The sequence below is a fragment of the Miscanthus floridulus genome, chromosome 14, assembly GCF_019320115.1.
Source record: "Miscanthus floridulus cultivar M001 chromosome 14, ASM1932011v1, whole genome shotgun sequence".
NCBI lineage: Eukaryota > Viridiplantae > Streptophyta > Magnoliopsida > Poales > Poaceae > Miscanthus > Miscanthus floridulus.
The window spans coordinates 96088473-96160561 of record NC_089593.1 but is presented as its reverse complement, the minus strand read 5'-3'; the positions used below and the strand labels follow the sequence as shown (position 1 = coordinate 96160561).

Sequence of the window (72089 nt, the reverse complement as noted above, 5' to 3'; positions counted from 1 at the left end):
AATCATCGGCAGCCAGCGGTTATTAGGAAGTGAAATTAACAGTTACCCTAAATTGTCCACCTCACTCACTTCCAGCAGCAAGTCTAGCGCTTTGAAAACATAGGACCGCCATATTCGATGTACGAAATCACAGTAGCAGGATTACCAACACCGCGCGGAATTGCAGTCTGCTGGCTACCTAAAGTGACCTAGACCATCATTAGGCATCATTAGGCATCTAATTCAGTACGAGCTGATCATCCTAAGCATTGCTGGTTACTACACCCACTCAAACAGGTGATCCAAAATAAATCTCGCGGGGCATTGAAGGCAATCCTATCATACAACCATTCCAGCCAGGGAAGCGAGGAGGAACTGAAGAAGAGTGATAATAAGGAACAGAAAAAATAGGTGGGAGCGGGCTATCTCACCAGTCCCGCGCCTTGGCGAAGAGGTCGGCCGGGAGGAGCGCGTAGCTCCTGGCGGAGGCGGTGGTCTGCTCGAGGAGCTCGTCCGCGCGGCGGAGCGTATACGTCTGGTCCGAGAGGAACATACTAAGCACCCTCATGCCGTAGGATGTAGGTCCAGCCGGCGCGGACGCGTAGGGCAGCCCGGGCGCGTCGATCGCCGATCCCTCCTGCGCCTCCTTCCACCACCTGCGCCCATCGCATCTCGTCAGAAGGGCCGTGCCTGCCGGCGCGCCACCCAGGATCGGGCGAGCATGCGGGAGGGCTAGGTTAGGGTTAGGGGTGCGTGCGCTCACCTGAGGGGCACGAGGAAGACGCGGCCGTCCTCCTCCTCATCGGCAGCGGCGGCGGCGGGCGGCGGCTCGGCGGCGGCGGGATCCGACGGGTCCGGGGGCGCGGGCATTGCGGCCCGAGCTCCGCAGCGGGCGCGGCGGCGGCGGGGCGAGGGGCTGGGATCGTCGTCGGGACGGGACTGGGACTGGAAACGGAAAGGGTAGGGGAGGGATGGAGGGGGAGGGCAGCGAGCCGGGGCGCGTGCGGGGGCCTGAAGAAGAAGAAGGCGCCTGTTGTGCTGGTCTGGTGAATGAATGGTGATGATGAGGAGCCGGAGTGCCGGACGCAGGCTGGAGCCGAGTGAGGGGCTCGCGTCGCGTGGGTGCGGCTCGTCGTCAATCTGGTCTGGTCCGGTCAGGTCGGTCGGTCGGATCGGATCGGTGTCGAGTTTGGATCCGGCGATCGGAAGACGGAAAAATAAAGGGAATAAAAGGTGGGATTCGTTTGGGTCGGGCCCTCGTGTCAGTGTCCCCCTGCCGTCGCCTTTCACTCACGTGTCTGTCACAACAGTGCTTGTGCCAGCTGATTTTGTTGGGGAACATTTTTTTTCTCGTGCTATATATTGTGTGCAAGCAGGGAGTCGTAGGAATTTTTAGAATTCATAGCATGGAATGAATGCTACATAAGTACTCCTCGAATATACTCCTTTGTGTTCTTGTCGCCATATTCGACGATGGATGTGTTACGGTAATCAGCATGTTCGCTTGCTCATATACGATCGTAGATTATAAGCTGGAACAGTATTTTTCTCTCACACCAAACCAATTAAAAATAAATAATCCACGATCGTTTACGACGAAACGAACAGGCTGAATGGTGGTGCAGGCGTAATGCAAAAAGAACTAGGCACCTCCCCTTATTAATATAAAGCTGAGCAATCAGATTTTTTTTAAATAAAAGAATTAGGCACTTTGGTCGGCTTCATTCGGATGCTTTTGGTAATCTCAAGCATGCATTTTCTCTAACGAGTTCGTCTTAGGAATAAAGTTTGATCTTAAAATTAGCTCATAAGTATATAGAAACATTATTTTTTTTTGTTCCTGAAATGTCTTATTATTAGCGCTTGTACGTATCCTCTGGTTTTGTTGTAGCCTTATTTTCCTATCCTTTTCAACTGGCATGGTGTTTTTCTATGTGCCGTGTGATTATGACTTGGTGATGTCATCGGATGGATATGGACGTGGACTTTCCTTTTATTTCTTATTTTTACATGTCGCACGTGATCGATTCCGGCTAAAAGTGTGCTATCATATAACGAGAAAATGAGGGCGTGTTTAGTTGGGGAAGTTGGAATTTGGCTACTGTAGCACTTTCGTTTTTATTTGGCAATTAGTGTTCAATCATGGACTAATTAAGCTCAAAACGTTCATCTCGCAATTTCCAACCAAATTGTGCAATTAGTTTTTTTCGTCTATATTTAATGTTTCATGCACATATCCCAAGATTCAATGTGATAGCTACTGTAGCTATTTTTGGGATTTTTTTTTTTGAACTAAACACGGGCTGACTTGTTTCCCACGAATGAGTGTGTCCACACACACGCTTCCGTGTTGAAAAATATGCAAATTTTTAGGGAAATGGTACTGTAGCACTTTCGTTGTTATTTGACAATTAGTGTCCAATCATAGTCTAATTAGGCTTAAAAGATTCGTCTCGTGAATTTCGTCTAAACTGTGTAATTAGTTTTATTTTTTATTTATATTTAATGTTTCATGCATGCGTCCAAAGATTCGATGTGACGGAGAATCTTGAAAAATTTTTGCAAAATTTTGGGAACTAAACAGGCACTAAGATCTGGTGGTTTACTTGGCATGGTCCATGTGATAATCTCTATGCTTAAGATATATATGGAGTACTGGAGTAGTATTTATTTTAGTTTAGTCCATGCTCTAGTTTGTCTTGGGAGAGGCTTTTGAAGTTAGAGGTGGCTCAGGATAGAAAAAAGCATATATAGCAGAGTTTGCTTCATCTCTGGGTATGCAACTTGTTACCAATCATGGTTCCTCTCCTAGGTATCCTCCTTTATATATAAGTAGATATATTATTCTCTTTGACTCTTTATATATACCCACACCATCTTCTTTCCTCATTGGCCATGGTGGCATTTAAGGCTGGATAAAAAACTCGAAGCTCGTTAGCTCGGCTCGTGGCTGGCTCGGCTTGGCTCGTTATGCTAACGAGCCGAGCCGAGTCAAGATTTTAGCTCATTAGCTATAACGAGCCAGCTCGCGAGCCACGCTTTTAGGGAAAAAAGCAGCAGAACTTATACTAGTTTTTGTATTTCTCATGTCTTTATACTTTACAATTGGTTGATAACTGGTCTAGACCTTATAAACTTGGGATTATTATGACTTTATCATTTTGTTTTTAATGGATGTATGGATACTCATGGACGCATTATGTATGTTATGGAGTATGGACCATGGATATGGGGTGTAATACTATAGTTTATTATTGTACTTGTATATGTTAGCACATATTAATTTTTTGTTCGATTTAACACTGTTGGATGTGTTACCTTTGTATTATTACTATTCTCAAGCTTTAAATAAAAACAAATATTATATTTTGTGTACTTTTTTATACCTGGCTCACGAGGTTAACGAGCTGGCTCGATATCCGGCCCCAGTGGCATTGCTGGGCGGTCATTTAGTACAAAGTTATTTTTATGGCATATTTTGGTATGGTTATTATTTATTAGTAATGTCACAAAGATCTTTTCTATGTTCACGACAGGTAGTCGTTCTATATCATGTGCCTTCAATTATGCAATCTAGATTTTTTTAAAGATGATATTATTTTAATAAATATAATTGCAGAACCAAGAGTTATTAGAAGGAAAGATATACGAATATAGGAATCTTTTGGCAATTGTACGGCTGAAAGACTCTAATCGACAACCAATAAGTGTACCAGACGTCTGTCTCTGGCTTCACGGAATCACGGCAAGTGGAGAAGGGGATCCGCCAGGAGCAAGTGGATATTCCCTCGCCTCTGAGGATGCCGATTTTTTTTTAGCTCTTTTTTTGAAAAATTTTTATAAATATGTTTATGCAGGTATGATTTTAAAATATGGATCCTTAACTCGAGGTTATCATTGGTGGCGCCGAGCCTACACGTCTCGGCGCCATAGATTTTGGCGCCTAGATCTTGGACTCGACGCGGACGTGGTGGTGACTTGGTAGGCAACTTAACGCCGTAGATCCTAGCGTCGAGCTTGGCGCCGTAGATCTTGGCGCCGAGTTTGGCGCCGTGGTTATTGGCGTCGAGAACGGCGCCAAGATCTATGGTGCCGAGGTGGTATTTTAACCCGGCCCGAACCTTTGTGTCTAAGCCTTCTTTCTCCTCCCTCTCGGGTTTTTTCTCTCCCCACTTTGTCCTACCTCACGAATCGATATATTGGACCTTGGAAACTTTGATTTGATCCATAGATCTTCGAGAGCAATGTATCCTCGCTCACTCCTAGTTTTTTTCACATTGATTTGGTATATATTAGTCGGATTTTTCAATTTAAGAATCGTCATTACTTAGGGTTTCATACAATATTAATATTTATATTATACAACCGTAGGATGCCAAGGTGTGGAAAAGCTAGCAAACTAAGGTAACATCATCGCACGTTGTTATGTTATGGGTTCATTGTTGTCCGATCAAATGGGAAACCCTAGGTGTAGGATTTAATGTTAATTGATTTTGGTTCTTAGAACGAAAATGACTAAATTATAGTTATGGCTGGATAACCGGAAATGCCTTCGACCCATTGCCTCTGCCTAGTAGTGTTCTAGTGCCCATGTGCTTTTACGGCGATCCTTGCATGGTAGCCAAGTCTGATGAAGAGGACACGTATAGGCAAAGGTATTGGATGTGTTCCAATTTTACGTTTGAGCCTACACTTCGTCAGCGCCATATTAACAAGATGGTGAGGAATTGATGTTTGTGTCATATGACATCTTGCATGATTTTTTTTGTTTTGTAACAATTGCATTTTTTGTAGACCCCTCCACCGCTCTGTGATTTTGAGCAGTGGATCGACACTGAGATCAAGTCTGAAGACGAGGAATGGATGCAGAAACTGTTACGGTGGGAGGTAGAGGACAAGGAGATGATGGAGAAGAAATGCGGAGATGAGGCTGCAAAAAAGAAGCACAAGGAAGAGAAGGAAAGGAGGCGTGTTGCTGCGTACAACGAGGAGAGGGAGAAGAAGCTTGAGCGTGCACGCCGAGCAAAAGCAGCGATGGAGGAGAATCTCGATGCCCTGAGGAAGGGAAAGTGACCTCGTTGCACTCATTATTCTCTATTACTTGCTAGTTCTATGATTTATTCATGAATAATGTTGTCTATTGTTGGACTTTTTATTGTGTTGTTATGTAATGCACTTTAAGTATGGGCATGCTTAGGTCATGTACTACGTTATTTAGTTTGTCGGCACGTACTTCTAATATTATTGTGTTGTTTAATGTGTCATAGTATTGGACTTTTCATTACATAGTTGTTTTCATTATTTGTGGTCATAATATTCAGTTTAATATTGCGGACGTAGTGAAATGTGATCACGTTCTGCAAACAAAACCTAACGAAGTAGGGCATTATATAATTCAACACACAAAACACATGAAATGACATGTGAGAACATGTACCAAATAAGGATACATAGTTTCTTCGACTAAACATAACATGCCTTAGGTAATTAAACCAAACAACAAACACATGGATGTGCCATGTGAATAAGATAGGATTGTCCTAATAGTGTGGCCACATAGCAAATTGTGTTGCACCTTCTCCATAGTAGCCTCCCATTGTTGATGGTGGTGGTGGCAGGGGTGACGGCGGAGGACCCTTGTTCTTGTGATTAGGGCAGGTGCAATATGGATCATTGCAGAGTGCCTCCTATGAACCGACACCATTGTTGTTGTCGTCCTGTTCGTCGTCCTTGTAACCGCTGCTAACTTCCCTTTCTAGATCAAAGATACGGTCCTACAGGTAGTAGATGTACTTCGCATGCGGATAAATAGGTCGAGGATCTACCCACCTAGTGAACCCATAATTTTCTTCGGCCAAGAAAGACTGCAATAAGTATGTCATGTAAGTTGTATAGAAGAGAAACATATTGAAGAAACAAATAGTAATAGCAATTACCCATGCTCGCGGGCATTTGAAGAAACAACGACCTCCATCTATTCCCTCGGTGAACATCTGCACTAGGCAGTCCTCACCATGCATGCATTTTGACCACTCTTCTTTTCGTTCATCGTATCCTCTCAGTGGTGCCTCTTTGGTGAAATCACTTTTGCTCTCAACTAGAAACCTCTCATAAAGAGCTTCCTCAAAGAAATCGGAACCAAGAGAACCCTCCCACACAATGGTAGTTTCCTTCCCCTTTTCTCTCCCTCTGGACGACCCTCCAGATATTGGTACTGTAATAAAAGAAAATACTAGTTGGGAAGTAAGTAGCAATGCATCCAACATTGTGTATATATAGGCAGAGGCAGGTTTAGTTGTTGTTTCAATGTGTTATAACTGGTCACAAGAAGCCTAATTAGTTTCACTGAAGAGCCTATTTCAATAGACACTGAAAAGCCTAGATTCGTTTCCTGAAAAGTCTATTCATCGTTGACATGATAAATCACTGAAAAGCCTAGATGCTATAGGTGTACTATGTAAGTGAAGTGATAAATCGCTGCTGTCATCGTACTCCTCGTCCTTGTAACTAAAAAGTCTATTTTCATTATCTAAAAAGCATAGATTCATTCACTGTTACTGAAAAGCCTAGATTCATCTGCAAAGCGTCTGTACGATATGATTGGACTATACACGTTCTAATGAATTTACATTTAATCTGTGTACTATATTTGTGCCTTTTTAGTAGTGTAGTATAATTAATGATTCACGAAAATAATTCGCAAGAGTTTCCCTTGTTTTAGGAGCATCCATGGTTACAAACAGAGACATTATTATATAATCCAAACATTTAATCGTCCAAAGAGCACAATACAACAACATCAAACATCACAATCAACATAACATGTCGTGCATTGTCCAAATAGTCCACAATGTCCATGCAGTCCCAAATAGTTATAGGAAAGTAACTACAAAGTCTAAAATAGTACATAATAACATCTACCACAAACCCTCACTGTCTCCTAGCCTTACCCTTACCCTTATGACTAAGGGCGCTAGTGCCTGGAGTGTAAGGGTTAGGTGGACGACGTTGCCTAGTGCCTGAAGGCTGTGTAGGCTGAGTCGAGGGAGCGTCCTAGAGCTAAGACGGGCCAAGCTCCACATGCCTCTAGTCCACCTCGTCGTTGTCCTTGTCCTCATCCTCGTACACAATGCATATGAACCCTATAGGTGCTTGGCTAAAGGAACCTAAGCCTCCTCTGCCTACAAAAGGAACATGCACGTCTTGCATCGTGGCTGCCCTGCAACCACAACAAGCAGCCATACGGTGTAATCGACGTGACAGCCTCTATTGTACATAATTATATTAACTGAAACAATTTAACGTATTAATAATATGATTGAAAGAATATTTTGAATCTTACGTCTAGAAAGCTACGCGTGTCGTCGTCCCTGACTCTTGGACGAAAGCACTCAATGTCTTCAATGGATCATTTGAGGGTATTGCCCTGTAATAAAGTTCTCAGTAATAATACTTCTCAACAGATAGCAACAAGTTTTGTTTTCTTTTGTAGAAGAAAAATTCACTAAACAACTACTAGGACTAAACCCATCCAAATTTGTACCGTTACCTACAGGTCATCACAATATCCAATTGGTCATGCATCAAACTCCATCTAGTCCTCTTCTGAAGGCATGATTATGTTGCATGATTAAATTAATTATAAGGATGCTACGACTCGAAGGTGTCACTAACTAAAATAGATACCTCTAACGCATATTGTATTGGTATGCAACTTAATATAGAAAAATAAGGCAATTGACTTACCACTCTATCCAAGATTGGTTCTGCCTCCACTTGCCTTCCTGCACGAGTAGATTGGTCGTACGTCGTGTCTTTATCATCGGAGGACTCAACATCGGCGTAGTCATCTTTTGTCCATTGTAGCCTTAGTCTGCAATGTGTCACACGTTGGTACCAAGCTTGGTAGCGCTTCAACTCACAGTTCGTGTGTGGCTCGTTGTTCTCGTCCACGTTGTCGTGCAACAGCTCCCATTATTCAATGTAGTACTGGTGGTGCTTCTCCCAATCAAAAATCTTTCTATTCTTCTGACGATCCAACCTGCACGTATGTCATCATTACTTCAATCCTTGTACATGTCACCATATTAATGGAAATGGACCATCATGAGACAATTGAAATAGCAAAACACTTACTTATGTAAGTCAACGCCATTCGAGAATGGAGCCGTTGGCCAAAGCTATCTCACTCCAAATTGGCGTGCAACTCTATCTGGCAGGTGGAACTCGACAACATAGAAATAGATTAGAGGGCACCTCATCCTATAGAAGTCATCATCGCACCCACACATGTTGCTCAACTAAAAAGGAAGTGCCCCCTCTCCATCGTACGGCTCCCACGACACCTGCAACATGTCCAAACAAGATGTTAGATGCTATACTAAACCATTTCAAACCAGCATGGGAAATAAAATTTACTTACACTAGACGCCATGAGCATGTCTAGCTCGTTCGTGAACTCAATGTACGCCTGCTGTAACCTCGCGTGTGGAACCCTAACCTGGTCCCAAAGGTACGCCCACATCGGCTACCGACGTGGAGGCTGACCTGGGATCCACTCACGATGAGCCAGAACCTTAGGATGACCAACTGGTAGACGAGCCCACATCCACAACTAGAGCTAGTACATGCATCCACCAAGTGACGCTGTGGATGAAGTCCAATGACACGCCTCGCAAAGCTACCGATAAAGAAAACCCAACACTACAGAGTCCCAGCTGTACTAACCTACCTGGTCCCAGTCACTAAGGCAGTGGACCCACATCCATGATGCAGTGTCACCCATGGCGTCAGGGAAGAGAACGCATGCAAACATGTGTAGGATCCACACCCTATAGTAGTACCCAACTGTCTCCTCATCTGCCTCCTTGGGGCACTGTGCGAACTCTTGCCGGAGCCAGGAGATTATAACTCTAGAAGTGCGAGCCCCTTGCTCGCCAACCTCACGCCCAAGGAAGGCCTCTACTCATGCTCTCCAACCTTCTGACCTACACTGCCCAGTCACTGTATTGCCGTGAATCCTTAGACCTAGCATCTTCTGACAGTCCTAGAGCTTGACTATCATCTCTCCGAAAGGCAAGTGAAAGTTGTGAGTCTCTGGCCGCCACCTACATTTTAGACAAAGCAAGATTACATGTCAAAAAGGCCAGCGCATGAACAAATGGCCATAAATGGAGGCAATGATTGAAGATAATACCTGTCAACCAACGCAGTTATGGCCACTGAGTTGAACTTGGGCAACCCACGATGAACCTAAAAAGAGATGACATCTAGGCCAGCTCTTTGCAGGAAAGGAGTGTACCTATTGTCGTACTGCATGTCCAAAAACCCATTGTGGGCTCTAGGATGAAGGAGCAGAAGGTCCTGCATGGAATAAAACATAGTCTCATGTTACTTCACGAACACATATATGTTCACAAAAATTTGAACAAAATGTATAGATTATTACCTGCCCCTCCGCTATGAGACGTCCTCGGCGGCTCTCCTCGTACGTTGGGTCGAGTAGGTGGAATTGCGCCATCCTACAAAAAAGTCAATGAAATAAAAATTCAATATACAATGAAACATAAACTTAGAAATATACAAGTAATTGACATAATTACAAGCATAAATTGAGACATGCATAATTAATTGAATGAATACGACAAATATGAAATAATAAAACAATCAATAGTCGCACCTCACTAATCTACCAATGGTAAGTGCGTGAATTATGTCCCAGTCTACCACACTTGCTGCACTCGTACTACTCAAGGTCAGTAAGAAATGGGGTTCCTCTCCCACACCTCATTCTTCCGGGTATCCGATTCATAACCATCTTATGCCTCGTCCTCTTCCTTGATCCACGCTTGTTTCAATGGTAAGCTGGATCCACAATGTACTTTGGCCCATCATATGGAGGCCACTCTCTATGGTCTCGGAAAGGCACGAAGAAGGGGCTCCATGTGTGCACAAGCGTGTCGACACTGAACTCGTGAGGTATCCTATTCTTGATATTATAGTTGTGAAGCCTAGATGCTGCCACCAAATGCGAACATAGAAAGTGGTACTGCCTTGGTTTACCACAAGTGCATGTGAAATCTTGGAGGATTACCACATGCATCCTTGACTCTCGGACCTCGCCGTCGGACATTGTACCGCCCCTATGCTTGACCTGATATGTCCCTATGGCATGGTCAAAATATGTAACCTCATGTGTGCTAGCCCTTTCATTTGCCTTCTCTAGGTGTGCCTTTGGTTTCAGAGCCCATATCTCTCCATCACTCCGCAACTTCAATGCATGGGCGTGTCTATTGTTGAACCAGGCAACAAGCTTGTAGAAGGTGAATTGAATGATTGTATTCACGGGCATACCACATATCCTCAATAGCAACTTATTGAATGACTCCGCCATGTTGCTGCACTGAAACTCGTACCTCCATCCACCGGCGTCGTGAGCTCTTGTCCATTTCTCCAAATCCCTCATCAAACATATGAGCCATTGTCTACCTTCTGCATTTGATGCGGTTCTGACCTGCTCCAACTTTTTCTAAAAGTACTTGTCCTCAAGCTGTCGAGCAGCCTCCTAGAATAGATCAAAGTTATCCTTCACACCATCCTTCTAGAGTAGATTCTCGGCAAGGTGCCGAGTACACCAACGATGGTGCAAAGATGCATACCCCTCTATCTACTCTCGCACAGCATTAAGTATGCCCTGGTGCCTATTAGATATGACACCAACCTCCCTGCCAGGCCCAACCATATGTATCTAGACTAGCCTCAAGAACCATCCCCAACTGTCATTGTTCTCCTTCTCAACCAAAGCAAATGCCAAAGGAACCAACTTGTTGTTCACGTCACAGGATATGGCTATAAGAAGTGTGCCCTGGTATTTGCCAATTAAGAATGTACCATCAATGGAGAAGATAGGACGACAGTGCCTAAAGGCCTCGACACACTGAGAGAAGCACTAGAAAGCATGGAAGAATATCTGCCTCCCATCCTTCCATGCATTTGGTTTTAGGATGTACTCATAATGCATGCCTGGATTCACCGCTTTGATTGCATTGAAAAGTACTGGCAGCTGCTCATACCCATCCTCCTAGTCCCCATATATCATCTTCCACGCTCGCTGCTTAGCCCTCCAAGCTTTACCATAAGTTATCACATAACCTCCATACAATGCCTCAACCGTCCTGATAATTGTCCTAACCTTCATGTTGGGTTCTCCCTGCAATATTCCCATCAACCGCTTGGCAATGAGGATAGATGTCAACTGTCGATGCTTTAGTGTCAGCACATGGTCAACACAATTGTGTGGCTCGACAACTTTTGTGATCTTCCATTTTCCGATGACCTTTTTCTTACTTGCACAAACCCTCCATGGGTAGCGTTCCTTGTCACACACAACTATGTAATGGGGCTCCGCATATGAATGCAAGACCTTGTAAGGTCTCTTTCGTATCACTGCAAATGCCTGCAACCACCTCTTCAATACAGGGAGGTCTTTTTGCACACGCCTGATCAGAATGAGCAAGATCGCTGAACTCGTGAACTCTTGGATCACAACGGTTGGGAAAGATACGCCTCAGCATCTCAACATCACTCTCTATCAGCTCTCCAATAGGACGATCATCATCAGAATCAAGAGCCCTTGCCATCTCATATGGCTTCGAATCATTCATAATTTCAACACTATTGGAGCCACAAAATCCATCTCCACAAAGCACTTGCACAGCAACAGTGGGCACATCCACATTGTTAGGAATGTCTACTGCAACATAAGTAGAAAAATGAGGAAAGAATGAAAAAATTAGATATAAGGAATGGGGTAAGCTCCCAATAACCATGCAGATAAGACACTTACTCGGATGATTCTGTGTCAAAGGGATCTCATGAGGAGGATCTGCCATAACATCATGAGTCTAACAAGTATCTCCAACTAGCATATTGGGGGCAGATTGAGCATCGAGAACCGTAGGTGCAACCTCCACATCCATATCAGGTTCCGGGACGGGAGGGTCAAAGTGTGCCTGTTGACCCATTAGCGAGGAAAACCCATGAGGGATGGGATCAACTAACACCCGATGCACAATCACATCCAAACTTTAGAACTGGCACTTCATAGCCGATCTCATGTAGTTCTCCCACTGGTTTGCACACCCAATTGGGATCATCTTCCTACGGATGTTGGGAGGGGAACCTAGGTGAAGTACACCCTCCACTGTGATGCCATCATCATCGTCAGCTCCATGGCAATGTAGCTCCTCCTGAGCCCTTGCAACCAACTCACTAAATGATGGCTTCTCATTGAATAACACAGGCATGCTTTGCATCTCAACAAACTCAACATATCCATAGCGATCTCTTTCCACGGTGCCTCCATGATATATGCTCACTAGATTGTCCATCTAGTAGTTCAAACAAAAATTAAAATATAGTTCATTTAGTCCAAAGTAGCTGCTATATAGTACCTCTCTAATAGATACTAACCAACTACACCCTAAATAACTATGTCACTAGCTATCTAACTATATTTATCTAACTAAACCAAATCAACTAGATATCTAATAACTATATCTATGTACCTATGTCACTAGCTATCTAACTATATTTATCTAACTATATCTATCTCACTAAATAAATCAACTACCAACATCATTAAATTTACCTACATTGCATATTCACAATTCAACTACCAAATAATCAAAGTAGCACTACAATTCAAGCTAACTAAGCACCTACATTGCATATTCACAAATTTTACCTGTCCAAGTCAATGCAACGATGCGACGCGGACACGAAGGATGAGATCGACGACGAGGTCGTGGCGTGCTGGGAGCACGGGTTGTGTCGCGGCCGGGGTCATCGGAGGGAGCGCCTATGTGCGCGATGGACACAGCGAGCCAACACGGATGAGGCGGTGTGCGGTGGGCATGGTGAGCATGGGCGCGAGCGCGGTGGCCACCTCAGGCGAGGGCAAGGGCGCGGGCGGCCGAGGCTACACGCGGCGGCAACGGTGCGACAACGCTGGTTCAGGAAGTCATAGAGAGAGAGGAAGAGAGAAAGGAAGAGAGGGCCCATACATAAGACAGGGCTTAGTGCCAATAACCACGGTGCCAAGATTTACTGCGCCAAGCTCAGCACCAAGATCTATGGTGCCAAGCTCGGCACCAGGATCTACATCGCCAAGGTGCCTGCCAAGTCACCGCCACATCCATGTCGAGCCCAAGACCTAGGCACCAAAATCTATGGCGCCGAGATGTGTAAGCTCGGTGCCACCAACGATGGTGCCGAGCTAAGGGTCCAGATTTTGAAATCATACCTCTAGGGGCATATCTGTGATTTTTTTTCAAAAAATGGGCTAAAAACAAAAAAATCGGCCGAGGAGGCAGTAGCACCCCTGGCCGGTGCATATGGGCAACTTGATTGGATGGTGGCATATGTCGTCCCTAGGGCCATCGCACGCCGGGAGCCCAGGGCATGACTTGGTGGAGTTGTGTTGGGCCAGTTGATGTTCAACTTTCGTGGGCTTTGCTTGGACTTGGCCAGGACCATTGTGGCTCCTTGAAAGCTTAGTGGGCATCCAAGAAATTAGAAACCATCTTACGTTTCTTGTTTCTACCAGACGTCCCAGCACCTCAGAACATCTCCATCAGCTCCCCAATAAACTGGTATTAGGGTAGCCCAATATCATTTGGTTAGATTATTGAGGGAGATGCTACAACAGATCATCAATAATGTCCCCCAAAATGTGGGACCCACTGTCAGTTACATTTTTTTATTTTCTTCTTTTTTCCTATTCTTTTCTCTCCCTCGGTTCTTCTCACACGAAACGCGATGGCAGGCCACGACTGGCTCCATCGCCGCGGCGGGACGAGGCCCTACAGGCGGCTGCACCCGTGCTTCTCTCCCCTGACCATGGCAACCATGCATGCGCCTTCTCTACCCTCTCCCCTGCCATAGCGCCTCTCTACAACATCTTTCTCTTCTCTCTCCATGAGATCTGTAGGCACTAGAGGCCGATGTAGGCTCGCCGTGGAGCAGACTTGGTCCGGTGACCCTGATGGTCCTCCGCCGAGACCGAGCACGTGCCGGTCCTATAGCCACAGTTGGCAGTTCCTCTGTCGGCGTCCTCCACCTCGAGATTGAGCAGGAGGTCTCTGGTTCCACCACACGTGATATCTCCATCAGCACAGTAGGTCTCCGGCTCCAACCCTAATGCCATGTAACATCCTCGGTGTTACACTCTAAATCAATTATTAAAACATGTCATGAGCATCATACTTGTGTGTTAATGCATGTGGTGAAGTGAGTAGATAATGCATTGCAACTAAAATGATCAACAAAAATGCGAAATGAAAGTTGCTCCACGATTCGTACAGTTAACAAGTAGGGTTTAAAACCAATTTTTATTAAGCAAAAATATTATAGAACATGTGTGTGATACTTAAATAAGGTTTAAGTACAAACTTTGTAGATGATAGTGAAATACTTGCTGTCAAAAAATAATATTACTAGCTAATATTTCCACTAGCTTAGACATCACAAGTTGAAATCAAATTCGGCTCTAAACTTAGAAAAATTTCCAAGTTGTCAGCAGCTAGACATTATTATGTTTAGCAAATTATTTGGAGAGATTGGGTTAAGGAGTGGTGTAGTGCTATGATTTGATTTAGTAGTTCCATGTGCCATCTTTAGTGTAGTGAAGCCAGTTTAGGTTTAGGAGCAACGGTTTGGTCGTGCTTAGTGCTTTAAAAGTTGTGCATGTCACATGTCTCGAGATGGTTAGCGCCTTGCGCGTGGTCACCACGCGATCACCCCACGCCGCGCCCATGACCGCGTCCCACGTGGTCAGGTCATGCCGCCACGCTGGGTCAGTCGGGCAGCTTAGGCTTGGCCGAGGCTAGCCACAGAGAGCCACTGGCCCCGCGCTCTGCTGCCCTGCCTTGCACTACTGCCTTTGGTGCCACCATGGCCGCGATGCCCTGCTATTGCATCACCGCACTACCGACCGACCTCGTGTCACGACGCTGCCGATGTCGTCACATCATCATTGCGTCCGCGCTTGTCCGCTGTAACCCTGCACCGCTGTCGGCCTAGTTCAAGGCCGCCGCTGCCACATGCACGTTGCCAAGCCGCCGTCGCCTTGTCATTTAAGACACTGCAGCCACGCAGGCCACACCGGTCGGATGCGCACATGCCTTGTCCATAACGCCTATGCATGGATGTCCTGATCGCACCGACCGCGTCCCACCAAGGCAAGGACGAGCCAAGCCCACCTGCCGTGTCCTGTCTCTCTCTGTTGCCGCCGTCGAGCCACGCCATTAAATTCGTCAGGTGAAAGGTCTTTGTTTGGTTTTGGTAATTGAGTGACAATGGCTTGGAAATGGCTCGGAGATGTTGCAAAGCGCACACATGTGATGATGAAGGAGCTCATTGCACATAAGACATGACAATGACATTGAGTCATGTGATCAAGGTGGAGAAGGTCAAGACATGGCTTGGCTTGATGAACCGGTTGCAAGCGTAAAGGGCAAGTTGGAGGCTTTGGAGCGATGGAGCGTGTGGCCATGAAGCTTGAGCAAGACTTAGCACCAATGGACGAAGGCAACGGTGAAAAGCAAGTGAAGTCAAGATCTATGAACCAATATAATCACGTGATGATATGAAATGGATCATATCATTGTTGATCGTGTTGGTGCATGTGTTGCATCGACATTGGAGGAGATGGAATGGAATGCGCAAGGCAAAGGTATAACCTAGGGCATTTCATTTCACCGGTCATAGGTGTGTAGAGAAGTTGATGACCGAGTTTAGGATAGATGGCCGTACTATCAAGAGGGGCAAACTTGTTTGCATATCGGTCATCTAGTGCCACTCGAGTGATCTAACTTTGCATCATCGCTAGGATCGAGTGGCATAGCAAGTTGAGTGGCTAATCCTTTGGAAAATGTTTGTGAAAAGCTAACACACATACACATGGTGGTGTTGGCACATTTGCAAAAGAGAAGAAGTTAGAGTTGATGAGGATCAACTCGGTGAAGAAACGGAGGCGAGAAGGTGTCACTGTTAGTGACCGGACACTAGCCTCGATAGGACCAGCGTGTTCGGTCAGTGAAAACAGAGAGCGCGCAGTCTCGGTCATGTGACCGGACGCTGGCGCAAAGAGCGATTGAACACACAGGGTGCAGAGCTGATCGGACGCTAGTCTACGTCTGGTCAAGCATGATCGGACGCGTCCGATCACAAAACAGAGGCTCAGGGAGCTCTCTAGAAATGATCGGACGCAAGCATTGCAGCATCTGGTCATCCACATTGTGCTGCATCCGGTCATCATGTGACCATTAGCGCATGAAGTTACCGTTGAGATCGAGCAGCTCTGGTTGAATGCAGAGCGACATGTGGACGGCGTAGCATGATCAGACGCTGGTCTGCGTCTAGTCGTGTTGACAGAATATTGTCGACAGTCCACCAAGGGGTATCCCGCGATGGTAGATTTGTCGATGAGGTGCGCGTAATCAGGAACCGAATGGTGACACAAGGCGTAGAGACAGCGATTTAGACAGGTTCAGGCTGTCTGATCGACATAATACCCTATGTCCTGTGTCTTTGGTGTATTGTATTGAGATATAGTAGATAGATCTTGATGGATCGTGCCCGCTAGGGGACCCCTGCCTCTCCTTATATAGTCTGGAGGGGTAGGGTTACAAGTAAAGTATCATATTTGGTACTATACAATGTCTTGCGGTGCATGCCGAGCAGTGCCGTGCACGCCTTGATCTTGTGGGCTGGGCCACCTCTGATGGTGTGGCCCATGTCTTGTCTTGAGGATACCAGGGGGGCATACCCCCATAGCTAGTCCCCGAGCCTGACAGTAGGTGACGTAGTTGCATGGTGCCAGGGTCAGAAAGTAGAAGACCAGCCAAGCAGATAGCCAGTCCCCGGGCGTAGCCTCGAGATGAGAACAAGCACATTCACGGCAAGGTGAAGTGTGCCCACTTAGTCCCCGAGCCTGCTAGAAGATGAAGAATGAATCTTGTAGCAGGGTCAAAGGAAAAGAAGTCTGAAAGCTTACCGACGTCGTCTGACATGCACGTATCAAGATCCTAGACATGCTGCCCAAGATCAGCACCCTGATCTGAACAGCATGGAGCAGCTTGATAGCACATCGACGAGACGTAGCAAGATCTGACCACCAAGGGAGCACCGAGGAGTCCCTGGCGTCACTGGCGATGATCGAGCACCAAGGAGCGAGGAGTCCTCGGCATCGCTGGTGATGTCCGAGCACCGAGGAGCGAGGAGTCCCTGGTGTCGCTGGCGATGACCGAGCACCGAGGAGCGAGGAGTCCCCGGCATCGCTGGCGATGTCTAAGCACTGAGGAGCAGGAATCCCCGGCGTCGCTGGCGATGACCGAGCACCAAGGAGCGAGGAGTCCTCGGTGTCGCTGGCGATGTCCGAGCACCAAGGAGCGAGGAGTCCCGACATCGCTGGCGATGACCGAGGAGTCCCCAGCGTCACTGGCGATGACCGAGAACTAAGGAGCAAGGAGCCCCCGGTGTCGTTAGTGATGTCCGAGCACCAAAGAGAGAGGAGTCCCCGGCGTCGTTGGCCATGACCGAGCACCGAGGAGCGAGGAGTCCTCGGCGTCGCTGGCGATGATCGAGCACCGAGGAGCGAGGAGTCCCCGACGTCGCTGGCGATATCCGAGCACTGAGGAGCGAGGAGTCCCCGGTGTCGCTGGCGATGACCGAGCATCGAAGAGCAAGGAGTCCCCGGTGTCGCTGGGGATGTCCGAGCACCGAGGAACAAGGAGTCCCCAGCATTGCTGGCGATGATTGAGCACTAAGGAGCGAGGAGTCCTCGGCATCGCTGGCAATGACCGAGCACCGAGGAGCAAGGAGTCTCTGGTGTCGCTGGCGATGACCGAGCACCAAGGAGCAAGGAGTCCCTAACGTCGCTGGTGATGACTGACCACCGAGGAGCGAGGAGTCCCAACGTCGCTGGTGATGACCGAGCACTGAGGAGCGAGGAGTCCTCAACATCGCTGGCGATGACCGAGCACTGAGGAGCGAGGAGTCCCGACGTCGCTGGCGATGACCAAACACCGAGGAGCGAGGAGTCCCCGGCATTGCTGGTGATGATCGAGCACCAAGGAGCGAGGAGTCCCCGGTGTCGCTGGTGAAGACCGAGCACCGAGGAGCGAGGAGTCCCCGGCGTCGCTGGGGATGTCCGAGCACCGAGGAGCGAGGAGTCCCCGGCGTCGTTGGCGATGAATGAGCACCAAGGAGCGAGGAGTCCCTGGCGTCGCTGGCGATGACCGAGCACCAAGGAGAGAGGAGTCCTCGGCATACGCGGCAATGTTCGAGCAACGAGGAGCGAGGAGTCCCCGGCGTCGCTGGCGATGACCGAGCACCGAGGAGCGAGGAGTCCCCGGCGTCGCTGGCGATGGCCGAGCACCAAGGAGCGAGGAGTCCTCGGTGTCGCTGGCGTTGACCGAGCACCGAGGAGTCCCCGACGTAGGCGGCGAGGTCTGAGCACCAACGTAGCCGATGACGTCCGTGTGGTGAAGTGTGCCCACTTAGTCCTCGAGCACGAAGAATCCGAGCGCTGAGGAGTAACCGGCGTACCTGGCGATGAAGCATGAGCGATGAACAGTCTGGTCAACTGGTCGGCGGTGAAGTGAGCATTGAATAGAAGCGACCGGCGAACAGTCCGATCAACTGGTCGACGACGGAGTCCATGAACCGAGTGGTCTGACTAGTTGATCGGTGGAGAAGTCCTCCGAGCACCAGGTGATCCGATCACCTGGACTCTGATCCTGCAAAACAAATATGTAGAATGGGTAGTACATGATGTAAAAATATATGAACTCTGGAGAAAAAATAGTGTATGTAGCTTGGCGATCAGTTGGTGTGAAAATATATTTATGTTTAATATAAACTGCCCGAATAGTTAGTGTGTAGCTGAGTCTCCAGCCCTAGCTAGCCCATAGTCCATAATGTCGAGCGCAGAGCCCATGCACGTGTAGGAGGAACAGGCATGACCAAGGAGCTGCTATCGACCACCCATAACACAGAGCGCGGAGCCCGTAGCACGTGTAGGGAGGAGCTAGAGACAGGGCCGTCTCTAGAGGCATCCGAGCATCAACATGACTGTTCGAGGGTTCAGAAAATCATTTGGAGAGCAAATATGGAGAAAACGGTTCAGAAAAACATTATGGCGATATATGAAGATTGAAGAATATTTAAAAGAATATTAAAACGTGACTTAGCTTTAGATGGAGCGTCTGGTCGGCGGCGTATGGCGCTATCTGGTTGGCATTGACGGCGAACACCTGGCGGGCGGTGAGTTGTTGGTGAAGGCAACCTCGGAGGTGGTTCCGAGATCGGATCTACTATCGTGGGGGCTGATGTAGCCAGTGATGAATCATCGTCGTGGACCGGCATGGATCTCCACGAGATTGATGACGAGAACATGTTGTTGATTTGAGGTCCATCTGGCTCGCCATGGGATCAAGCGCACACCCCTACTTGACGCACCAACTATCGATAGAATATTGTTGGCAGTCCATCGAGGGGTATTCCACGATGGTAGATTTGTCGGTGGGGGTGCGCATAATCAGGAACCAGATGGTGACACAAGGCGCAGAGACAGCGATTTGGATAGGTTCGGGCCGTCTGATTGACATAATACCCTACCGGGGGGCATACCCCCAACCGGACGTGTCCGATCGCAAAATAGAGGTTCGGGGAGCTCTCTAGAAATGCTCGGACTCAGGCGTAGCAGCGTACGGTCATCCTCGTTGTGCATCTAATCGCAACTTAACCATTAAGATTGGGTGCTCAATATTTAAAGCCTAGGATGACATGGCAGCCATCCGTTTACCGGACACTGGCAGGGTGCGTCCGGTCGCCCCGAGCAGTGCCCAGTGAAGGGGTACAACAGCTCTATTTTCGTGGGTGCCATAAATAGAAGTGTTGGTCGACCTTTGGCTAGAAGCTTAGGAGAGCTAAGCACACTAGAGCCTTGGTGGCTTATGTGGTGGTGCTTGGGAGCCCTCTAACTCACTCTAGCTTGATAGTGTTCATCCGATTGAGTGAGTGAGTGATTCTAGTGCGATTGTATCGTGAGGTCATAGCTTGTGTGGTGCTCCGGAGAAGAGCTTTGTGAGGGGCATTGTTCATGCCCCGTAGGAGCCACGAAGAGCAACTCTAGTTGAGCGTGTTATTGAGCTACCCTCACTTTCGGGGTAGGTTCTTGTGGTGCCCGACGTTCAGGCTTGGCAGGTGATGCCAATTAGCCACCAAATCACTAAGTGAGCGGTCGACACAACGAGGACGTAACGTGTTAGCAAGCACGTGAACCACAGGAGAAAATTCACCGTGTCAACATTGTTCTTCCCATTGGTTTGAAATCCCCTTACACAAGCTTGTAATTACTTTCACATACATTGTGCTTGTGTAGTTGCTCTTATAATTAGTTAGCTTGTGTACCTCACTAGTTACCTTCTTGCTTGTGTAGCATAGAAGTAGCTCCCTTGCATTGCTAATTGGGTTTGTGTGACCTTGTTAGTCACATTTCTTAGTTTGTGTTGCTAAGTATTTGCGCTCTCTAATTTGGCAATGGCTGCCTTGTTATTAAGCATTGCTAGTACGCTAAGTGGCTTTGTGCTTTTGCTTACTAGCATATGTAGGAGCTCCCTCATTGCTTGAAGTACTAGTGGCATAGGTTTATGTGATCTTACTTCTAGAATTCGTTAGGTGAGCTCTAGCTAGCCCGGCACCTTTGTTGCCTATTTAGGATCTTTATAAGGTGCTTGTGAACTTCGATAGAGGGGTGTAGTCTTGCCTAGACTGATTGTTTTAATTTCGCACTTGTTTCGGTTAGCCGGCGTGATTTAATTTAGAAATGACTATTCATCCCCCTCTAGTCCGCTATTTCGACCTTTCAAGTGGTATCGGAGCTAGGTCTCTCATTTGTGGTCTTCACTGACCCGAGAGGATGACGTCTAGTGGGCTAGATGTTTGTGAGACACATATTTTTTATGGCACAAACTTTGCCCATTGGAAAAATCACATGCTTGATCATTTTCATGTAAAAGGACCTAACTTTTGGTGGATTGTCACTAGTGGTCTCACTCATGTCTTGGACCATAAAAATCTCACCAAAGCTCAAAGAGTTCTCTATGAACTTAATGCACATGCTTGTTGTTATCTAACGGATGCTTTGAGCTTTGATTTAATGAAAAGGATAAACTATGTGGGAACCGCTCGTGAGATATGGGATTCAATCAAGCACACCTTCGGTGATTCCTCCATATGGGATGATGGCAAATTCAAGAAGGAGGATGATCGCAAGGTGGAGGCACATGAGCGTGTTGAGCATGACCACAATTTGGTGATTGTGGAAGATTGCACCACATCATGGTCAAGTGATAATGATGATGATGCTACCATAAAATCACTTGACAAGATTGATGGTGATGCCTCAAGTGAAGTACATGATGATCCAACCCCATGCACACTTGATGGTGATGATGGTCCATGCTCGGGCCATGATTATGATGCTACTACAAACTCATCCACTATACCACATTGTTTCATGTCACAAGGTGACACCAAGGTATCAAATGATAATGTGGCTGATCATGCTGATTCATATGATGAGCTTATGAGTAGACTTGCTAGCATGACCATATCTTTAGAAAATGAGAAAGCTAAAACAATAAAATTGGAAAATAAAAACTCATTTCTAAAGAACTCTTGCGAAGAACATAAGAAATTAGTTGATGTTCTTAAATCTTCACATTGTGAGCTAAAATTGAATCATGAGACACTACTTGCATCTCATGAAAAATTATTAGAACAACATGCTTCTCTCATTAAAGTGTTTACAAAGAAACTTAAAAATAATGAAAGCTCATCACATGGATCAAATGATAAATTGCAAAATGTTGCTAACCCTTGTGATGTAGGCAAGAAGCATGTATCCACCTCTTGTGATGATTTATTAGATATGCCATGTTCTTCACATATAGATTCTTGTTCTACTTCTATGTCTTGTGAGACTAACCTTTTGAAGGAGAACAATGAGCTCAAAAATGAAGTGAAGAATTTAAGCAACAAGTTAGAGAGGTGCTACAATTCAAAAGTCACCTTTGAGCACATGTTAAAGACTCAAATAAACTATGGTGATAAGTGTGGCCTTGGCTTCAAGAAGAAGATGACAAAGGGTGAAAGAAAGAGAGAAAGATGAAGAAGCTACAACAAAGAAAGCTCTCACTCCATGTGCTACTGATGTCATGAAGCGGGACATCTTGCAAATGGTTTGCCAAACATTGAGAAGCTCAAGAAGATGAAGGAAAACAAGAGGCTAAAGCATGTCAAGTGCTTCAAGTGCCGCACTTGGGATCATCTTACCTCAATGTGCCCAACCAAGCAATTGGTGAAGCAACAAAAGGAGCATCAACCAAAGCCACAAGTTGAGCAAGAGGAGACACCCCAAGAGCAAATCAAGATCAACCATAAAGATGGTGGTGACTTGATGAACAAGAAGAAGAAAACAAGAAGGGGGTGGAAATGCAATGCATCCAATACAAACTCAAGATGCCAAGATGATGATCAAGACACATGATGAGAAGAAGATATATGTCACATCAAATGCTTCAAGTGTGAAGATATGGGACACTTTGCCTCTAAGTGTCCTACCAAGCTTGAGAAGAAGGTTCAAGCAACTCATGAGAGGCAAGGCAATGGGAAGCACCATATGAGCAAGAAAGAGAAGGCCCAATCAAAGAGAAAGTGCTAGTCATACCGAGAAAGGGGACACATGGCACATTCATGTCCCCTAGGTAATACTCCTAAGCCTATTTCAATTGATGATGATTCTATGCTTAGGACGGGTGGTAATGGTATCTCTATGGTTGCTATTGCAAAACATTCCGCTACTCATACTAAGGCTATGCCTAATTATGTTGCTCCTAACTTGAGAGGGCCCAAACTTGTTTGGGTACCATCAAAAAGTGGATGATTGATTGCAGATACCATCAGCATTGGAGACTTGATTCAATTGATTTCATATTGATCATCATATGTTGAGTCAAGATATTAAGCCTAGTGCATATCCAAACCCAATGCCATGATAATTGAGTAAAGTCCAAATGTGCTATATCATACAAGTGCTATAATTCAAGTTGTTGGTGATTCATTGGACATATTTGATGGCTTTCAAATAATAGAGTTGAAGCTTGCTAGTTGGATGATCATGAGCTAACCAAGGTATATCTCTTGTTGATCATTTTATTTGGGTGCATATGAGTTGATTGAATTGGATAAATATACAATGTTGCTTGCTATGAGATGATTGAATGGATAATTGCTTAGTAATCAAATTTGGATTGATTTATGTTGGATAAATTCATGAGATGACTTTTAGTGAGTGGATTGAATGGATTTATTTCTTATGAAAGTATTCAAACAAGTTGGTTTTAAGTTTGATTCACATTTGATGAAGTACAACTCAAGGGATTGAAATATGTCCTATATTGAAAATCTGAGCTAGCTGTGATCTTAACCATGTTTGAGTGACCAAACTTATTGGATTGGCATAAAAATTGGTGTACATGCTCTAGACTTATGTTATAAGATGTTGTACAAATTTCATGAGAATTGGATAAGAGATGCTTCGGTTTTGGAGTGGATCTTGTCAGCCATAGTGCAGCAGTTTTCAACATGTAGCAGTGGTGGAAGAATTGAAATCTGATAGCAATCTAAAAGTCAAATGAATCTTAAATTTTTACACCTGCTAGATAACTTAGTGAAGCACATCTCCACCAAATTTCATGGTATTTGGATCTTTACTTTGGGAGATATGCATTTTTCTTTGAATAGTACAAAATCTACTAGAAAAGTGACAATTGTTGGATTGATCTAGAGTCACTTTGATTGAAAGGTCCTCAAGTGGAAACATGTTTATAAGTAATTGAGGCACCTAAGTTTGGTTTTGAGATAATCTAAAAGCATGACAAGCAAAGAGTACAAGGCTATTTGATTGAGGAATGTACTTTACACATATTTGGTTCTCAAATTGGAATATCAAGATCAAACTTAAGATGAAGATGAAGTTTAAGTTCTAGTAACTATTGAAAATTATTTGGTAGAAAGAAAAGGACTTAAACAATTAGAAAGAAAAGGACTTAAAGAAGGAATCAAGGTTACTCATCAAATTAAGTCCATCACTTGAATCAATCAATCAAGCTATTTCAAGTGAGTGTCAAGAATGGTTCTTTGGAGAGAAGTCACTTCTCCCTAGTGTAGGGGCTTGCCGCCTATGTGTAGGTAAACCAAGTATGGTACTTGGAAGGCTAACATGGAAGTGGTGATCCAAGAGACACTTGAGATGCTTAGTTGAAGCAATCAAAAGGGTTGATCAAGAAAAGCAAGCAACACCCAAAAGAGAGCTAGTCATGGCAAATTTAAGTGGTATTCCAAAAAGTTCTCTCATGAAAGACATGAAATTGATGACAAAGGGGGAGAGATTGTACAAAGACATGAAAGCATTGGGAGACATTGAAGACAAGAAGTAGAGGTTGGACATGGACATGGACAAAGAGGGAGCAACATTGAAGAAAAGAGAAGGATAAAATTCTTGGACAAGAGAAGCACACAAGTAGGGGGAGCAAGCTCATGAACTTCGATTGATTGCATTTTATATGTGCATATTCATGTGCTTGTTTGCATTGCATAAGCTTTTAAATTCAATATGCATGCTTGTGTGGTGTATGCTAGTTGTAGAATTTGATTGATGAAATGAAAACTAGCATGCATAGGATGATAGCTAGACACTTGGTATGCTTTTCAAGTAATGCTAGTACCTTGCTTTTTATGTTGATCTCACGAGGTATCTAGTGCTTTGATTTCCATGTGATATCTAGCTAACCATGGTGCTAAGGATGAACTTAAAGGTATAACTCTGATTGGTATCACACTTCAAAGGTTTACTCTATACACCTTAGCATCATTTGGTAGTAATTACTCTCCCACAATTCCAATCTATGCATATGTAGGGGGAGCTAATACTACCATTTTGGGTTTGTGGTACTTGTCTAAAATCATTTACACATGGTAAAATTGCTTGGGCAAGCAACATGAATCCAAAAGAGCTTAATTTCAATATCTTTGTAGAGTTGTCATTAATTACCAAAAAAGGGGAGATTGAAAGGTCCTTGTTTGGTTTTGGTAACTGAGTGACAACCTAAGTAGACTAATTATGTTTATGTGAGATACATAGGTGATTAGTCCACAGGTACATGTGTGTGAGCAACATATGCCATGAAGGTGGAAATGACTCAGAGATGTTGCAAAGTCACACATGTGATGATGAAGGAGCTCATTGCACATGAGACATGACATTGAGTCATGTGATCAAGGTGGAGAAGATCAAGACATGACTTGGCTTGATGAACCGGTTGCAAGCGTGAAGGGCAAGTTGGAGGCTTTGGAGCGATGGACCATGTGGCGATGAAGCTTGAGCAAGACTTGGTGCCGATGGACGAAGGCAACAGTGAAAAGCAAGTGAAGTCAAGAACGATGAACCAATATGATCACGTGTTGATATGAAATGGATCATATCATTGTTGATCATGTTGGTGCATGTGTTGCATCGACATTGGAGGAGATAGAATGGAATGCGCAAGGCAAAGGGATAACCTAGGGCATTTCATTTCATTGGTCATAGGTGTGTAGAGAAGTTGATGACCGGGTTTAGGATAGATGGTTGTACTATCAAGAGGGGCAAACTTGTTTGCATATTGGTCATCAAGTGTCACTCGAGTGATCTAACTTTGCATCATCGCTAGGATCGAGTGGCGTGGCAAGTTGAGTGGCTAATCCTTTGGAAAATATTTGTGAAAAGCTAACACACATACACATGGTGGTGTACACTTGGTGGTGTTGGCACATTTGCAATGGAGAAGAAGTTAGAGTTAATGAGGATCAACTCGGTGAAGAAACAGAGGCGAGAAGGTGTCACTGTGAGTGACCAGACGCTAGCCTCGGTAGGACCGGTGCGTCCAGCCAGTGAAAGCAGAGAGCGTGCGGTCTTGGTCATGTGATCGGATGCTGGCGTGAAGAGCGATCGAACACACAGGGCCTACATTTGGTCAAACTAATGTACACTAACGTAGGTGGCGCTGGAGTTGGCGCACGGGCATAGAGCTGATCGAACACTGGTCTTCGTTCGGTCGAGCATGATCGGACGCGTCCGGTCGCAAAACAAAGGCTCGGGGAGCTCTCTAGAAACGACCGAACTCAGGCGTTGCAGATCCGGTCATCCACACTGTGCTGCATCTGGTCGTCATGTGACCATTGGCGCATGAAGTTACCATTGAGATCGGACGGCTCTGATTGAACACAGACCGACACATGGATGGCGTAGCACGATCAGATGCTGGTCTATGTTCAGTCGTGAAGCATTGGACGCGTCCGGTTGCAAAACAGAGGCTTAGGGATCTCTCTAGAAATGACGAGACTCAGGCGTAGCAGCGTCCGGTCATCCTCGTGGTGCGTCCGGTCACAACTTAACCATTAAGATTGGGCGCTCAGTATTTGAAGCCAGGGATGACGTGGCAGCCATCCATTGACCGGACGGTGGCAGGGTGCGTTCAGTCACCCCGAGCAGTGACCAGTGAAGGGGTACAATGGCTCTATTTTCATGGGGGCTATAAATAGAAGTGTTGGTCGACCTTTGGCTCAAAGCTTAGGAGAGCTTAGCACACTAGAGCCTTGGTGGCTTATGTGGTGGTGCTTAGGAGCCCTCTAACTCACTCTACCTTGATAGTGTTCATCCGATTGAGTGAGTGAGCGATTCTAGTGTGATTGCATTGTGAGGTTGCATCAAGTGGCACTAGGTGATCAAGTTGCAAGCCAGTGGTGCTTGTTACTTTTGGAGGTTGCCACCTCCTAGACGGCTTAATGGTGGTCTCTGTTGAAGCCCTAAAGAAGCTTGTGTGGTGCTCCAGAGAAGAGCTTTGTAAGGGGCATTGTTCTCGCCCCGCAGGAGCCATGAAGAGTAACTCTAGTTGAGTGTGTTATTGAGCTACCGTCACTTTTGGGGTAGGTTCTTGCGGTGACTGATGTGAGGGCTTGGCGGGTGATGCCAATTAGCCGTCGAATTACCAAGTGAGTGGTCGACACAACGGGGACGTAGCGTGTTGGCAAGCACATGAACCTCAGGAGAAAATTCACCATGTCAACATTGTTCTTCCCATTGGTTTGCAATCCCCTTACACAAGCTTGTAATTACATTCACATACATTGTGCTTGTGTAGTTGCTCTTGTAATTAGTTAGCTTGTGTACCTCACTAGTTACCTTCTTGCTTGTGTAGCATAGAAGTAGCTCCCTTGCGTGGCTAATTTGGTTTGTGTGACCTTGTTAGTCATATTGCTTAGTTTGTGTAGCTAAGTATTTGCGCTCTCTAATTTGGCAGTTGTTGCCTTGTAATTGAGCATTGCTAGTACGCTAAGTGGCTTTGTGCTTTTGCTTACTAGCATATGTAGGAGCTCCCTCATTGCTTGAAGTACTAGCGGCATAGGTTTGTGTGACCTTACTTCTAGAATTGGTTAGGTGAGCTCTAGCTAGCCTAGCACCTTTGTTGCCTATTTAGGATCTTTATAAGGTGCGTGTGAACTTCGATATAGGGGTGTAGTCTTGGCTAGACCGATTGTTTTAATTCTGCACTTGTTTCGGTTAGCCGGCGCGATTAAATTTAGAAAGGACTATTCTCCCACCTCTAGTCCACCATTTCGACCTTTCATCAGGGAGAGATCACCTCAAGTCAATTTGTCGTGTTGTTGGCTCTGTCGCACAGCTGCCTAGCTACTCGTCCCCACCCCACCTTGAATGGCGCCTGATCGAGCTCCAATTTTGGAGTTTCTCCACCGCCGTGTCGATAAGGCCGTGTCTGGCCATAGGTGTGGGCAGCTCTCCCATCGTCCCTCCTGATCCAATTCACCTGCACCACTAGCATTGCCTTGACTCCCTCTCCACCTTGCATGCCTTAGTTGAACCGCTACCGCCTCCTCTTCGTCACTGATGCGACCATGCCGCCGTGGTGCACCATCGCACGGCTCAGCTGCACGTGGCTAGCCTTCCTTCGTCATCTTCCGCTCCAACTATCACCTCGGCCTGGTCTATGGTAGCCTCCTGACGCTCACACGCTAATCAATTAGGCCTATAGCTACCCTAGCCCACCGGAATAGTGGCACCGCTATCGCGAATGGCCACTCACCACTGCAGCCTTCCCCAGCCAGTCGTGTCACCCTACACCACCGCTTAGCGTAGCCGCTCATGTCAGAGATGGTGATCGACTCGTTAGGTGGGCCCACGTAGGTCCTAGGTGGCCGGCGTAGGCGCTCGGTGCCGCCGCTCGCCTCGCCGCCATGCACTGAGTCATCGAGGGTGCGCGCGGGTGAATTAGGGAAAGGCCAGGGGGTTAAGTGAGAAGTTATGAGAGAGGGGAAAATAGTGTTAGTACTTAGTTGTAATTCGAGAGAAGTTCGAGGTCTATTTTGCAAAAACATCAGCACGCGCGGGGTTTCCCATCGCGGGCCGTCTCCGTGTGGGCCGCACCGTGGGCCACGCGGGAGAATTCGTTTCTCTTTTTCATAAGGAATTAGAAATAGGTTTCTAATATAATTTTTGAGCTGATCTTTGGTAAATCATATAAAATCGTGTAGGTGTCCAAAAATTGTGAAACAAATTTTGTTAAGTTCCTAAAATTGTGATCTATCTGTTAGTGTACTTAGTTCATATATATACATGTTGATACCAGTAGCTATTAAATTATTTGAAAATGTTTAATATTGTTAGGAGAATTATTGTAGGATTTTTTGTGGTAAATTGGTGATAGCTTTAGCCCTAAAAATTTTATAGCAGCATTGTGGTATTATTATGTGCTCACTATAATTTTTGTAGCTTTAGAATAGACTAAATATAAGGGTAGTTAAATGTTCTTTGTTTCAAATATACATTAAATCATTAGTAGAAATAAAGATATATCCTTCATTTGTAAAGCTAGGTGTTTGTTAGATGAACCCAACACTTTGCTTGGTAAAGATGATAGTTAGTTTAGTGCCTTAGTCATTAGGGCTAGCTTAGTAGCTTAGTATGCGTATTCTTATTTTAAGAGTTGCTGTTGCATAAATACTAAGTGTTGCATCATCATTGCATGCATGTAGAGAACGAGTTGGTGGAGTTCATGACCACCGGAGAGCAGGAGTATGAGGAGGTGATCGAGGAGTACGAGGAGAAGGTTCTCGTACAGGAGGAAGCCCTACAGCCACCAACGACTGACATAGCTGACAATCCACCTGCCCAAGGCAAGCCCCAGTGGATATATATATGTGATGTGCATTTATGTTACATGATTTATATTAAAACTACATGCATAGATAAGCCTACCTATGTGTCCTACTAGCACAGGTCGAGTAGCTGCTATGCTTAGGCTATCGGTAGCGTGAGTAACCTGCCTTTACTCATAATAGATGATTATTATTATTACTCTCATGATAAAATAGTGAAAGGAAATGGAGACCGGGTAGGGATATGGTACGGGTATTGGTGGGTGTAATAGGTTGTGTCCCGTGGCCAACGGGGCATAGCTTGGTTACACTATTTTCCCTATCCGTGTCGGTTAAGGACCGTCCATTGCTGTGGATGGTAGTCAGGTCACAGACTTATTATCCTGAGCACATACTTGCTTATGGGAGTGGAAAGGCTCGTTGCTCTCTTATCGTGGGTTCTGGCTCTTTCCAGACAGACTGATTGGAGGCGAGGATGGTGGAGGTCTAAGCACCACACTGAGTCTAGAACTTAGGAGTGGGGGCTTAGAGTCCAAGTTTGGACGAGGACCTAGACCCCTTGATAGGAGAGTGGTGGGTTGGTCTTGCTTGTGCCTAGGTACAAGCGGGGCATGTGTTTCAAGATACCCAACTGGGATACATTGGTTCACGAATCGTCATGTAATACGGTATGACTTGGCTATGGTCTAGCACCGTAGTAAGAACTAGAAGATGAAAGGGGGTGAATGGATCTGATTGCTTAACTCTTGCTTGAAAGTAGAATAGGTGCTTACATAGAATGGTTAGCTAATGAACTAATCATGACTGCTAATAAAACATATACATAAGGATTTACTACTAGTAATGCTTTTCGTAAAAAGGAAACCCAGCAAACCATAAAGCTTATCATATCCTTTGGAGTCAGGAAATTATTCCCACTAGTCAGGTAAGTCTTGCGAGTACATTGTGTATTTAGGGTTTATTTACCCCTGTTGCAGGTGCAGCTTGAGGAGTGGCTGTTGTGTGGAGAATTCTTTTGGTGGGCATAGACAGATCCTTGTATCTTATCGTTAGATGTTTATTTCAATTCCGCTGTTTAAATTCCGCACTCTGAACTTGGTATTGTAATAATGTATTTTCGAGAACTCTTGTTGTATGAAATGGACTAAGTATTATAAACTCGTTTTCATTATTGGATTCTAGATGAAAAACGTGGATTGTTCGAGTTCTCCCTTGGGGTGTGCTCGACATAATCACCTAGTGTAGCTTACTTTCAGGGTGCTTAGTGTCTAGTGGAAGACGAGCGCCTCTGAAGGTGTGCTATTTCGAGCGGTTTTGCCACATGCCAGCCCCGCCGCGCGCCAGCCTCCACCCCCGCCGTTGAACCTCATTGCAGTCATGGATACGACGAGCTCCGGTGTGAGCAGAGAGGTGGAAAAGTGGTAGTTATTGTGGGGCCTACTTTATTGGGGGAGATGCAACTCCCCCTTCATTTGAGGAGAGATGGGCTATTTTTTGGAGGCCACCAAAAAAGGGTCCATTTTGGGGAGCTGTTGGAGCAAGAAATTTGCCTCATCTCCTCCAATATGATAGGTTTATGGGGATGAGGGTGGTATTGGGGGACTACTGGAGATGCTCTTAGTCCTTACCCACTTGCGTACTGAAATACTGATGATAGAGATGAAATCCTGTCATGTTTTCTGATGATAGAGATGAAATCATGTCATGCTTTCTCAGTTTGTTTTGGTGTTTATGAAAAAATATTGAAATGAAAGGGGATTTTCTACCTATTTTTGTGTCATCCTATTTTTATTCTGAAATAAACTTGTATTTATCACATTTTATCATGTTCTCAATCTATGCAGAATATGCCATGTGCATCATGCTTTCATCTCTGTTATTAGATCGTTGCCGGCCAACAACCACTACTCATCAGAATGTTTGAATCTAATGTTTTCACCATACAAGGAAATATTGTTGAAATCAATATGCAAAATTTTCTGTCAACTTGAACAATGGGAGGATACGCAATAAAATAAATAAACTAGCCTTACAAAACAACAAAATTTGGTGGGGTTATATATAATAATGCAACAAAATTACACTACTTCAGAGAGGATTTTTGGAGGCTGGTGTTTTTTTTTATTTTTAGAGGCGGGCAAGCTGTCCGCCTCTAACCAAACATCACTAATAAATTAACAGACGCGGTATCTTAAAAACAGATGCAAAAACACAAGTGTGGTGGATCACCATCCTCCATCTTAAAGAGGTTTGATTTAAGGGATGAGATGGAGAGCACTTGGATCCATGGGCCCACTCCAACTACTATAAATAGGGATGCCCCCTCACTCCAAAGCATAAGAGGAAGAACACCACTTGAAGTACGAGCTCCACTTGTGTCTCAGTGCTAGTAGGATAGCCTAGTGTTAGGAGTTAGAATAAGTAGCGAGTAGATCTGCACAACCACTGTTCTCAACCACACCGCACCGCTGGATCTGCACAACTATCTCAACCCTCATAACCATTGATCGTGTGGATCTGCAACGAGATAGAGGTTGAGAAAGTGAGAGAGCAAGTTGAGAGGGCGAGGGAGCGAGCTCTCATTGTCAATGCAATCTCACCCGCTGCATTGCCTGCACCCCACCACCGAACATGCAACACAACTCATAGGAAGAGTAGTAGTAGTAGCACTCGACTATCACAACTAGGGCACATTGTCACAATGCTAACTAACAATGCAAAGAGTGGCAGCATCATGATAACCTAGTGGAGCAGCACCGATGGCTCAGTAATCCTCCTCCTCATCCTCATTGATGTCTTCCTCCTCATCATCCTCATCATCCTCTTCTTCATCATCGTCATCCTCCTCATCATCATCATCATCATCATCATTGTTGTTGTCCCCCTCCTCCTCCTGATCATCCTCATCATCATTCTTCTCCACCTCATTGTCCTCGTTATCATCCTCCTCATCGGTGTCATCGTTGTTTTTGTCATCCTCCTCTTTCTCTTCACTGTCCTATTTGTCATTGTCATGCTACAACTCCTTAGTATCCTTCTTCTCCTCATACTCATCCTCATCACCATCCTTTTTCTGCTTCTCTTCTTCCTCTTTCTCTATATTGGGAGCGCCAATGAGACCATTGAGGGCGTTCTCAAGCTCCTATGGCATCTCAAAAGGGATGCCACCCATCTTGTTGATCCCTCCTTCATTTCCTTAAGCTAAGCCTCATCCCCTATCAAAAGTTCACATTAATGAGCTAGATGCAACAGTTGTTGTATAGTGTTCATATGTTACCCAAAAATCAGTTTGTCTACGCTGAATTTGGGTATAAAACCAACATTGGTAGCGCTTTGTTGGTTTAGATTTGAGATGACAGATCTTGTTCACCATCGTCACCAAGCTACTGCAGTAGTTTGGTAGACACTTATTGTAGCCCATGACCTCACCGATGGCGCTGTCAAAGTCGCTTAGCAGTTCATACTATATGCAGCATACATAATAAACAAAATAAGTAAGAATAAATAAATTCAAAGAAGTGTAGAAGATAGGGCTGAACTATAGTGTACAGATCCAAAAATAGATACCCACATCCTCCTAGATTGCCTCAAAATCGATCACCTCCTCGTCGGCCATGGGGCTTGAGTAGAAGAACTGGATCAGCTGCCTGATGAGGCTATCTGAGGCGATCGAGAAGACTGTCAATCAAGAGGCTAGGTTTTGGTTGCTCTACTCTGGCGAGACAAATAGGTGTATATAGGTAGTAGTGTTCTGGGATTTGACGGAGATAGTCCAAATTTTGGCAAAATTTGTCCATTTCAGTTAGGTCTAAAATGAATTTTGTGCTTCAAATCTTGAAAAATACAACAAAATTGACTCCAAAATTTTCTGAAATTCGTCCATTTCGGTTGGGACCGATTTTTTTTTTCCAAAATGAATCCCAGAACCATGGTAGGTGGTGCAAAGCATAGCATAAGGTATGCACGACACTCACTCGATGAGCAAACAAATGCCAATCACGTGAGGATGAAAAGAATCGAAAGATTTGAGATGGGTCGGTTAATTGTCAATCAGTACAATGAGTGAGGTGGTTTGGAAAGTACATACCAATGGCATTATCTGCGGTCAATCCCCATGGCCACGTATTCCCAATTGGCTAAAGAGATATGAAAAATGAAAAAGACAAGTTATGGAAAAATTAATTGATTTTAAATATAATACCAGTAATCCAAATCCAAATATCTTTCGGTCTAGAACTACAGGAGCTTCACCTTTTTAAGGGGTTTATGTGGTCACTCTAGACTGCTAAAATGGGTTATCATTGTCATATATGGAATGGGAAAAAGGTTTGTTTCTAGCACGATAATTGATTAGGCTCTTCTAGTCTTTCTATTCAAATTTGGAAGCTCTATAGAATTGTTACTGAGAAGAACAAATATGTAGCAGATCTATGATATGGAGTGAATTTAAAATGTGCTTTAGAAGAACTGTGGATGACAGGATGTTAGAGATGTTGTCCGAAGTATGTCACTTAGCTTTAACCATTGTGTTTAGGTGGGAAGATGATGCTTTAATATGGTATTTTACCTCAAATGGTATCTACTCCATTCCTTCCCTCTATAAAGTCATCAACTTTAGAGGAGTTTGAGCCAGTTTTGGTTTCTGCCATTTGGGAACTCAAAATCCCTGGTAGAGTTCACTACATTCTTTGGTTGTTAACTAAAAATAAGATTCTGACTAGAGATAATCTTGTAAAAGGAAAATTTTGGTGCATGTGTGCTATCTTTTCTGTTGTGAAAAGGAATAAGTGAATCACCTCTTCTTTGATTGTGTAGTTGCTTCACAACTCTGGTCTCTCAGATTTTTGGGGTGCAGTTAAGGTGGCTCCATAGACTCTATAGGCAAATTTCCGTTGACCAATAAAAGAAATGGTGTGTTAAATATGGATACCTCTGCTGCTATTTGGAGCTTATGGAAACTTAGAAAAATGATGTGTTTCCACAATTGGAGGAGTATATGGATGTACTTCTTCACAAGATGGCTGCTACGGCACAGAATTGGCTAATTTTGTGTTAGGAACAAAAGCGAGTGCTTATGCAAGCAAAGATTGGGGAGATCAAGAGGTTGGCTGGGCAGGTGCTATGGTTACCGATGTAGAAGGCAAGTTGAATCTCTCTTGGGAACAAGTGAAGGAAGGAGGACTTCAACAGGGAGGTGCTAGAGTTCATAAGCTGGAGGGGTCCTAGTTTGGTTTAATGACGTCTTCTTCTTTTTTCCGTTTTTTTTTTTGAGACCTGAGGTGAGTTTTTGGTGTTAGATTTTTTTTTGTGAGGTCTGTTCTGGAGTTTCAGGTGCCAAACTGTTTAGTTGGGGGGGGGGGGGGGGGGGGGGGGCATTTTGGAATTTGGCTACCGTAGCACTTTCGTTTTTATTTGGCAATTAGTGTTCAATTATGGACTAATTAGACTCAAAACGTTTGTCTCGCGATTTCCAACCAAACTGTGCAATTAGTTTTTTTTCGTCTACATTTAATGCTCCATGCACGCATCGCAAGATTCGATATGATGGATACTGTAGCACTTTTTTGAACTTCTTTGGGAACTAAACCCGGCGTGTTTCGAATGGCATACCATTCACTGCGCCTGGTTGAAATTGCCTTTTGACTGATATTATAAAAGACAGGCTTGGTCCTAAAACTTTTTTAAAAAAAATATTCGCGATCAATAGAGAAACATGCAGATTATGCTGCCTGCAGGCCCTGTTGCTCAACTCCACTGGTCCAATGCGTCGTCCGGTCTGATCCCAACTTATGGTTATTATTATTTCCTTTTTTTTTTTGAAAACTTACAGGAGCACTGCATATCATTTAAGAAGAGGGGGAAGCAAGTTCAATACAGGGTTAAATTACATAGAAAACCAAAATAACACTACCACAGCAGCCCTCTTTCCAAGTAGCTAATGCCATTGATACCAGCGCCCTGTTCGCTTGTTGGTTTCAGCTAGCCCAAACCAGTCAGTCAATAGTGTTTTTCTCTCACAATAAACCAGCACCAGCCAGCCCAAACTAGCCCAAAAACTAACTAGCGAACAGGTCGAAGGATGCTACTCTCCTCAGGGCCATTTCTTCTTTTGCTAGATTGAAAACATGCACCGACGTTGTGGTTATTATTTGTCACAGTACACTACGTACTATACTACACTAGTGCATGCATGGCTTCATGTGTTTTTTTTTTCACTCGCACATAGGGGGTGTTTGGTTCCACGTCTCACTTTACCACACGCCATGCATGTGGCTGGCACAAATGCTAGGCTCCTGTTTGGCTGCGACGGCGCCACAAATAGCATGGCATGCGTTGGCGTACAACCAAACAGGCCCTACTTAGCACTGCCCTGCGAAAGATGAAGAAAAATTGTGGGACCCGTTTGGGTCGGGCTCGCGTGTCAGTGTCCCCTACGCCTTGCCGTTGTTTTCACTTCATCTATCACTCACGTGTCTATCACAGTGCTTGTGCCCGATGATTTTGCTGGGGAACAGTATTTTTTTCATCGTGCTATATATAACAGTACTGAATTGAATTGTGTTCAGTATAACAGCTTGGTGTAGAATAGTATTCTATACCTAGGGTGCAATATATATATATATATATATATATATATATATATATATATATATATATATATATATATATATATATATATATATATAACTACTGTTCTGTAGTTGGTCATAGAATAACTTATTCTGTGGCCACTTTGAGTTACGATAGTTACTATGCTAATTTACGAGGCTACAGTAACTCATTACTAAGTGATTTACTATAACATTATGGTAAATATCACCGTGAGTTATAGTAACACGAGTATCGTAAATACATATTCATGTTATCGTAAATTGGTACAAACATTATCGTAAATCAAGGTGGCTATAGAATAAGTTATTCTATGGCCAGCTGCAGAATAGCCTTACCCTAGAACTACTACCCTGTAGCTGACTACCAAATAACTTATTCTATAGCTACTTTGAGTTACGATAATTACTATGATAATTTACGAGATTATAGTAACTCCTTACTAAGTGGTTTACTATAACGTTATGGTAAATATCCCCATGTGTTATAGTAACCCAACTATCGTAAATATGTATTAACATTATCGTAAATTAGTATATAAAATTATTGTAAATGAAGGTGGCTACAGAATATACTCTCCCTATATATATATATATATATATATATATATATATATATATATATATATATATATATATATATATATATATATATATATGTGTGTGTGTGTGTGTGTGGAGAGGCAGGAATTCATAGAATTTTTTTGAATTCATAGCATGGAATGTTACATAGGTACTCCTTGAATATACTCCTTTGTGTTCTTGTCGCCATATTCGATATTGATGGATGGATGTGTTACAACAAGGGTGCGCGCAGACGCAATCCAAAAAGAAGTAGGCACTTTGGTCGGTTTCATTCGGATGCTTTTGGTAATCTCAAGCATTTTCTCTAACGAATTCGTCTTAGGAATAAGTTTGATCTTAAAATTAGCGCACAAGTATATAGAAACATTTCTTTTTTGTTCCTGATGAAATGTCTTGTTAGCGCTTGTATACGTACCCTCTGGTTTTGTTGTAGGCTTATTTTTCTATATATCCTTTTCAGTTGGCACTGTATTCTACGGTGTTTTATATGTGGCATTTGATTATGACTTGCGGTGATGTCATCGGATGGATGGATGTGGACTTTCCTTTTCTTTTCTTATTTTTACATGTCGCGCGTGATCGATTCCGACCAAAGTGTGGTATCATAACAAGAAAATGACCTTTTCCCACGAATGAGTGTGTCCACAGCAAACATGCTACCGTGTTGAAAAATAAGCAATGAGACAGCTAAACAATTAACTAGTTAGCCCTAGAACACTTGGCTCTTGATTGGGAAGTCAAATCAAATCATGTTGCCATGTTGGATGGATAAGAACCCATCCGACAAAGCTAAGCTCTATGCTTAACATATGGAGTAGTATTTGTTTAGTAGTTTTTGCCATGGAATAATTTTCTCCGGTCTCTCATCCATTTTGTTGTAGTTAGATCTGGCCACGATGAATGACTAGGGAGAACAAGTTTCAGATCAGTATTCCTCACTCTTCAGTGGCATAAAGAAGAACAAAGGAAGACACAAGAAAGAAAAAGTTTCTCAACTCCGCCTGTAGGAATGTTGGCCGTTGTTCGTTGGTCATATGTTCTCAGGCCTTTTGCCGAATGTTTGCCTGTGCGGTCATCCATGTGAAGTGTGGGTACAGTATTGATGAAATTTAGTTTTTGGATATATGTGATGTAATCCAGAGTGTTTGTAATGTGATGATGTACCCAGCTATATTTTAATATACTTCTTCTTACGTCTAAAAAAAGGTGGCTCAAGATAGAAAGGAGTATGCGCAGGACTTGTATCTCTGGATATGCGACTTGTTACCAATCATGGTTCCTCTCCTAGGTATCCTCCTTTTTAGCTGGAATCTTTTGCATCTCTTTTTTTTTAAACTAGAATCTTTCGCATTTTACTAGTATATAAGTAGATATATTCTCTTTTTTACTCTTTATATACCCACCACACCATCTTCTTTCCTCGTTGGCCATATTGTATTCCTGGACGGTGATTTAGTACAAGCTCTTTTTATGGCATTTTTGTGCATGCTACTATTAGTACTGTTACAAATATTACTTTGTAAAGGTTCATGACAAGTAGCCATTCTATATCACGTCCCTCGCTTATGCAATCTAGGATTTTAAGAAGTAATATCATTTTAATAAATAATGAGAACTAAGAGTTAGAAGGAAAAACACAAATATAGGAACATGTTGACAGGACTCTAATCGGCAACCCAATATCTAATATAGACACTTATCAACTATCCAACAACAAATAAGTTGCACCCCAATATCTAATATAGGCATATCAACTATCCAACAACCAATAAGTTGCATCGTATGTGTCAGGTCACGTCCACGTAGGCGTAATTTGTGCCGACAGACCTATTGGCAGTTGGAACGTTGATAGATAGGCCGCATCGGCTGTCCACCTGTCAATAAGCCTATGTCCACGCCAAACAACAACGTGGACGAGTAGTGAGACATGTTTTCCTTTCCTATAGATCGTTTTGATTTTCTAGGTTTTTTCTCATCGATTACAATGTCCATAGGGACCTCCAAACTACATCTACACGTGGGCGATTTCAGCGAGGGGATTCTAAACAAAGTTTCTTAACAAATGGATATACCGAATTAAGTTTTAGTTTGAAATTAAATCTAAAGTCATTGAGCTTGTTTTTGAACCATTTTAATTTTAATTACAAATTAAAACTTAATTTTGAGCATGTCCTTTGTTAAAAGAACTTTAGATTTCATCTAAGCACATATATAAAAACATAAAAAAATTATTACTTTTTCTCTGAATAAAAAATGTAGATAAATTTTGAGCCAAGTCCAAAGCGAAAACGAATTTGCGATCGAGGATGAGCTGTGACTCCGCATGAACGCATCCGGGCTTCACGGCATCTGCCTTGTGGAGCAGGGGATCCGCCCGTGGATATTCCCTGGCCTCCTGCTAGTAGGCAGTAGGGCGTCTGTCGTGCCGCGCTCGGCGGAGTGTTGGGCTCAACTGCGAGGCTCTCCTTTCGTGGGCATAAAAATGGGCCGAACAAGTTTAGCTCTACAAAGTCTGCTGTGTAGCTGCTTTCTGTTGGAATCAGTGGAGCAGTCCCAGATAAACCTTAAACGTTGGGAGAAAAAACATAGAAACAGGAAATGGAAGGGGATTTTTTGACATCTCGTATTCATTCGGAATGAACCTATACTTATCTCGTTTTCATCCTGATTTCAATCTATATATGTAACAATTATATGTTCAAGCGCCGGCACCATGACGCAGTAGGTCCCGGCGCTACGTTACTACAGTGGCGGCGGCATTCCCATCGTGTCCACCGTCGGGTCCTAGGAGTGTTACTTCGGCCTCAACCTCCGGCCGATGTCCGGCGGCGACGCGGCCGAGGTGTCCTACACCATCATGCCCAACATGGCCTAATTCGAGTTCCTGCCCACGGACGTCGCAGACGACGCCACGGCGGCGAGCCAGCTCGTGGAGCGCGCCCGCGTGGAGTCCGGGCGCGAGGACGAGCTGGTGGTGACCACCTACGGCAGGCTGTACCGGTACCACGTCGGCGACGTCCTCCGCGTGTCGGGGTTCCACAACGCGGCGCCGGAGTTCCGGTTCCTGCGCCGCCGCAACGTGCTGCTGTCCGTGGACGTCGAGAGGACCGACGAGGCGGAGCTGCAGCGCGTCGGCCGCGCTGCTCGTCCCGCACGGCGCGGGCGTGGCGGACTACACCACCCGGACGTGCGCCGAGACCGTCCGGGGGCACTACGTCGTGTACTGGGAGCTGCGTATGCTGTCTTCCTCTTCAGCCACCGCCGCCGCAGGGACGACGTCGACGGGCGTGGTGGTGGACGGCGGCGACGTGCTGGGCCGGTGCTGCTTCGAGATGGAGGAGGCGCTGAGCTACTCGTACCGTGAGGGACGGGTGGGGACAGGCTCCATCGGCGCGCTGGAGATCCGGGTGGTCCGGCCGGGCACGTTCGAGGAGGTGGCCGACTACGCCGTCGTCTCCCGCGGCGCGTCCGTCAGGCAGCACAAGGTGCCCCGGTGCGTGACGGCACCGGCCATCGTCGAGCTGCTCGACTCGCGCGTCGTGTCGAGCAGCTTGAGCCACTTGCTTTGGCACTGGGACTCTGCTGCTCTGCGATTTTGAAACGGTTTCTTGCTTCTCGATTAGCTCACCTGGTCCGGCCATCGAGCTAGGCACTTCAAGTTTATCTCCGCAGACCATGTACATATGTGTATATGAAACGGTTTCTTGCTTCTCGATTAGCACACGCGGTTGCGCCATCCAGCTACGCACTTCAAGTTTATCTCAAATTACATACTCCATCAAGTATGACCATGTACATATACATATATGTGTATATGAAAAATTTCTTGATTAGCACACGTGATCCGGCTATGGAGCTAGGCGCTCTAGGTTTATCTCAAAATCTTTAATGGAAGCAGCCTGGCATGTGGGCAAAGTCCGTGCGCCCTATGTACTCCGCCTGGACCTTGTTTCAACCTTTTCGTTACATCATGAATCTATATTTACCTATCAACCTTCCGTATTTTTTTATCCATATTTTAATTTGAAACACTAGTGCTTCTTGAATATATATTAATCAAAATTTTCCTTTCATATTTTATTTAAAAAAGGTTTGTTTAGCCAAAATTATAACCTTATTATCTAAAGTAACAACTTACAAAATTTATTGTCACTGGGTATCGATTTTCAGTGAATTGTTAGTGTCGTTGATATGTGGTTTGTTAAGGCAACATTTCTTCACTACTAACAAAATATTAAATTAATATTTATCCTAATGTAAGTATTTTTACTTTTACCACATGGTACATACCATTTTATGCTTACTATTAATAGTGGTACAAGTATGCAATTTACTAGTATATATTGTACTTTAATAGCTTATATTGGTATATTTGTATAAATTTGAGGGATATATTGTTTATGATGGTAGATTTGGGTAATTTATATGCAAATTAAAAGGGTCACTTTGTGTTATCTATCATAATGGCATATGTGGTTAATTCAAAAGAAAATTTTGGTGTTACTTTGCATTATCTTTCATAGTTGTAGATATAGGTAATTTAGATACAAATGTAGGGGTTATTTTAAAGTCATATTTTATAATGACAGATGTGAGTGTTTTTTTAGAAAACAAGATAGATCCGGTGTCTCTTATTGGCAATGATGATTAGAAGGTCAAATATTTGCAATTTTGTGAGAACTTCTAGGATTCATCATTTTTCCTAGCACGACTCGTGAGGACTAAAGCGGATGCTCCATTATTAGATGGCTCCAACTAGTAATGTATTAAGATTAATACTGGATTAGACAACCATAAAAGTTTGTTGACAGACATTTTCATCTAGAAAATGGTCAGGCTTCACTCTAGGAAAATATTTTGTTTGGGTTTAACTGATAGCACGAGTGCATGAGTGAAAGGGCATGAGTTCTTTCATTCACACCAATTCTGCAATGTTGCTATCATGTGCAGTGTGTAGCTTAAGACACAAGTCATAATATGGCACCACACCACAAGTCCACCATGGATGGAGAGCGTGCATGCAATGCACGCATACATATGTAGATTCCCTCTTGATCCATACAGTACTAGTATATACTCCCTCCGTCCCAATTTATCTGTCGTTTTCGGTGTCCGTGCCACGACTTTGACTCAATTTGTACAAAATATGTGCAACATTTGTGTCTCCAAATAAATTTGTTAAAAAACTAGATTCAAAGATCTTTCCAACGATGCTAATTATGTATCATAAATAATAATATTTTTAATATATATTTTGTTAAAATTGTTTCTCGGAAAGCGAGAACGACAGATATTCTGGGACGGAGGGAGTATGTACCAAAGTCTTCTCCTAGTGGCTACTGGCGCAATCATGTGACAATACACATCGTCGTTGTCACGAAGCTAGCTAGCTGTATAGGCATGCACATCAGGAGATGGCGATGAGATTGTTCCCCAACCGAATCCAATCCAAACAGCAAGAATTCCAATAAGCAACTAATAGTGGTTGCATGTATGATGAGCAAGCTAAGCAAACGAAAACCAAAGTCCTCTCTAGTACTGGCTCAAGCTGAGTACGTCTCCTTCAACTTTACCAATCCATTTTTCAAATTGAACAAACAAAAGAAAAACAAAGCCGATATGACATAGCAGGTTTGACTTCGTGTAGTCAGATTACATATACAAGTTTAGGACATATAAAACTCGTATCAATATATTTGTATTTAAAATGCCTCTGAGATAAAGTGATAATATATTACAAGACAAATTAAGAGTCAAAACTGATTTTATATGACTTTTCCCTAATCAAAATACGCCGATTATTCCGAGATGGAAGGAGTAGTTTTTAGGGTAAAATACACTTTTCAACCTTCAACTCGCGCCAAAGTTCGATTTTCAACCTTCAACTATGAAACCGGTTAAGAAACACCCTCCAACTATCAAAACCGGATAAATTTGGTCCTCGGCTGGTTTCAAAAGCGGTTTTCTATTTTCGGGAGGCGCCGAAATTCTATATTATTTTTTTGAGCATCTTAACGTCCTCAAATGAAAAAACTCAAAACTACAAAGTTGTAGATCTCATTGAGAGCTACAACTTTGGTATAAAATATATTTTCATTTAACTCCATACAAATAATATATTAGTGCTCTAATGCGGTAAGCGCTAGTAGGCGATTATTATGGTGCTGAAATTTTATATTATTTTTTCGAACATCTTACTGTCCTCAAATGAAAAAAAAATAAAACTATAAAGTTGTAGATCTCATCGAGGTCTACAATTTACATATAAAAATTATCTTCATCCGACATCGTATTGAAGGGTTATGATTTTTTAAAATTTGAGTCTCGTCATGCCATGGTATTGTTTTGTCGCGTGACGAGACTCAAATTTCGAAAAATCAGCCTATCAAACTTGCATGAGGATCGACATGTGCTACTCACATTTTTTTATATTACATAAGAGCAACTCCAACAAATCGTGTAAAACTAAATAGCCAAATTGCTTATTTTAGCCATGGTGTAAAATGGAAAAGTGCTTTAAAAAAGAGGAGTCTACACAGCCTAGCTATTTTGCCTCTTGTATATTTGAAACATGCCACGTCAATGTACCTGCCATCCAAATCCCAACCGATCCTATGTTAAGCAATCTACTACTCCTCTTGTATGAACGCACGGTAGGGACAGGCGGCGCCGAAAGGGCTCCCTCCTGTTGCATTGTAGCCGCTGCAGGGACATGCGTCGCAAGGCTCCCTGCCGCACTGTAGCCACAGCAGGGGCAGGCGCCAAAGTTATCCCTGCTATTACATCTACTCACTGTAGCAACATGACAGCCTGACATGTCTGTATACTAGGATTAGATAGATAGAGTTGTATATATAGTTTGCCACTGCAACTCAGTAAAGAAAGCGAGTTCAGTTTTGCCATCCCCTCTGCAGAGCTCCGGCCAACGCTGCTGCTTGTACTGTGTGTGTGCACTTTGTTCTCCCTCCCTTCTTCTACCTCTAGCCATAGTGTGTGGTCGGCATAGCTAGTATGTGCTCGGCAACACTAGTAAGTGGTCCGCTAACTCTGTGCCAGAGATCCAGTGGGCTAACAAGTGGTATTGGAGCCGTACAAGCGCCGTCGCCGGACTAACCGCTGGCGATGACGGACGGTTTGGAGATGTGCGACAGCAGCGGTGCTGCTGTGGCTGCCCAACCACGATAGAAGGTCATTGTGTGCATGGTGCGGGAGGCCAGCGACACCAGTTGGCCGACGCTGACTCGCACCAACTATGACGAGTGAGCGGTGACCATGACGGTCAAGCTCAGAGCCCGTCGGCTCTGGAATGCTGTTGACAAGGGCACCGACAACAAAGATGATGACATATCAACGTTAGAGGCTATCCTCGCTGCTGTGTCAGTGGAGTACAGGGAGCCATTGGGGGTGAAGAGCTCTGCTAAGGAGGCATAGGAGGCTATTGCGGTGATACGAGTCAGTTCCGACCGCGCAAAGAAGGCGACGGCCCAGCTGCTAAAGTAGGAGTACGCCTACCTCAAGTTCAAGGATGGTGAGACGGTGGAGGGTTTCTCCCTCTGTTTGTAGACGCTCATCAGCAAGCTGAAGAGCCACAGCATCACCATCGACGAAGAAGAGGCGGTCTCCAAGTACCTCCACTCCGTGCCGGTGAAGTACATCTAGATTGCTCTCTCCATAGAGACAATGCTAGACTTGTTCACCCTCACCATTGAGGATGTGACAGGCCGTCTACGGGCAGTGGATGAGCGCATGGAGCAGGCCACAGAGAAGAAGGACAATGGCAAGCTACTGCTGACAGAGGAGGAGTGGGCTTCTCGGAGGAACTCCGGGGAAGCCTCCTCCAGTTGCGGTGGTAATGGCAAGCGCTGCGGTAAGGCTTCTTTGGACAAGAAGAAGAAGAAGGTCGACCCCAACGCCTGCCGACGCTGCGGGAAGATGGGCCATTGGGCAAAGGAGTGCCCAAATCGCATGCAGGAGAAGAAGGCTGAGGCTCATCTCGTGTAGGCTAATGATGATGATGAGGCCACTCTCCTGATGGTGACGTTCTGTGCACTGCACGACGTTGAGGCCAAGAAGAAGGGAGAGGTGACGGCGGTGGTCGAGCATGGCAAGGCTTTGAAGGCTGTCCACCTCGACAAACCTCACGCCCAAGTCCACCTCAGACGTGTGGGCGATGAGAAGAAGAAGCGGTGGTACCTGGACTCTAGCGCCAGCAACCACATGACGGGCTCCAAGGAAGCCTTCTCCGAGCTCGATGACGACGTGACTGGCACGGTGAAGTTTGGTGACCGCTCAAGGGTGGAGATCCAAGGGCACAACACCATCATCTTCAGGTGCTAGAATGGCGAGCACCATGCGCTAACGGATGTGTATTACATCCCACAGCTATGTTCAAGCATCATCAGCTATAGAGGTAGCAAGGTACTAATCAAGGACGGCGTCCTCTGGATCAGGGACCGGGAGCACCGCCTTCTTGCTAAGGTTAAGAGGTCCTAGAACCGGCTGTACCTGCTCAACTTGAAGGTGGAGCAGCTGGTGTGCCTGGCAGCATGACACACCTAGGAGCTATGGCTGTGGCATGCTCGGTTCGACCATCTCAGCTTCGACACGCTCGGTCGATTGGAGAAGATGGTCCGAGGGCTGCCCCACATCAAGCACGGAGGCGAGCTGTGTGACAGCTGCTTGACCAGGAAGCAGAGGAGGCTGTCGTTCCCAAAGGCGGCCAAGTATCACACGGTGGACGCTCTCGAGCTCGTCCATGGAGATCTCTGTGGGCCAATCACGCCAGCCACAAATGGTGGTCGGCGGTACTTCCTCCTGCTCATGGATAATTGTAGTCGCTATATGTGGCCACAACTCCTAACGAGCAAGGACAAGGCGGTGGCGGTGATCAAGAAGTTCAAGGCATGCGCGGAGACAGAGAGCGGCAAGAAGCTGCGCGTGCTGAGGACTGATCACGGCGGCAAATTCACCTCGGTGGAGTTCGCTGTGTGCTACGCGGATTTGTGTGTGGTGCGACACCACACCGCGCCATACTCACCATAGCAGAATGGCGTGGTGGAGCGACGGAACCAGACGGTGGTTGGCATGGATTGATCCATGATGAAGGCCAAGGGCATTCTGACAAAGTTCTAGGGTGAGGCGGTGACCACGATAGTGTTCATCCTCAACTGTGCACCCACCAAGGCCCTGAAGGGCAAGATGTCGTTCGAGGCTTGGCATGGACGCAAGCCAAATGTGTCCTTCCTCAGAACATTTGGCTGCGTCGGCCATGTGAGGAACACCAAGCCTCACCTTAGCAGGCTCAAAGATAGGAGCACACCGATGGTGCTCCTAGGTTACGTGGAAGGTACCAAGGCATACCGGCTCTATGACCCACGTGGAGGCAAGATGATTCTCTCACGTGATGTCGTGTGTGGGGGTATTAACCCCTATACCCTTACGGCTAAGCTTGGGCCGGTCTAGATCGGTGAGTCCGGTCCACCAAAAGATGACTCATGGCCCGGCCAACCTGTTTGGAGTCCCACGCAAGGAGTCAAGGCAGATTTGGCGAACAGGCAAGATCCTGGTCGGTTAGAATAGGAATCCTTATCCGGTCACATATGGCAATTGTAACTGGCTAGGATTAGTTTCTAGATCTGTAACCCTGCCCCCGAACTATATAAGGCGGGCAGGGGACCCCTCTAAAAAACATCTCTCATTAACATACAATAATACAAATCAGATGCAGGACGTAGGTATTACGCCTTCTTGGCGGCCAAACCTAGATAAAACCTCGTGTCTGTCTTGCGTCACCGTCTTGTTTGTAGCTTGTGCATCTGTCTGCCGACAATCTACTACCTTGGGCATACCCCTAGGTAGACTACCGACCATATTTCGTCAACAGTGGTGCGCCAGGTAGGGGGTGTGCGTACTGCTCTCTGAGCAAACAAGATGGTCATCATCTCCGGCTCCATGGCTACGCCGAACGGCCTCACGTTCACCGTTGGCCAGATCACCTAGACTACCGGCTTTGACGGCTTCATCGCCATGGCCCCAGAGAAGGCGTGGATTCAGTCCGCGCCGACCACTGCTTCACCTGCATCGGCTACGGCTCCGACCACGGTAGAAACGGCTCCGACCATGGTGGATACGGCTCCGACCATGACGGATACGGCTTCGACCACGATGGATCTAGCTCCGACCATGGTACATCTGGCTCCGACCACACCTGCATCATCTTCAGCCACGCCGACAACTCGTCATCCGCTTCCCCGCTACAAAGGGAAGCAGATCGACAACACCGACCTGCTCGACTCTATCGATCGGGTCGGCACCAAACTCGCTGAAACCCTAGCTCTGGTAAGTACGATTCAAAGTCAACCTAATGAGCAGGTAACCGCTCCCCATAATAGATCTACCTAACCAGCTCGGACTAGTCACCCTACATGACTTGGTACAGATCTCGTGGTCATATCTACTCCTAAAGGGCGCTCCGCTCGTCACCGACCAGCCTCCGCGATGGGTATCCGGCTCTCTGAGTATGAAGCCTCGACGGAGAACCACCAGGTCCAACCCTATGGCCTGCGAAACGCTGCCTCCAGCTACGCGTATAACCTACAACGCCGTTTGGATCTGTGTTTTATGCACCGACCTCGGCCGAAGCCACGCAACTTCGTCAACATGATCCGGATTGAAGATTATCAAGAAGGATCCGTCCACACAGTCCAAGAGGGTGACTCCAGCTCCTTGTCTGGCATCGCATCTAATGCATCTGTCCACACCGAGCTTCAGCATCACGAAGATGAAGGCGTCAAGTACGATCTGGATATCCCAGACCACGCCCCGGGGTACTCATAATTCCCGTCTTTCCTGCCAAGACGAGGGGATTTGATTCATGTTGTCAGCAATGACGAACCGCCAGCGGTTGGCGAAATAGAACAAGAAAGGACTGCACGCGAAGCACGCAATATTGACCGGTTTAATCGCCGACAAATCGAAGCCGAAGCAGACCAGGAGGCACGACGCATAAGGGTCCAGCCATGTGACCTCAACGATGCTTTCGACAGGGTGGGGGACAAATAGGTCTTTAGGACTCCAAGTGCCAACGTAGCCGTCGCCATGGCGACAATGCAATGGCTACCCAACACCCCGGAAACCCAAGTAGTTCGTGATGAAATACAAGCCTATCTGACGGCTACTATGGCCCAGACCGCAGAGATTGTAAACCAGGCCCGGGCCCTATCCGTCTCGGTCGAGTCAAGCCACAGCCGCTAGCACCCAAGTCGCTCACAGCCACTCAACCAACGTGGTTCGCGCAACAATGACCCATCAGACAACCGTCAAGGCGGAAACGGTGGCCATGATGGTGGCCAGGATGACAACTGCCGCCGGGACGACAACCGCCACGATGTCCGGGACGATAACCGCTGAGACAACCGCGACAATCGCCGCGATAACCACGGTCGCAGGGCTAATCCAGATGGCAATCGAAATCACCACGATGGCAATAACGATCTCTGCCATTACCTCGGTGGACGCGATCTGCGCACTCACATCAACCAGAGAGCCGACGATCGAGCATCCCACGAAAGTTATCGCCGTATGGAATATGACACTGCCCACGGCCTGCCGGGTTTGAAGCAGTTTACTCCACACCTTCGCCAAGTCATATGGCCCAAGAATTTCAAGCTCGAGAAACTTCAGAAGTACGACGGTAAGAAAAACCCTGAATTATGGGTCATGCTCTATGAGACTGCGTGTAGATCAGCCATGGCTGACGAGCACGTCATGTCTAACTATTTCCCAATCGCTGTTGGCCATGCAGGTCACCAATGGCTGGTTAGCTTGCCGGCAAACTACTTTGACTCTTGGCAGGAGCTCAAGCAAGCCTTCATCGACAACTTCATTGCAACTTGTGAACAACCAGGCAACAAATACGATCTGCAACAGATTCGAGATCAAAAAGACGAGCCACTACGCGAGTACGTTCGGCATTTCTCGGAGATGCGCATCAAGGTCCCATCAATCTCCGACAACGAGGCAATCGAGGCTTTCATCACCGGCCTCCGCTTCCATGACGCCCTAAGGGACAAGCTCCTCCGCAAGAGACCTGAATCGGTCACAGTGCTCGTAGCCACCGCTAAGAAATATGCGGACGTCGACGATGCTAAAAAGATAATTATTGAAGAAGCAGCAAGGGTTCCACGCTCCGACCACCTCCCACACCGCGATGACTACCGCGGCAACCATGGTCGAAATGACAATTTTGACCGCCGCAACCAGCGCAATGACTCCCGTGACCAACGTAATCAGCGGCGTAACCGCCGTGACGATTATAGGAGCAAGCGTGCTCGGGAAGACGACGGCGAGGTCAATACCGTTAAAAAGGGTGGCGGACGTCGTAACTACGAAGATGACTACGCTAAAGCATTGAAAGGGCCCTGCCAGCTCCATCCTAAGTCAAACCATACCATGGAGAATTGCCGCGTTCTCAAGTCTATCTACACGCATCAATAGGCTCCGGATACATCCGATAAGCCTAATGACGCAGGGGAACAGCGCAACGAGGATAACGACGACGACGATGCAGACCCTCGTCATAAGTACGTCAAGCCAACCGATCGCGTACACACCATCATCAGAGGCAAAGTGTCCATCGAGACCAAACGAGAACGCAAGCTGCTCGCCCGCGCTTGCTTGAACATTGCCAACACCGACAACCTCCTCACCGATCCGCGACTCCCTCCGTGGTCTCACCGCGAAATCTCTTTCAGCAGAAAGGACCAGTGGGCCACAATACCTAAGCCAGGGCATTTTCCCCTGGTCCTCGATCCTTGTATTAACAAGGTTCAGTTCGACAGAGTACTGATCGACGGCGGCAGCTCCATCGATATATTGTTCAAGAATAGTCTACCCGCCCTGAAGATAGCTCAGGCGGACCTCAAGCCATACGAGGCACAGTTCTGGGGTGTTCTCCCTAGACAGAGCTCTACACCTCTCGGGCAGATTATGCTACCTGTGCAGTTTGGGACCCTGGACCATTTCCGCACCGACTACGTCAATTTCATGGTTGCTGACTTCGACGGCACCTACCATGTTATTCTTGGTCGACCGTCGCTCACCAAGTTCATGGCCATACCTCATTACAGGTATTTGGTGCTCAAGATGCCTACCGAGAAAGGAGTTCTAACCCTCCGAGGCAACGTATATGCAGCTTATACCTGCGAAGATGACAGTTTCAAAATAGTAGAGGCTCACGACCTCTCTATTCGCATGGCCGAGACCATGCTCGACGCCAAGAAGACCTCGACCGACCACCTAGAGATCCCGGAGCTCGAGGCCCCATGCAAGAACATCAAGTCCAAGGAGCACAAGGTGATCCAGCTGGTCGACGGTGATCCCAGCAAAACGGCCCTTATCGGGGCCAACCTGGATCCCAAATAGGAAGACGCGCTCGTCGGGTTCTTGAGGAGCAACATGGATGTGTTCGCATGGAAACCTGCTAACATGCCTGGTGTACCTTGGAACTTGATCGAGCACTCCTTAAATGTCAACGGCAAGGCCAAACCTATCAAACAGAAGCTACGGCGGTTCGCTCGCAACAAAAAGGAGGCGATTAGGGTAGAAGTTACATGGCTTTTGGCAGCCGGATTTATCAAAGAGGTGTATCATCCGGAGTGGTTAGCCAACCCGGTTCTTGTACGCAAAAAGAATAATGAATGGAGAATGTGCGTTGATTACACTGATCTCAACAAACACTGCCCTAAGGACCCCTTCGGCTTACCTCGCATAGACGAGGTCATAGATTCAACCGCCGGTTGCGAGCTGCTTTCCTTTCTCGATTGCTACTCTTGTTATCACCAGATCGCTCTCAAAAAGGACGACCAGATCAAGACATCTTTTATCACGCCCTTCGGCGCCTACTGCTACACGACTATGTCGTTCGGGCTCAAAAACGTTGGGGCTACCTACCAACGCGCTATACAAGCTTGCCTCAAAGACGAGATAAAAGACGACCTCGTTGAGGCTTATGTTGATGATATAGTTGTCAAAACCAAGGAAACACATACCCTTGTTGACAACTTGGAACACACCTTTGCAGCCCTTAACACATTCCAGTGGAAGTTAAACCCAAAGAAGTGCATCTTTGGTGTTCCTTCTGGCATAGTACTCGACAACGTCGTCAGTCACGACGGCATATGCCCTAATCTGGAGAAAGTCAAAGCTGTCTTGGACATGAAGCCGCCCAAAAAGGTGAAGGATGTTCAGAAGCTTACCAGATGCATGGCCGCCCTCAGCCGATTCATATCAAGATTAGGTGAAAAAGGATTACCGTTCTTTAAACTACTCAAAGCATCCAAAAAGTTTGAGTGGTCGGAGGAAGCAGACGCTGCCTTCACACAGCTGAAACAATACCTTACATCACCTCCGGTCCTCACTGCTCCCAGAGAAGACGAAACACTCCTGCTTTACATTGCGGCTACTAATCGAGTGGTCTCCACGGCCATGGTGGTCGAGCGAGACGAGCCTGGCCATGTCTACAAGGTATAGCGGCCAATCTATTTCATCAGTGAGGTACTTAATGAGTCCAAGACTAGGTACCCATAGATTCAGAAGTTGATCTACGCCATACTGATAACATCCCGAAAGTTGAAACATTACTTCGACGGATACCGTGTGGTGGTCATGACTGAGTACCCTCTGCGAGATATCATTAGCAACAAGGATGCGAACGGGCGCATCGTTAAATGGGCAATGGAGCTATGCCCCTTCTCCTTGGAATTTGCAAGCCGTACTACAATCAAGTCTCAGGCACTCGTTGATTTCATCATCGAGTGGACAGACTTAAGCACGCCTGCTTCTCCAGGATCCGACGAGTATTGGACGATGTACTTCGACGGCTCTCTCAATATTGATGGTGTGGGAGCAGGAGTCCTTTTCATGTCACCATCCAAGGAGCAGCTCCGGTACGTCCTCAGGATTTATTTCCCAGCATCTAATAATGCCGCCGAGTACGAAGCATGCCTACATGGTTTGCGCATTGCGGTTGAGCTTGGCGTCAAACATCTCTATGTCTATGGAGACTCTGCTCTGGTCATCAACCAACTCAACAAGGACTGGGACACGACCAGCGAAAAGATGGATGCATACTACAAATCGATCAGAAAGCTAGAAGGCAGGTTCTATGGCATCGAGTACATACACATGGTCCGGGACAAGAATCAAGCAGCGGATGCACTGTCAAAGTTAGGATCATCCCGAGCCAAAATCCCGCATGGCGTATTCATCCAAGACCTACTTACGCCTTCCATCGAAGAGGAAGATTCCACGGTAGACAAGCCTCTAGACCAGCAGTTGGTGGCTACGGTTCCGGCGTCAAGCACCGCCGAGCCGCCTCCGACCACTCATGAGCCCGACTGGAGAACACCTTTCATCAAGTACCTAACAGATGGTAGCGGTTACACTGATCGGACAGAAAACGAGCTCCTAATACGTCGCAGTAAGCAGTACCTACTCGTCGATGGCAAGCTATGGCGCAAGAACGCAAAGGAGGAAATCTTGATGAAGTGTATAACCCAGGAGGATGGCGAACATCTCCTGGACCAAATCCACACTGGCTCCTATGGTAACCACGCGGCCTCAAGAACGCTGGTCGGTAAGGCTTTCCGAGCAGGGTTCTATTGGCCGTCAGCAGTAGCCGACGCAGAGAAGCTAGTCCGCCACTGTGAGGGCTGTCAGTTCTTCGCCAAGAGAATCCACATACCAGTACATGAGATCCAGACAATACCAGCCTCTTGGCCCTTCGTATGCTGGGGACTGGATATGATCGGGCCCTTCAAACCGGCTCCAGGGAAATTTACATGTGTCTTTGTGCTGATCGATACATTTTCTAAGTGGATAGAATACATGCCTCTAGTATAGGCATCCTCAGAAAAGGCTGTCATGTTCCTCGACCAGGTCATCCACCATTTCGGCATACCCAACAGCATCATCACTGATCTGGGTACTCAGTTCACCGGGAACGCTTTTTGGGACTTCTACGATGAAAGGAGCATAGTAGTAAAATACGTCTCGGTGGTGCATCCTATAGCTAATGGACAAGTCGAGCGGGTCAATGGCATGATCTTAGACACATTGAAGAAGAGGATGTATAGAGAAAATGACAAAGCTCCTGGAAGATGGCTCAAAGAGTTACCAGCCGTGGTCTGGGGCCTCAGAACTCAGCCCAGTCGTAACACCGGCGTCTCACCGTACTTTATGGTTTACAGCGCTGAGGCAGTCCTTCTAGTAGATATAGCTTTCAAATCAGCATGGGTAGAGAACTTCAACAAAAAAAGGGTCAATGAAGTACGGGAACTAGAAGTGAATAGCGTAGAAGAGAAGCGGCTCGATTCTTGTGTACGTACGGCCAAATACCTTGCTGTTTTGCGCAGGTACTACAACAAGAACGTTAAAGAGCAGTTCTTCGTGGTCGAGGACCTGGTCCTGAAGTGGAAGACGAAATAGGCTAGTGTCCATAAACTCGCAACCCCATGGGAGGGTCCCTTCATGATCAAGGAAGTCACACGACCAACGTCTTACAGGTTAGCTCACCTGGACGGTACTGACGTACCAAACTTGTGGCACATCAACAAGCTTAGACGTTTCTATGCTTAACTACTGAGATATGTACTCCTCTTGTACTTTCGATTTACTTCAATAAAGCTATTATGATTTCTCCGACCACTCTAATGTGTCACTTCGAATTTTATGGTTATTCTAACCCAGCCAATAAAAGCCGACCACCACTCCTACGGTTTTCAGAACAGGCCCTGTCTCCGGTTCCTCCCAACACGTGCATGGGATCCGCTCTCTACGTTATGGGTGATTGGCAGGTCCCCTTTAGTTTGACTTGTCCGCGTCTACGTGTGCATAGGTCACGCACGTCACACTCCGACCACATGGCAAACTAGGGCCACACAAACTTTTCGGGATGATGTGTCGAGCAAAATGGTACAACTAAACAGAACGTTAACATGTTCTCACTTAGTTACACCAATATAAGTTTCAAGCTTAAAAACATTTTATACAAAGCAAACAAGCTTATAATGATATACAGTTACGTTATTACAAGCTTGCCTGAAGAGGCCCAAGTTTACAATAACACAACTATGTCCTCCTTCTATAACTCTAAGCCTATTACATTGGCTGGTCGGGGCGCGCGGCACCTACTGCTCGCTGCTTCTGATATCCTACTCAAGTCTCGGGGACTCTTGTGCTAGTCGAGCTGAAGGGGATGGCCTCGTCGATGCCTAGCTGGTCGAGACCGCAGGCTTCGTCGGTTGGTTTGCAACTGATGGCGTTTCCAGCTGACTTGTCGATGGCGTCCCCTGTACAGGTGCTGTCCCACCTCCACACAGGTTAATGTCGCCAATTATCTTTGACGACAGGTCCAGCTAGGCCATCCAAAGCTCCTCCACCTTGTCTAGGTCTACCTCTTTCGGGTATCTAGCCTCTAGGCGCTTGAGATCGATCAGGGGGTAGTGGGCACGCACCATGCTTAGCACATGGGCACCCGTGTACTCACCCACCTCCTTCATGAACTCTTGGAACCATCCCCATGCTTGTCTGCATCTCTCGACCAGTCTGAGCTGGGACGTCCTTGGCTCTTCCTCTGTGAGCGCTGGGTCGATAAGGTCAAGGACGGGCAAAATGCCAGTTGCCACTTCCTGGCACCGGTTCTTCCATGTGTCCCGATCCTCGGTGGCCTCGAGGCATCGTGCTTTCCAGCCGTCACGCTCTTTGATCACGGCTTCTAGATGCCTCTTGGCATTGACTTTTAAAACTGCACACCGTACAAGACATCAAATGTAATGGCACGACAAGACAAGGCAGGCAACAGAATGAGAAAGGTGGTCTAGAATACTTACTTTTCAATTCCTCCTTCATTTTGGTGGTGTGGTCCTGGAGTTGAGACTGGTTGCGTGCCAGTTTCTCGTTGTCCTCCTTTAGACAACCACACTCTGCGGTCATGTGGCTATTCTCCTCTTCGAGGCGGGTTACTTCAGCTTCTAAGCCTACATTACAGCTGTCACTACCAACAACGCAACAACACGTGTCATACACTTGCTGTGATTAAATGACAACTTACTTGTTTTTCCCGTTCTTTGTTTTTGAGCTGGCCGACCAGGTTCTGGTTCTGTGCCTCTCGCTCTGTCCTCTCCTAGTCGGCGGCTTCAAGTTGGTGGCGCAAGCGTTCCACCTCAGCCGCCAGTTCTCTATTGTTCGCCATGATTCCCTCAATCTGGTCGAAGCACCTCTTTTGGTACTTCGCGGTCTTCATCAAGTCCTGCATATAAACAAGCTAAGTCAGACAGATCGACTACATAACAGGGTCAAGTGGTCAAGCCAAACATACCTAGACTTCTGTCACCAGACGCTTTGCCGCCCGTTCAACTTTTAGGGTCTCTTCGACCTCTGGGATTTCTTCGTGCATAACCCACTCGTCGTTCTGCCAGCGCGACACATATACATGTTGTCGTTTATCTTGGGGACGGCCCAGGATTTCTTCTACTTCGTCCTCTTTGGCCTCTTGTTCAGGGGGCGGTGCTGGTCTAGAGTCTGCAGTCTCCGTGACCACTATGGCCTTCCCACGAGCCGTAGCATCGGCTAGCGTGCTCTGTGCCAACTCCGGTTGCTGCTCCTCGGCTTGGTCTGGTTCCCTTGGTGCCAAGGTACCTACTTTAGTAGGGTTAGTGCTCGGAGCACTTATACTTTGCTCGGCTGTCTTCTCGACCAGCTGCTCAGGGACTGATGTCTGGCCGCTCGTCTGCTGAGGTTCCGGCAGAATTTCTCCTACAGGTACCTCCACAACCGGCTGCTGAGCAGTTCTTTCCGCTAGTACTGGCAAAGCCATGCCACACCCAGCTAGCTGGTCGGGATTTTCGGTGGACGCTGACCTAATATACCAGGGAAAAGTTCAGAAGACAATAGTATTCAATACAAATTATAAGCTTACATCAAAGTTACAGATACTTATAGCTTGGAAGCTCGGAATGACGTGGCAAAGGAGCGTCTCTTCGATCGTGCCTGCTCCACATGCTCGGCGGGTTCCATCGGGTCTTTTTCCATGACCGGTACTAGCGCCGGGGTTTGGTGCTCGACACTTCCCCCGCTTGTCCTCTGTGTTGTAGTGGTCGGTGATGCGATCACTGCTGGCACAGAGGAGCCACCCTACTTCGTCGACCCCATTTGTCTCCTCCTCTTTCGAGGGACGAGTCGGAAGATGTCCGCATCCTCTGTTTCGTCGTCTGAAAGGGGGAAGATGGCCTAGCGACGTTTGTTGGCAGCCGGCCGCTTGCCAGCAACTCTGGCCGATGCATCCTCCACAACCTTGAGTGCCGCCCAGTGGACGTCTTTGGTCCTGGCACTGGTCTGGGTGGCTAGGCCAGCAACTTGCGGCCAATCCACACCAGGGGGCGGAGACACGAACACTGCTGCCCGGTCATGACCATTACTCTGGGAAACATAAAGGAGACAACAGTCAATTTCTTGTTACAATATGATTCTACAGGTACAAGGAAGCATCATTTACCTTTGGGGGAGGTCGGGCCAGCTTGAAGGCATGCTCGATGTCGTTTAACCTAACATAATTGGGATCGGCTAGGTTGAATAGCTCCCTAATCCTGGCCTTGACTTCTATCTTGTCGAGCACCTCTTTCCTGGTCCTCGTTGGATCTACACTCCCCTGGTACTCGAAGCCAGGATGTACCCTCTTCTAGCAGGGCTGGATCCTTCGGCTGATGAAGTTCCCGACCACACTTGGACCATCCAGCTTTCCCCACAGGATCATCCCGAGCAGTTCTACGATCTGCTCCAATTGCTTGGGCTTCTCCGACCAGCTATTCTTCTTCTCTGGAATCAACCCCACGTCGCACAGGGTGATTGTGTTTGGCTCTTCGCGGATGTAGAACCACTTCTTGTACCATTCGTCCAGCGAGGTGTTCTAGGGGCAATGCAAGTACTGAGCCTTCATACCATCACGCAGATTGAGGTAGATGCCTCCGGCTATCTTCGAGCCGCCGCTCCCTTTCTTCCGCAGACAGAACAGGTGGCGAAAGAGGTCGAAATGGGGCTAGAAGCCACTATAGTCCTCGCAAAGATGGATGAAGGTGGAGACAAGAAGAATCGAGTTGGGATGCAGATTGCAAATCCCAATCTCGTAATACAAGCAGAGACCCTGAAGGAAAGGGTGCACTAGAACCCCAAAACCCCATTTGAAGAAATCCTCAAAAACCACAATCTCACCTGGTTGTGGATCGTGGAAGCTTTCTCCTTCCGGCGCACGCCATCCCGCGAGTGCCTTGTTGTGGAGCACTCCCATGGCGACGAGGTCTTCGATGGTCTGCTCATTGCTCCTTGACTTCCACCATTCCTTCGCCATGACTCCGCCTTTCTTCTGGGCGTCTCTCTTCGCCATTAATCTATCCTTACTAAGGGGGTGGATGCGGTGGCGGGAGGATTGGTGATGATTTTTGGAGGAATAGGGTTCAGCAAGAGGAAGAAGAAGGTTGCGGCGGCGAATGATAATGGGGATCAGTAAAAAGTAACTTACTAGTTCTATATTATAAATAACTAAGAGCTCCGTTGTTTCGTCTGCCCAAGATTCTTGGGAGACGTGCGCACGCGGAGTAGATGGTTGTTTTCACAACCTCGAGATCTACGCCAATAAACGCGCCCCTTCGTTACCAGTGTATGCGCCTTTTCGTTGATAGTGTGAGAGGGCCCACACTGACGCACCTCCATACAGGTTCCAAGCGATTGTTTGCCAAAAAGAGCAATAAGGCAGAGTGACATGTTATATCCGTCTGCTTTTTTGACCAGACGTGGCAGTTTGGACTTGACAGAGTAAGGAGATAAATAAATACACCAAATAATAATACAAGCGGCGTTCTTTTTCCTTTCGCTGTATGTCTTGTGCTCAATGATAGACCAGACCACTACCATGCTTGGGGACTACCCAGACCACTGCTGTGCTCGGGAACCGCCCAGACCACTGCCGTGCTTGGGGACTGCTCCGACCGCTGCCGTGTTCGGGGATTGCTCCGGCTATTAATGTGCTCGGGGACTGTCCCGACCACTGCTCGGAGATTGCTTTCCTCATCTACATGTGATTTGTACTCACATATAGTTGAGAGACATTTATTTAGACCTTGCTACAAGGCTCATACTTCGCCTTCCAGCAAGCTCAGGGACTACATCGGTACGATGCACCTGCCGGTGCATCTCGTATCGCTTGCACGATGATTGGATTCTTAACTTCAATGGAAATTCTTCTTTTTAGACCCTAGCACCACGTGCCTACGTCACCTACTACCAGGCCCGAGGACTAAGTGGGCACACTTTACCTTGCGGTGAATGTGTTTATTTAATCGACCCTTATGATTTGACTGATTGTAAGGATTACTATCATGCTCAGGGACTGTCCCGACCACTGCTCAGAGATTGCTTTCCTTGACTACATGTGATTTGTACTCACATACAGTTGAGAGACATTTATTTGGACCTTGCTACAAGGCTCATACTTCGCCTTCCAGCAAGCTCGAGGACTACATCGGTACGATGCACCTACCGGTGCATCTCGTATTGCTTGTACGACACTTGGGTTCTCAACTTAACTGGGAATTCTTTTTAGACCCTGGCACTACATGCCTACGTCACCTACTACTAGGCTCGGGGACTAAGTGGGCACACTTCACCTTGCGGTGAATGTGTTTGTTTTTCGACTCCTACGCCTCTGATGATCAAGGGCGCTACGCTTCAAGACGCACTTACATTTCTGTTCAGAAATACAAGTGGGCACACTTCCCAGGACGGAAATCTTTTTCTTTTTTCTTAAGAGCACTATACATTCTTCGGACAACCTACTTCTCCGGCGACAATGATGGTCAGAGATGTCAAGGACTCAAGCCTTACTTGTCGGAGAAGGTTAAAATGGCATGTCGCAGCATAATACATGGTGCTCGGGGACTAGCTGTGGAGGTATTAACCCCTATACCCTTACGGCTAAGCTTGGGCTGGCCTGGATCGGTGAGTCCGGTCCACCAAAAGACGACGCGTGGCCCGGCCAACCTGTTCGGAGTCCCGCGCAAGGAGTCAAGGCAGATTTGGCGAACAGGCAAGATCCGGGTCGGTTAGAATAGGAATCCTTATCCGGTCACATATGGCAATTGTAACTGGCTAGGATTAGTTTCTAGATCTGTAACCCTGCCCCTGGACTATATAAGGCAGGCAGGGGACCCCTCTAAAAAACATCTCTCATTGACATACAACAATACAAATCAGACGCAGGACGTAGGTATTACGCCTTCTTGGCGGCCGAACCTGGATAAAACCTCATGTCCGTCTTGCGTCACCGTCTTGTTTGTAGCTTGCGCATCTGTCTGCCGACAATCTACTACCTTGGGCATACCCCTAGGTAGACTGCCGACCATATTTCGTCGACATCGTGTTCGACGAGAAGATGACCTAGGACTAGAATAGTCCGAGCACGGGGGAAGCTGGCGGCTTCACCAGCACCTTCATCGTCGAGCACTTGGTCATCCACAATGGTGGAGATGCTGGAGAGGAGGTGCCGAGCACTCCAGCAACAGAGTCGAGCACTCCTCTGAGCACTCTGGGAGGGGTGCCGAGCACTCTAGGAGTGGTGCCGAGAGGTCCTGCAGTGGTGTCGACCACTCTAGGACAGGTGCCGAACGCTCCCATAGCGGAGCCGAAAGGTCTTGCAATGGTGTCGACCACTCCAAGACTGGGGCTGAGCACTCCTATAGTGGTGCCGACTACTCCAGGAGTGGTGACGAGCAGTCTAGGAGTAGTGCTGAGCACTGCATCTAGGGTGCCGAGCACTCCAGGTGATGTACCGATCACACTGGCGAAACAAGGAACTCCATCGACGCCGATCAAGTTCGCCTCACCTCCATGCGACATCACTGAGTTTGTGGATGCCTTCCACGACGGTGAGGAGGTGCGGTTCCGCAGGCTGGATGACATCGTCGGTGACATAGGGCCCTCAGGCCTGGCGGGTTGGCTGCTCAATGACCTAGAGCTGCTTCTCATCAGTGCAGAGGAACCACCAATGTTGGCGCTGGCCGAGCGCGATGGAAATTAGCGATGGGCGATGCTGGAGGAAATGAAGGTGATCGAGGAAAACGAGACTTAGGAGCTCGTCGATCCACCTCTAGGATGCCGTCCGATCGGCCTGAAGTGGGTGTACAAGGTCAAGCAGGACGAGCACAGCGCCATTGTCAAGCACAAGGCGTGTCTCGTCGCCTGAGGCTTTGTCCAATGCGAGGGCATCGACTTCGAGGAAGTCTTTACACTGGTAGCACGCATGGAGTCTGTTCGACTGCTTTTGGCTTTGGCAGCAGCAAAGGACTAGCGCATCTATCATCTAGACGTAAAATTAGCCTTCCTCAATGGCGAGCTGGCGGAGACAGTCTTCATCAGACAACCTTTGGGTATCGCCATCAAGGGAGTGGAGCACAGGGTATTCCAACTACGCAAGGCGCTCTATAGGCTACAGCAGGCCCCACGAGCATGGAACACCAAGCTTAACGCCATGCTGGGTGAGCTTAGGTTCACGAGGTGTGAAACCAAGCACGTGCTCTACACACGGCGACAGGGGAAGGAGGAGCTCATCGTTGGCATGTATGTGGATGACTTGATCGTCACCGGCGCGCGTGCGGGCGACATCGACAGCTTCAAGCGTGAGACAGTGGCTCATTTTCAAATGAGCAATCTCGGCGTGCTCACCTACTACCTCGACATCGAGATGAGACAGGGGAAGGAGGCGCTCATGCTCGGTCAGAGCGTGTATGCCTCGAAGCTGTTGGAGTGGAGCGGCATGGCTGAGGGCAAGCCGTGCGTGACTCCGATGGAGGAGTGGCTAAAGTTGATGAAGGCTAGTACCGCAGTGAAGGTAGATGCAACACTCTACCGGAGCATCATCAACGGTTTGCGCTACCTAGTCCACACAAGGCCGGACATTGCGTTCGTCGTGGGCTATGTCAGTCGCTTCATGGAGAATCCCCGAGAGGGTCACTGGGTTGCGGTGAAGCGACTGATGCGCTATGTCAAGGGGACGGTGGATCTGCGGATCGTCTTTTCCAAGACCAGTGGAAGTAGGCTGCAGCTCACTGTGTTCAGCGATGCAGACATGGCGGAGGACATCGACGGACGATGGAGCACCTCTGGCGTGCTCGTCTTCCTCGTGTTGGCTCCAATATCATGGTTGTCGCTGAAACAGAAGGTGGTGGCGCTATCCACGTGCGAGGCAGAATACGTGGCGGCGGCAACAGCAGTGTGCCAAGCTATATGGCCGCGCCGGCAGCTAGGTGAGCTAACCGGTGTGGAAGCTCACCCACTAGCACTGATGGTGGACAACCAGCCCACCATCGCCCTCGCAAAGAATTCGGTTCTCCACGACTGGAGCAAGCACATCGACGTCGAGTTCCACTTTCATACGACTGTATCGATGGAGGACTGATCATCATCGAGTTCGTCGAAACTGGTTGACAACTCGCGGACATCCTCACCAAGCCGCTCGGCCGTCTTCGGTTCACGGAGCTAAAGGAGATGATCGACATGGAGGGGGTTCAAGGGTTAGCAGCAGGATTAGGGAAATAATTGTTAAGCAATCTACTGCTCCCCTTGTGTGAATGCACGGCAGGGATAGGCAGCGCTAAAAGGGCTCCCTGTTGTTGCACTGTAGCCACTGTAGGGGTAGGCACCGTAAGGCTCCCTGCCACACTATAGCCACAGCAGGGGCAGGCACCAAAGTCAGCCCTGCTGTTACATCTAGTCGCTGTAGCAACATGGCAGCCTAACATGTCTGTGTACTAGAATTAGATGGATAGAGTTGTATATATAGTTTGCCACTACAACTCAGTAAAGTGAACGAGTTTAGTTTTGCCATCCCCTCTGTAGAGCTCCGACCAACACTGGTGCTTGTACTGTGTGTGTGCACTCTGTTCTTCCTCCCTTCTTATACCTCTAGCCATAGTGTGTGGTCGGCATAGCTAGTGTGTACTCGACAACACTAGTAAGTGGTCGGCTAACTCCGTGCCGAAGATCCAGTGGCCTAACATCCTAGCCACGGACTAGTTCTCCCGCGAGAGAATAGGTCGTACTCCTGCGACCTGACATTGATAGGATCACACTCCCGCGGCGTCCCTGGCGGCGATGAAAACTTCATATGCATCTGGCTCCCTCCGGCGTCGCACTCACTCACCGAACAAGGTGCTTGCTTTCTCTACTCCGTAATTCCCAGTCTCCCACCACATCGTGCTTCATTGTCTTCCCTATGTCGACCTGTGGATACTGCACGTCTATGCTGTAGTCAGATGCAATCATTCTGTGAAGGAGCATCAGTGCCTTCAACTAGGTCACTGACTCATGTTGATTTATATTTCAGTTATGCAGTCATCTACATTTTGTATTAGTCCCTCTAGTTTTAGGTAATGCATGAGAAATAATTAGTAGACATCTTATTTCAATCCTTGTGCAGGAGTTTGAATAAATTCCTCGGACCCTCATAATCAAAGGTCTATAATGGATGTTGAAGATGTATTGGATGAACTGATGGATTCGTCTTCGTTGTCATCATCTTCGGATGATGACGATGAACTCTATGTTGCGGCAGCACACATAGTAGTGCCAAACATTGTGAATTCAGCAGGCCATCATGGTTCTGTAGAGGGACATCGCGTTCTAAATCGTGATAGGCAGTCAGGGCACATCAGACTGTATGAAGATTATTTCTCAGAAAATCCCACATATGGGTTGAGCTATTTTAGGCGCAGGTTAATTTTCTCATATTTTGTTGAGTTATGTTTATTTCATGCATTCAATTGTGGCTAATTTTGTATCGGGTGGCATAGGTTTCGAATGCGGCGTCACGTGTTTGTACATATAATGAATGCCGTTGACGAGTATGATGACTATTTCGAATGCAACCGGAACCCTAGGACTATCTTGTTTGCAGAAGGTGGTGGCGTCATTTCGGATGTAGCTTATGGAGTAGCAGCTGATGCTATAGATGACTACATCCATATTGGGGAGAGTACTGCTCTAGAAAGTCTTAGAAAGTTTGTCAATGCTGTTGTTCAGGTATTTGGACATGAATACTTGAGGTTGCCCAACGAGGATGATACTGCCAGATTACTTGCGATTGGTGAGAGTAGAGGTCTTCCTGGCATGCTTGGTTCCATTGATTGTATGCATTGGACCTAGAAGAATTGTTGTGTTGCATGGCAATGTATGTATAGGGGACATAAAAAGGAGCCTACAATTATTCTAGAAGCTATTGCTTCTAAAGATCTTTGGATTTGGCATGCATTCTTTGGATGTCATGTCATCCAAAGAATGCATACAATCAATGGAACCAAGCATGCCAGGAAGCAATGATATAAATGTTCTTCAAAGATCTCCCATATTTGTAAGGCTTGCTGAAGGTCAAGGGCCACAGGTAAATTATAGCATCAATGGGAATGATTATACTATGGGTTATTATCTAGCAGATGGTATATATCCATCTTGGGCCACATTCGTGAAGATGATACCCGAGCCACAGGGTAATAAGAACAAATATTTTGCAAAAGCACAAGAAGCTTGTAGAAAGGATGTCGAACGAGCATTTGGGGTTCTACAAGCTCGCTTTGCCATTGTTCGAGCACCGGCATGCGTGTGGGATGAGGATACAATTCAACTTGTCATGACGGCTTGTATCATTATGCACAATATGATTGTTGGAGACGAGGGAGTCGACGAAAACGATTTTAGATATGATGACGTGGGAGAAAAGGTGACTGTATCACACGATGATACACCTGAGTTTGAAGCATTTATGCAGAACTACAAGAAGATCAAGGACAAGGAGACACACACAGCTTTAAGCCGATCTTATCGAGCACTTGTGGAATAATTTTCCAGATTTATATACAAATAGTATTGTTGAATGATTTCATTTACTATCACGGCATCAAGGCATTCTGTATTAGTTTCCAAACTTCTTTGTCTGATTTTCCGATCTTCTTTGTCTGATTTAATAGATACTATAATGAATCTGTGTTTAGGTGAGGACACCTCTTAATTTATTTTATCGGTATTTTAATAGTTCAAGACATTGATACAATGGATGTCATTTATACTACCCCTATCAGTATGACATAAACATATACATGTGATGGTGCAACCGTCACAAGCTGCTTTACAGAATAATATAGATAACAAGGTTCATGCAAGAACAGTAATCAATCCGATATGCTGTGAACTAGAGGCAACTAAAATGTTTCGGAAAATTAGACATGTCTCACACTATGCCCAAATCTAAAAATTGAAGATCATGGTACTATTAATTTTCAAGTTGTTGTCTTGCAAGTATTTTCTTCTGTTGATCATTGTAGAACAGTTACTGTCTGGTTGACATGGTGCTCATATCAACATTCATAATTCTTTCTTCCTCTCGATCCTACTCGAAATCAAAATTTTCTTTATCAAGTTTTATCCTTTCTTCCTGCAAAACAAGGGTTTTTTGGCACATCTCTTGTTTCTTCAACTCCCTCTCCTCTTTCTTCAACTCCTTCTCAGCATCCACCTCTTTCTTCTTTGCCAATAAATAATCCAAAGCTTCAATGCTCGAACGCTGCTTTAATTTATGCTTTTCCTTCTTAGTCCCTGTAGGCCTCTCCACTGTGGTTATTGTGGTTTGAGTCTCAGCTACAGAGTGACAGGGTCTAGTGCATCAGTAGCAGGAGTTAAACTGGCAGTGGTCTTTTGCTTTTTTCTGAATGGTTTCTGAGGTCCAGTTGGCTGGCGCCTATTCGTCCACTTCGAATGGTCTTTGAGCTTTTTCTAGCAATGTATGTACTGGAAAGTCTTGTGAAATGGGTCGTCATTCTTATACATAGTTCCCTTCTTTATCAATACAAGTTTGGCAGAGCTCCTGCCGACCGTTTCAAAAAAAAATCTTATACATAGTTAATGCATTTGCTTGCTGCAATGGAAAACAAAGATGACACATGAGATTCAGCAAAAACATATAGGAAATTAGCATGTGAAGGTAGGTCATCTAACCTTGTCATCAACAGATGCACCACTCTGATTTTAGGCCTCTACCTTCGAAACACAACTAGCAAATATGTTGCACTCATGTAGTATACTAGACCACCAACTCATTAGAGAGCTTTGTGTGCGATCAGATTCAAAATCCTTGTGTGAATGAAAGTAATCATGTATTCTTTTCCAATAGGTATCTTTTGATTGATTGACTCCTCTCACAGGATCCAAACTCACATTTAGCATGCTGACACCAACATCTCGTCCTCTTTAACAGTAAAATTTTTGGACCTTTTTTTAATTACTTTGACCGCAGCAGGGACGTCATCGCGTGCTTGTATTTCATTATGAGGTGGGATATCGTTAGACACTCCACCTGGAGTGAAACCTTCCATAATCACGTCGGTCAAAGGTCTCCCTGAATCCATTTCGGCTGTAAAAACAAAACACAAGGAACATATTAGATGATGAACTGAACAAGAAACAAAACACAAGGTGCATTGTCAAGATGTAGTACAAATTATAGCCTAATAATTTTCTGCACACTGAGAAGGTGTGCTTGCCCTGATGTACTACAAATTATAGCCTAATAATTTTCTGCAGACTGAGAAGGTGTGCTTGCAGCGGGGTAGCGATTCGGAGGAAGCGGCCTGTCCATGAGGAAGCGGCTCACGGCGAAGAGGAAAAGGGCGACTCGGAGGGGGCCGCGATTAGCAGCTCCAGCTGTGCGGCGGCGGCGGCGGCGGTAGGAGAGGGTGAGAGGAGAAGGCGATCACGACGGCAAACTTCAGCTTGTGGGGGCAAGCAGACGAGGCGAGCGATTTCGGGAGATGGCGAGCGGCGCAGGCTTGCTTTCTATGCCGAGCAAAATTTCAGGATACCCTACTTGTTATTTTAGCAAATCAGATAGCATTACTGGTGGAGCTCAATTTTTGCTAAAAAATTCCAAATATAGCCTAGACAACAAAGATAGCACACCTGTTGGAGTTGCTATAAGGAAAATGAATCCGGCTCGTCTTTGGTGTCCAAGAGAATCAGACCATTTATATATACTAAAATTTTTTATAAAAACTAACAAAAGTTCAAGAACTCAATTCTAACATTATTTGGCATCCAAAGAAAAAAAAACTACTTTTGATTTCAAACTATAAGACATTTTATCTTTTCTAGATACGTCGTAACTTTTGCTATGCATTAAGATATACATTATGTCTAGATAGTAAAATAATGTTTTTATAAAAGCCAAAATGTGTCTCATAATTTGAAAGAGGGAGTACATAGGAGATGTCTCTATCACTACATATTAATTTTATTTATGTTTCTGTAATTTTGTTTTGTGGTGTATGGGTGTGCGTGGTCCCACACTCCCACTGCACGCGGACAAACAAATCAACCGAGCATTTGCGTGACACATGTTGGCCGACCATACAAAATGTGCGTGGTCGGTGACAAGAACTATATATGTATGTGTATATATGGCAGACCAGCAGTTTGAGAATATATGGGAGAGCCACTCCATGTGCAGGCGTACAGAATCGAACGAAGCTTAGCTTAAAGTGGTCGGTCTTTGTTTAATTATTAAACAAGTCAGATCAAGTGTAAGTGTGCGAGCCACACATATCTGGCCATATGGGGTCTGTCGATGAACCAACAAATGGGTGGGGCATGTAAGAGCTAGAACTCAAAGAATGGCCATGGATTGAGGGGTGCACCATCATTGCAGTGCATACCAACTTACCAATTGCTGTTCAGCTTCTGATGGCCACACATGCATAAGTACTCTCCGATCCAACTCTCGCTTTTTAACGAGTCAGTAAATCTTAAGTTTGTCAAAACTTAAACAAATATATACTGATACTTATAATGCATAAATTATAAATCTGATTTATTATATTTGTATCAGATTTATAATTTATGTTTATAATAAATCTGTTTGAAGATACAAATACTAATAGTATTTCTATAAATCTTAAAAAATATTGACTTAATTTTAAACCCAGATGTTGGGGGGAACGCCTTTCGCGCGACATCCCACCTTCACCTCGGCCTGAGCAGGAAGCTTGCTTGTTTCTGGGTCCACAACATCGCCGGGTGAAGGCATGCCTTCCCGCCGCTGAGGACCCTCGTCCAGGGCAAGCGCCTGCATCGCCCTGATGGGCGTAGGCATTGGGACACCTTCATTGACTTACCCCCGTGTTACCCTTGCGAACACCCCCACGAGGGATACTTTGACCCTCTGTTTCTGCAGGACTGAGCGTCGTCTATGAGGTCATGGACGTTGGGAGAGGGAACCCTCGCGACGCCCATTCAATCGTCGTCTGAAGGAAGACGGAGAATTGTGGTCCCCTCAGTCGGAGCTCTCAACGGCGTTAGGACATTGGTTGGGGTGAGGGGTCAAATGACCATAATATCCCCGCGCCAATGTAAGCAGACCCCCCGTCAGTGGCGGGCTACTGTAATTTCCTTTTGTCCTCTGGTATGGCCTATAAATACTCGGGAGGCATTACTATAATAGACACAACCAGAGCCGCCACGCCACCAATATATTACCAAACCTAGACTCCTCTACACCACCACCGGTGGTCCCTCTTCTTCTCCTCATGCGGTAGCCTCGTCAGTGGTATGGAGGAACAAGAACCCTCCTTCATCTAGTATAGTCATAGTACTTAGGGTTTAGATTGAATAAACTATACCTTATGGGCCACCGGACGACATCATCTTTGTCAATTGCGAATGTTAGGCATTTTTCATGTTTTTTTTTAATTTTTGAAGTGTTGATATTATTGGAGGGGATGGTTCTGTTCCTTGTTTGCATCTTTATATCACCAACTCACTGGATTTCTTTCTTGTGATGGTTGAGAAGTTATTAATTTGGACTCCCAGTTTCAGCATGGCTAGTGTTGGTGGTGTCAGCTGATGGTCTCTTGGTCATCTTCGACAATGAGATGACCGACAATGCTCTTTCAGTGTGTTAGCGCAAGGGAAGTTAATGTGTTAGCGCGAGGGAAGTTCCATGGTGTTGGATCATGCGGCATTTTCAAGGTTTTGAGGTTTGTCGTTGTGGATGATTGTAGGGGCTGCTTCGATGAGGGGTCATTGGTTTCGTTGAGTTTTGACATATCAGGACTAGGAAATGGGATTAGATGTGTTGTATGCTAGTGTATCTTTGTTGTTGTTCAAAACTATTTAATGTAAACGGAATATCACTGTTCTCTTAATTCCTTCCCTCAAAATTATAAATGTTTGTCGTTAGGCTAGCGACATGCTGCGTAAGATGTGGCGATGATATGTATGATCCATGACCAAACAAACTAAAGTAACACTACTATGGTAACGATTTGTAGGGGCGGCTAAAGAGGGTTTGTAGGGGCGGTTTGGGCAGCCGCTCCTACCAAATCGTTGGTACAAATGGACGGTTTGTAGGGGTGGTTCCCAAGCCGCCCCTACAAATCAATTTGTAGAGGCGGCTAGTGTCACCAGCTGCCCCTACAACTATATTTGTAGGGGTGACCGCCTCTACAAATATGATTTATACGGGCGGCTAAATTTACAGCCGCCCCTATAGTGCTTTTCCCACCAAGAAAAATTCAAAATTTCAGTATCAAATTTGACCAGATCATATACATATATACATACATACATACATACATACATACATACATATATATATATATATATATATATATATATATATATATATATATATATAGATCCACAAGTCCACCAGACCATTATATATATTTAGATCGACCAACAACATATTGCATATAATTCATCATTGCATCACATTCACAAGTCCGATCACATTCACAAGTTCACAAGTCCGATCACATTATATACACAAGTCCGATAACATTCAGAAGTCCGATCACATTCCATTCACAAGTCCAATCAACGGCCTAAACCTAGCCTTTTCCACTCACGAAGATGTTGGTACTGAGAATTCCTACCTAAGTCGGATGATGGGTCATGGTAAGTGCCTCTTACGTGCACAATCTGGTCCATTATGAAGTTGCAAAGGTCGCCTATGAGGTCCAAGAGGTTGTCATCTTTGTGTGGATCATTTATCACACCTTTCTCATCTTGCCACTACAAGAAAACAAGTTTAGGTTTAGTATTTTGTAACATATATGTGTGTTTTGTACCAAGTTTGTATACTACGGGTGAAGATGATCAAACTTACCCTACAGGGGTGTCTCCTGTAGATAGTGGTGTTACTTATGATACTGCATACGTAATATCCACAATGTACACTCCCGGGCTTCTATTTGGGGCACTGTGTGTTTCGCATATAAAAATGTTAAGTAATGCTTTTGACAACAACGTAATGGAAGTACTAAAGTAAGTTTCACTTACCGCATATGTTGTTTTGACACACAGGTTTTCCTTCCTTTTTGGATCATGCCTCCCTTTATGTGTTTTAACGTAGAACCTATACATCATGTTCGAATCAATTTAACAAATGCAACTTGTTAGTATTCAAAAGTGAATGCTACAAGTATATATAGAAACATATAAGAGGATTGTCGATATGTATACGTCTTGAGAATCACTATGAAGTCTTTGTATGTGCTCGGGTCCTTATCTATTGAATCAAAGACCCACGCCATGCCCATCCCCACATCGACGCCTATAGCAATCCAGTGGTTGTTGCATGAATTTAATCATAGAAATGGATAAGCTCTTTTGCATCGAACAAAACAATGCGTATTCTAAAAGCTTTAAGTATACAGTTGAACTTACTTGAAGTTATGTGGCAGCCATATAGTGGTGTTGTGTTGGAGATGTTTCAAAGCTAGGAAAATGTACACTGCAATCTTAAGGGACGCCTCCCTTATTTCCTTATTCTGGATTTTCTCTTTCTCCTCAATGGTCTCTCCAGCAACTAGCTCTTTGCAATCCAGTGCCCACTGTTTGGCGTAAGTAAAGTTCATCTATGCTATGCATTGAGGGTCTAAGTACCCATCTCGCACACTTGGTATTTGCTTTGAATTGTGCACTTGCATTCTACAAATCACGGCGTCGGTTAGTTATAACAAAATCCAAAGATTAGAATCATATCATATGAAGAGGACAAGGACTTACAGGCACCACGTGCGAACTAGATTTATTTCCATTTCTTCGAGGTGAAAGGCTGTCTGCATGTCATTAAAGTCAAAGACAATTTTCCCTTTTTGGCCTCCAAATGTGTTGGGGGAAGCATGCTTGTATGATTTGTATTTTCATCTAGAGAACACGCAAGTACCAATCATGGAACATTTTCATTCCAAGTGGTAGGTGCTGGATGTCCCGGTTTGGTAGGAAGGGCTTGCCTCTTTCATAGGTTCTCGGGCAATGCTTGGACCATTTGGTGGCATCAATATTTGGATACCTCTTTGTCGGTTGTCGGATGCGGCTGAGGGCCTCATCGAATGCTGGGACTTCTTTGACTTGGTTCTCAGGCTTAAATTGATCATGGGAATACCACTTGTGTGTTGACGTTACGTCTTTTATAGACGTATAAATTGGCCTTATGGTGATTGGAATCTGTTTCCAAATTTCTGGCTCCTTGCGGGCACCTTGTTGTTCATGTACCAGGTCCGCATAAGGCCCTTGCTCCTTCCTAGGTGAAGAAGACCGTGGAATCTCATCAGGCCCTTGCTCCTTACAAAGCATAGAAGGTTGTGGCATCTCAAGCATCTGCTCGCTAGGAGGCAGGGAAGACTGTGGCATCTCAAACAAGTGGTGGTCATGAGACGGTGAAAGTATCTCCCCCTCCTCAAGGACTCCCTCCACACGTTCAACAGGTGGCGAAGAAGCAGTCAATATAATGCCCCATTTGTGCCACATGATGAGCTAGTTCATTACTTCTCTGAGAAACTATTGTCTGTCAAGAGTTGGGTGGTCTATGCGCCACTACATGAATTCGGGCTTCATGGTATGCACCTCTACCTTAGTGTAGTCCGGCAGGATCCTGTTATTGTGATGCTGGCCACCAGGAGGATGTGCCACACCCGTTGTCACCTCCATCATAGTGTTTTGCCTACCGATGAGACCACCAAAGTGCAAGTAGTTGGTCCCTTATGTGATCGATGGGGGTTGTGGCTGTAGTGGGACCTTGGATGCTGGGAACTTTCGGAGGGCTAGCAACTAATGCCAGTTCTCTCGGCGAAGCCATTACTATTCATGGCTTTGTAGACAACCCTTGCTCCTCTAGCGCCTTCGCAACTAGAGCCTTCACTTGGACCTCAAGACTAGCCTCTCGGTCTCTACCATGTTTCTTATACATGTGTCTATCCTCTTCAAATCCATACTGCCATGTCGTTCTTTTCCCTAACCCCCTGACGTGGCCTATGTGCTCGGGGTTTCCTAGGGCAAGGCTAAGCTTGTCCCTCTCTCTAGAAGCCTTGAATGAGCCCTTCTCTTTCTCTTCACCATATTTTAGTATCTTCAATACTGCCTATTGGGTCTCTGGGTAATCAAACTTTAGCATGCTAGATCCTTCTAGACTCCTTCCTAGGATCCAGTTACTTGCATGCCTTGAAACCCCCTTCAAGTTGTATGCCCCGGATTTGGCAGCCTCTTCCTCCATCTTTCTAAACACCGCCTCTTTGCCACGGTAGCCACTGGGACCTAGGCGATGGCGGTGCATGTTCTTCTTCGCTAGCTTGTTGTTACGAGCACTGAGGGCCAATGCCTCTAGTGTAGTCTTCTAAGGCACGAGGTCCTCCCATTGACTAGGAGTTATGTGGCCGAACTCATGGAAGGGGGTTAACCCCTTTTGGATAAACCTCTTGTTGAGGTCCGACTTCCAACGTTGAAATGGCTCTCCTATTTGCTTTAGAGCTACATGTTTTACCCGTGCCAGGGATCCCTCTAGAAATCTAAAATTGACCAACAACTTTTTCTCCAATAGGATTCTCTTTATCTCTTCTGGTATCTCTTTCCAAGTTGGGACTACTGGGTTCAACTCATCTCTTACCTGCTGCCCCGATCACGTTACGAAATCGTCCTATGCATTCTGCCGGCTCAATGATCTCCCCTGCTGGCCCGACCTCTGTTATCACATACAATGCCTTATCTGGATATTGTTTTTTTCTATCCCCCCGTTTCCTCTTTGGCTTTTCACTCGATTTCGTGGCTTCGGGTTGTGGAGCAGAGGAGCTATTGTCTAGCTCTATGGTTGTTGCCCACGTCACCCTTCCTCTGTTATGCCTTGTCCGGCGAGATGTCGCTGACATCGTCGTCTCTTTCAAGTTTCTAGAGGAGGGGCCTATTCGGGAGGTCAAAATGTTAGTAATTATAAAACGATCAAAGCGTTAGAAAAATTTACAAAATAAGGCTTCATCTGTACCTCCTTATTTAGGTCAATCCTTGTCTAGGTCCTCCTCCGTTGGCCTCCGTCTGACTTTAGGTGGAAAAGGATCCTCTGGACTTTCATATGCCTCTTCTTCATCCTCATCATCATCGTCATCTTCTTCTTCGCCTCCAGCAACCTCTCCTACTCTTCCCTCTTCTCCCCCTTCC

General features: G+C 46.0%; 4 protein-coding genes and 2 pseudogenes across 4 annotated transcripts in view; 2 read left to right on the top strand and 4 right to left on the bottom strand.

Annotated features, from left to right (window-relative positions):
• The window catches only part of LOC136504641 (ubiquitin carboxyl-terminal hydrolase 8-like), a 10941-nt gene extending 9935 nt beyond the window's left edge, over positions 1–1006 (bottom strand). The window contains exons 1-2 of the mRNA XM_066499597.1: positions 743–1006; positions 411–635 (exon numbers count right to left, since the gene is read on the bottom strand). Of these exons, the coding sequence (XP_066355694.1) occupies positions 411–635; positions 743–849 (332 nt within the window). The 5' untranslated portion in view covers positions 850–1006. The remainder of the gene's footprint in view (positions 1–410; positions 636–742) is intronic.
• A 31077-nt stretch (positions 1007–32083) lies between these two features.
• Positions 32084–32935, bottom strand: LOC136504060 (uncharacterized). Its single transcript, XM_066498939.1, has 3 exons — positions 32906–32935; positions 32690–32782; positions 32084–32317 (listed from the first exon to the last, which is right to left on the bottom strand). The coding sequence occupies exons 1-3, from the start codon at positions 32933–32935 to the stop codon at positions 32084–32086; spliced, it is 357 nt and encodes a 118-aa protein (XP_066355036.1).
• Positions 32936–38835: 5900 nt separating this feature from the next.
• On the top strand, positions 38836–40111 carry LOC136504059 (probable indole-3-acetic acid-amido synthetase GH3.9). The gene is made up of 3 exons (XM_066498938.1): positions 38836–38920; positions 39416–39572; positions 39616–40111. Exons 1-3 carry the CDS (start codon positions 38836–38838, stop codon positions 40109–40111), a joined length of 738 nt encoding a protein of 245 aa, XP_066355035.1.
• A 21967-nt stretch (positions 40112–62078) lies between these two features.
• Positions 62079–63487, top strand: LOC136504058 (uncharacterized; annotated as a pseudogene).
• Positions 63488–63721: 234 nt separating this feature from the next.
• On the bottom strand, positions 63722–65368 carry LOC136506117 (uncharacterized; annotated as a pseudogene).
• Positions 65369–71929: 6561 nt separating this feature from the next.
• The window catches only part of LOC136504057 (uncharacterized), a 333-nt gene continuing 173 nt past the window's right edge, over positions 71930–72089 (bottom strand). The window contains exon 1 of the mRNA XM_066498936.1: positions 71930–72089. This exon is cut by the window's right edge and continues 173 nt beyond it. Coding sequence (XP_066355033.1) covers positions 71930–72089 — 160 coding nt within the window.

Coding starts and splice junctions, on each gene's coding strand:
- LOC136504060 (XM_066498939.1), bottom strand. CDS start 32,935: ATGGCCGACGAGGAGGTGATCGATTTTGAG. Junction 32,783..32,905: donor AGGAGGTGATCGATTTTGAG/GCAATCTAGGAG, acceptor TGCTGCATATAG/TATGAACTGCTAAGCGACTT. Junction 32,318..32,689: donor GCAGTAGCTTGGTGACGATG/GTGAACAAGATC, acceptor AATGACAAATAG/GACAGTGAAGAGAAAGAGGA.
- LOC136504059 (XM_066498938.1), top strand. CDS start 38,836: ATGAACGCATCCGGGCTTCACGGCATCTGCCTTGTGGAGCAGGGGATC. Junction 38,921..39,415: donor TGGCCTCCTGCTAGTAGGCA/GTAGGGCGTCTG, acceptor CGGACGTCGCAG/ACGACGCCACGGCGGCGAGC. Junction 39,573..39,615: donor AACGCGGCGCCGGAGTTCCG/GTTCCTGCGCCG, acceptor GTGGACGTCGAG/AGGACCGACGAGGCGGAGCT.